The sequence below is a fragment of the Mya arenaria genome, chromosome 3, assembly GCF_026914265.1.
Source record: "Mya arenaria isolate MELC-2E11 chromosome 3, ASM2691426v1".
Lineage (NCBI taxonomy): Eukaryota > Metazoa > Mollusca > Bivalvia > Myida > Myidae > Mya > Mya arenaria.
In genome coordinates this window covers 75,447,708-75,509,352 of record NC_069124.1, presented here as the reverse complement: position 1 = coordinate 75,509,352, position 61,645 = coordinate 75,447,708, and the positions used below count along the sequence as shown (strand labels likewise).

The 61,645-nt window shown below is 37.7% G+C and overlaps 4 protein-coding genes across 12 annotated transcripts; all 4 read left to right on the top strand.

Moving 5' to 3' along the window:
- The first annotated feature begins 9,204 nt into the window (after window positions 1-9,204).
- LOC128226632 (uncharacterized) lies at window positions 9,205-15,652 on the top strand. Of its 2 annotated transcripts, none has more exons than XM_052936593.1 (9): window positions 9,205-9,343; window positions 9,874-10,329; window positions 10,504-10,576; window positions 10,841-10,880; window positions 11,026-11,112; window positions 11,375-11,573; window positions 11,787-11,876; window positions 13,374-13,451; window positions 13,681-15,652. In XM_052936593.1, the coding sequence occupies exons 2-9, from the start codon at window positions 10,222-10,224 to the stop codon at window positions 14,464-14,466; spliced, it is 1,461 nt and encodes a 486-aa protein (XP_052792553.1). In that variant the 5' UTR covers window positions 9,205-9,343; window positions 9,874-10,221; the 3' UTR covers window positions 14,467-15,652. The 2 variants fall into 2 exon arrangements, with proteins under 2 accessions (XP_052792553.1, XP_052792554.1); XM_052936594.1 differs by having other exon boundaries at window positions 9,209-9,343; window positions 10,119-10,329.
- Window positions 15,653-19,058: 3,406 nt separating this feature from the next.
- Window positions 19,059-26,442, top strand: LOC128228290 (synaptonemal complex protein 1-like). Of its 3 annotated transcripts, XM_052939517.1 has the most exons (9): window positions 19,059-19,142; window positions 19,441-19,687; window positions 21,116-21,240; window positions 22,912-23,049; window positions 23,234-23,362; window positions 23,575-23,667; window positions 24,063-24,194; window positions 24,575-24,685; window positions 24,926-26,442. In XM_052939517.1, exons 2-9 carry the CDS (start codon window positions 19,481-19,483, stop codon window positions 25,476-25,478), a joined length of 1,488 nt encoding a protein of 495 aa, XP_052795477.1. In that variant the 5' UTR covers window positions 19,059-19,142; window positions 19,441-19,480; the 3' UTR covers window positions 25,479-26,442. The 3 variants fall into 3 exon arrangements, with proteins under 3 accessions (XP_052795477.1, XP_052795476.1, XP_052795478.1); XM_052939516.1 differs by lacking the exon at window positions 19,059-19,142 and having other exon boundaries at window positions 19,151-19,687; window positions 24,926-26,441; XM_052939518.1 differs by lacking the exon at window positions 19,059-19,142 and having other exon boundaries at window positions 19,151-19,657; window positions 24,926-26,440.
- Window positions 26,443-26,489: 47 nt separating this feature from the next.
- LOC128228289 (uncharacterized) lies at window positions 26,490-35,259 on the top strand. Of its 3 annotated transcripts, none has more exons than XM_052939515.1 (2): window positions 26,490-26,627; window positions 32,635-35,259. In XM_052939515.1, exon 2 carries the CDS (start codon window positions 32,668-32,670, stop codon window positions 34,660-34,662), a length of 1,995 nt encoding a protein of 664 aa, XP_052795475.1. In that variant the 5' UTR covers window positions 26,490-26,627; window positions 32,635-32,667; the 3' UTR covers window positions 34,663-35,259. The 3 variants fall into 3 exon arrangements, with proteins under 3 accessions (XP_052795475.1, XP_052795474.1, XP_052795473.1); XM_052939514.1 differs by lacking the exon at window positions 26,490-26,627 and adding an exon at window positions 26,885-27,094; XM_052939513.1 differs by lacking the exon at window positions 26,490-26,627 and adding an exon at window positions 31,651-31,816.
- An 8,290-nt stretch (window positions 35,260-43,549) lies between these two features.
- On the top strand, window positions 43,550-55,315 carry LOC128226492 (uncharacterized). 4 transcript variants are annotated; one of them, XM_052936385.1, is made up of 3 exons: window positions 43,550-43,687; window positions 51,224-52,036; window positions 53,757-55,315. In XM_052936385.1, exons 2-3 carry the CDS (start codon window positions 51,398-51,400, stop codon window positions 55,053-55,055), a joined length of 1,938 nt encoding a protein of 645 aa, XP_052792345.1. In that variant the 5' UTR covers window positions 43,550-43,687; window positions 51,224-51,397; the 3' UTR covers window positions 55,056-55,315. The 4 variants fall into 4 exon arrangements, with proteins under 4 accessions (XP_052792345.1, XP_052792346.1, XP_052792347.1 ...); XM_052936386.1 differs by lacking the exon at window positions 43,550-43,687 and adding an exon at window positions 50,858-50,992; XM_052936387.1 differs by lacking the exon at window positions 43,550-43,687 and adding an exon at window positions 50,895-51,019.
- Window positions 55,316-61,645: the final 6,330 nt, after the last annotated feature.

Here is a 61,645-nt window from a genome sequence, read left to right as displayed (position 1 = left end):
AGATTACACACAGGTAAGGCCAAACACACATTCCAACGATTGACACAAAACTTCCCAATATAATAATGACAGATTACACACAGGTAAGGCCAAACACACATTCCAACGATTGACACAAAACTTCCCAATATAATAATGACAGATTACACACAGGTAAGGCCAAACACACATTCCAACGATTGACACAAAACTTCCCAATATAATAATGACAGATTACACACAGGTAAGGCCAAACACACATTCCAACGATTGACACAAAACTTCCCAATATAATAATAACAGATTACACACAGGTAAGGCCAAGTTTAATAAGAAGTATTTCAAATGCCTTTTGAAATCGGTATTTTTTATTCGTAAATATATTTACCAAATAAATTGATCAAAACAGGAAATGTGCTTTAAATTTATTCATTACCTGATTCGTTATGTAAATACAAATCCGGTTGTTGGTGTTTTACATGAAATATATCAATTTGTTTTCGATTGAACATTTTCCCGGTGAACAGTATGAACTGTTTCCCTCTCGCGCCAAGACGTCATCGAAACCCCATATCATTATCACTTTATAATGTTTTTTACACTTTGTTTAAATACAAATTTCGTTTAGGTAATAAGCAGTTATTTCCTCTTATATTTTGTCGGGGATGACATTCTCTGAACTGTTGCCGTAGGCCTTTCCGCCTCGACCAACAGTTCAGATGTCATCACAGGCACCAAGGCACAACAGTTTTGACTGTTACACGCGTCACCGTGAAATACCAGTTCACATGTACTTTTAATAATACTATCACGTCATTTTTATTTCAGGAAAAATAAAAAATATTCATCAATGGTAGCAATTTTGCCTACCAGAAATATTTCAGCATAAGTAAGACATGTACATTATAAAAAATAAACAATTAAGAAATTTAAATTAACTACTTATCTAAAGGTACAGTTAATATTGTTGTCTAGACGCCTGTATGGGATGTTACATCAAATAAATTTAATGATTTGGTTTAAACAGTATTTATCGAAATAAATTGAACAGAATACAATTTAAAAAATAATATAAATGAGACATACTTAAAATTAGTTGTCAACTAAAGGCAAACGGATTCCAATGGTGATGACAATATTTTGCAGCAGGCGCTTCTAACGAACAAAACCCTAATGTAATTAGAATTTGTTCAGCTAAGTGTAATCTTGTCATTGATGAAATTAAATTAAAAAACTAAATCCGTTTTTACATTAAGCTAAATTGGTTTCTGTAAATACTTTTCATTTTCACCATTTTAATTGTGACATTGTAATAAAATGCGTATGATCAATCATTTGTTTTGTCTTGGGTGTATTGCCTTCATGAACTGAATTAAATTGAAAGAAGTCTGCTTTCATTTTCAGAGGACAATTGATATTTATGCAGACTGAGGTTTGCGCTCGACATTTTCAAATTAAAGAATACCACAAGGAAATCAATCGTCTTGAAAACACTGCCGAATCAAATGAATATAAGTAAAGGCTCTTCAATTAAAAACATATATGTCCTATTTACAGCATTTTGTTTCCTAGGCTGGTATTCAATAAAGTTCTTAATTGGATCTAAGAATGATCTAGCTTATCGGAATACTTGTTATAAATAACTGACCAATATAGTGAATAAATCTAGGTATGAACATTTTGTGAATGTTTTTATTTTTTTCATTTTAGTGAAAATGAAATATTAAAGAGGCAAATACAACCGTTGCAGCAAGATATCAGTGATCTCAGACAGGTACTTGTCGTATTGGTTTATACGTGTTAACGTTCGGAAACATGCCGTAGTCCAGCAGCAAAGTGAGTTTATTAATAAGAGCAAAAATGTCAAAAACGTTTAAATTCATTTATAACATCTGACATTCAGTTTGTTCCACATAGATATAGCAAAATTGCATCGGAGCGTTTAACAGACAACAATCCGAATATAGCGGATCTCAGTTTTCTGAGGTTTATTGCAACGAATGGACAGAGGTATTTGAAAGAAGCACCATCAAGAGAAGTCTCTTATTGGCGCTCTTTTAAAGTGCGTTTTGGTATGTACTGATTTGGCTTATTTAATTTTAATTACTATAATTGATTTTTCAAATGCAATGTGCCAGCACAAGTGAACATAATTGCACTTGTTCATTTTAGGACATTGACAGCCTGTGTAGAATAAGTGCAACACACGGTCTACAGTCATTTATAAGTGAATTAAAGAATTTCGCTGGTTTGGAAGAGGCACGTTATATCCTTAAGAAATAACACAATAAATGAGTATATAAGCATAACTTAAACAAAATTAACAAATGCCACATTTCATGTGAACGAACCGTTTTTATAGAAAGCAGTTTATGTAAAAAAAATCGGCTTACTTCATCACAATATGTAAACTAGTTAAGCTAAAACAAACACTTATCTGCTCACATGTTAGTGTGTTTTTTAATTCCAAGTGCCGGAAAACAATGCTTCATCCCTCAAGCCTAACAAGGAATTGAGATAGAAAAACTTCATTTGAGAAATATGATAATGGTATCTATGTCTTACAATTTTAATTGAATGCGAAATCGATACTTTAACTGCTAAAAGCCCAGTTACATCAAAAGCGATCTCTTCGCGACACAAAACATTTGTGTGTGTTCCTTGTATAACTTACGGTATCCAGGCGGTGATCTTTTAAACTAACACTAGTTTCCATTGTGCGGCGATCGATTTCGTCTAGAAAAGAGTGTTGACGCCTTTGCAACCTTGTGATGATCTATAAGTGATTGGTCATTGATGAAGCGGTGACAGACCAGATCTTCATGTTCGACTTGTTGCAAAAAGGTTGCCAAGTTGTTTATAAGCGTGTGTCAATAATATGACTCTGGGTTTGCAATGATCGCCGTCTATAAAGCGACCGATCTGCGCATTTTAATTGTCGATTTTCAGCCAAGTACTCACATATTTCAAACCAGAGATTTGTATGACATGAAGTATTCCATTCGCCGCTATGATACGCAAAAATAACTTAACGAAAGGAAAGTACGATACAATCACGGCTTCAACGACAGTACTTTCATTTATTGTTGGCGCCTCGCAGATAAGTTATTATTAGATTAAAAGGTCATTTTATATCCACCATAGTTTGATCGGTGACCGATCAACAACTCGTTACCGACCAGTTTCTGTTCAGGCGGAATTAGTAATAAACGTTTCTCGGAATATACCGATCAATCTCAACACGTTTCAAATCTATCACTGTCATTGCGGTACACAAGTGATGATAATTTGCATATCAATTACAAGCTACAAAACATATTGCAAGATAGTGTTATTCAAAATATGGACATTAGTTATTGCATCCGTCACAGAGGTCAAATGCAATTAATCACAAAACGATCGTATCGCGGTAACAATGTTCGTGCGATTGTGACTTTACAACTTTTGTATATGGTATGTCTGGTGTGTATTGCATATGGTATGTCTGTGATGTTTTGTATGCGGTATATGAGAGTGATGAAAATTGTATATGGTATGTCGGTGATGTTTTGCATGTGGTATGTCCGTGGTGTTTTGTAAACGGTATGTGTTTGATGTTTTGTATATAGTATGTCTGTGCTTAATTGCATGTGGTATATCAGTGAGATTTTGCATATGGTATGTCTGTGCTGTTGTGTATGTTGTTTGACCCTCTTTAGTGTGTGTTTGGATTTGTTTTTCCTTTAAACAAGTAAATCGTCTATTGTTTGGCTACTGACGCTGTTACTTTTATTCCACTATTGTATATATTTCATATAAATTAATGCAAAGTATCTCCATTTTGTTTGCAGATGGTTTTCAACAACTTTAATGTTAAGTACCCCTTGTCCACTTTATTTAAGATGTTGTTTACAAAGAATAAAAATAGCTGGAAAACGTACTGTAACGTGCGACGTCAACAAGGCCAGCTGATCCCTTCAGAGAAAAAGCATGCTCGACCCTGTAGGGGTCCGCTGGTCTTTGTATACAGTAAATTCTCAATCCACACAGAGCCCGGGCTTTTCTAATTTGCATATAACCAACCAAGTAAACACACGTACTACGTATGAAGGTACTTCTGTCTTTAACGGAATGTTATACTATGAACGCACATCCGCCACCTACAGCGGAAAGTTACATTATTTTTCCCTCCGAGAAGACTCGTCTTGGTCTGGGAATCTCATATGTAAGGCAACTCTGTTTCGGCAATTAACATCATCCCACCGCTGCCACCATTTGTAACGTGCGAAGTTTAACAAACACCAACATATCCCTTCAGAGAAAAGCATGCTCGACCCTGAAGGGCTCCGCTGGTCTTTATATACAGTAAATTCTCAACCCATACAGAGCCCGGGCTTTGCTAATTTGCATATTACAAACCAAGTAAACATACGTACTACGTATGAAGGTACTTTCGTCTATAATGAATGTAATACTATGAACGCACATCCGCCGCCTACAGCGGACCATTACAGTACGATTATCTTGTTTGGTCAGAAGTACTTCTGACTGAAGGCAGACCTGTTATAAGAAAAGGCGTGGTTTGGCCTGAAATTATCAATTGTAGTAATTCGTTTCGAAGCGAACGCGATGGAACGAAGCATAGTGCACCTTTTAAGCAAACATGACCATAAGATATTAGCAAGAAGGAAGATGTATGCAAATACATACCTATCACATGACACATTAGATCAGCTTTGAATGAAGTCTATTGTAATGAAGTTATTACTCTGCATTATACAATATTGACGTTTTATAATACGAACTTGAATAAGGATATTGAAATAATGCAAACTAATTGAACATATAATTCTCCTACAACCGCTGAAATATGGTTTATTTCCGACCTGATCTTCCTTATATCTAGTTACAGTGTGTGTTTGTTGGATACTTGATAAGCTTTCAATAAATGGAGAAAGACAACTAGATACTTCGCTCGCCAGTTCTTTACATTCACCAAAAATACTTAAACTGGTATTATTTTCATCTACTGGAATAAAAGAAGCTCTTCCTAATTTTCCATGTTGAACAATAGAGGTTTCCAATTGCGACGAATATTTTAGTTGTGTGGAACCTCCGTCGCTCGTTGTTTCCCTTTGTTTTGGTAATGCAATTCAATTCAATGCCTTTATTCAGCCTCGCCAGTCAGATACGGTTTAAACATTCTTAATAAAATTGACCAATTTACACGCGAAATAACACCGATGTCTAGTGCTTCACGATAACCAACACTAAATATAGGGAGAAATTAAAACCTTGGTATCAAAAAGTTTATTATAAGAAAAATGAAACTATTTTCAAGTAGCGACTGTGAATTCAAAAAGGTGATCCAATTCGGTGTATGATATAAATTATGCGGTGAAACTGTAAACAAAAGGTAGACCAAGTAATTTCAGCATCTTCAGCCTGTTTTGAAATCACAAACCATTCAGCTTTTGAACCTTGAAAACCGGAAATTAGCCGATGGTTTGCGGTGGTAAAGCTATTCTTTTATTAACTGTCATATGTAAATATGAAAGAATTAAGGCATTTAACAATGAGAAGGTACTTCCGAAATAATATTATTTCCGAAATAACGGTACTTTAAAGGTAGTCTATCATGGCGGCGCCCATTTTTAAAACATGTTGTATGTGTTTTCAAACTTCAAGGTCATATTAAATGTTTTGGGGATGAAAAGTAGTGGCATTCTACCGGTTTATATATGTCTCTATTTCAAGTTTCACCGACGCGTCAGAAAGATGTGAATCAAAATCATTCATTTCAGTATACTGTTTACGTTATCAAAGGGGTCTTTGATATGATATTTGAGACACACGAGTCTACCCTAAACTATGTGCGATTGCAATATGTCCTGCTTGTGTCTTCAAGCACGAAGACAGATACCCGAATCGCTTGGCTATGCCGACCTTGACATATAAAGAAGTCCTTAATCCGTGAAACGACTGTCGAGTCAACGATAAGATATGAGAAGCTCCCTTGTGATGACTTTGCCAGTGATATTTTCGTACTATAATTTTAGTCACGTGATGTTCGCTTGGTAAAATGATGGGATGGTTGCTATCATCGAAAAACGCAGTGTACTGAAATCGATCACCAAGTGGTTATATACCCTCATTAAGAATTGGACACAGTTCCATCAGAGAATTTGATGCTGCTTATCTTCTTATTATAAGTCAGCATGCTAACATGTTAGCAACAAACTTCTTGAAACGCCGTGAAGTATTTCGGATAAACCGTAGAACTTTCAATTGGTCCAAAAATATCAGTTGTCGACATTTGTGTCCAGTTCTTGAATCAGAAAACATTCTGAACGATACCACTGCAGCTGCTAATTCAATTCTCGGTATGGTTACTTTATTGGTGTGGGCTAACCATCACAAATGGTCATTTGCCGTTTCCTTGTCTGTTATACATCTCAATGTACGCTACTGCTCAATAAGCGTTTTACGAAACGTCATTGAACATATGCAGCTCTACAGTGCTTGAAGAGTTATCAAGGTCACTCGCTTTTCTATGTCTCCTTCATTAAGTATATGATCCAATGCTTGCCCTTGATGACAGGCGTTCTGAAGTAACAACGTCCGAATCAATGTCACTGAAGCTATGAATCAAAACGGATCGTACAAGTAGCTCGCTACAAATAATACTACTCTTCGTATAGGTGCCTTAGATGTACGTCAAAATAGAAATTATCATTTCGGATGTTCCACTGAAGACAGAGTGTGCTTCCGTTCGCTGTCAACTTCTAGGTTGACAGTTACAGACAGTTTTACTCGCTCTAGTGGGATTGAGTCAACAACTTCTTGTTCTTCATCCACGTTGTAAATCTGAAGCTACCTCGACCGAGGATCTCTCAGAGATCCCCACAGCCTTTCTCTTGTTGTTTGTTGACTTCAATAGATCCTCTACATATAACTTCCTCTCCAGTTCTGAGGTTACTTCCGGTACCAACGTTTCTTCACTGTCAGCCGCCGTTCTTCTTATTACATACGTTGTGCAGCTCTGCGGGGAAGTTGCGAGGAAGTTGCGCCAAACAAATGCACGTGTATCTGGTGGAATTCAGGCGGTCGACTCCTTCGGGTCATCACGGAAATGTTAGCTCTTGGCAATCTTCACCCATCACCTGCACTTGTGAAATATTGCTTCAGTATCTGCCACCAACGCAATGTACTCCTACTGTACTATTTACTAAATCTGGACTATGAAGCAGACGATCATTCACTGGCATACCTTTGTATTTTGCATCCCAGTCAAATACTTCTCTTACCTTTCCTTGTGTCCGTGGGCTTGCAACTGGGTGATTCGGGAGGTACCAAATCTTGTCACTTTTACTCTCTGTCTCATTTTCGAATAGTCGTTTTTCATGACTAATATATATCCTTTCATTGTATCACTTTACATTTTATGCAAATTATCATTACATGTACTTTTATATTTCCCTTTAAAGCTTGCTATGCGTGTAAATGCCGTGTGTTATATATTGTGCTAGACATTTGTCATCGCGCCAAGGTAGTTCGATTGTGAAATAACCATCCTCTTTAATTGTTGTCTAAATCATTATACCTAATGCTCGTCGGTCAATGCCTCTTGGGACATTTCCTGTTCAGTGTCTGACCAGAATTTGTGCATTTGCCGCAATGCATCGGCATGTTGATTATGTACGTTGACATTCCAATTTGTGGACACCTTACCTGTTGGCAAAATGACCGCCTAACCTAAAAGTGTTGTTTTAGCATATGGTTCGTTGTGCTTACCTCTTTTTTCTTCTTCCACGCAGAATGCTTCCGGCGTGTCAATAACAAAACTTCATCTGCGTATATATTAGGTAACCCGATGCTAACTACGGCAACTAGACAATTCCGACCATCTCGGAAGTCATTTAGAGACAAATGCAGACGTTCTACAGACCTTACCCTCGGAAGGGTCTAATGCCCATTTCCGTAAATAGAACTTACCTCTGCTTTAAACGCTCTACCTTTTTTCTTCTCCTTACTTCCATTAACAATTGTTATAGAAAACTCTAAGGACTTACCTTTAGCGTCTAGTCTTTAAAGTAGAGAATAGCTACAGGGTGTAACATCAGACCCCGCATCCAACAAAGCATAGGTTTGCACTGTCTTCGATCCTCGGTGAAAGGCTACCGGAACGATCCGTTGACATATCTTAGTGCCATAACCACTCACATTTGTTGACGTGCAACAGTCCATTGTCATACGCTGGTTACCCCTACACAGCATGGCATTATGTTTCATTCTGCATCTCGGTACGTCACATCCGCTCTGCTTCCTACAATACTTTACAATGTGCTTCAAGTTTAAACAATTGTCGCATTTTTTGCGTCCTTATCATTTTTGGGGTAATTAACATCCTTTTGTTTCAATTCATTGCAGTCAGTTTTTGCAGACACACGACACTATATGAATTACTGGTACATTGTATTTACTTCTTTCTGTTGTGGCTAAAGTGCATAGACTTTTACTTTTCTACTCATTCACATCAGCTCTATCTCTTTCTTTATTGACCCCCTCTCCAGCGTGATATTGTTCATACATAGTACATGTATTAGTGATGGTAGCCCGCTTTTCAACAAACTTCATTCAATCATTAAAGTTTGGTTCTCGGCGTTCGTCAATAATTGAACGTACCTGTATTTTGGATTAATGTGTAAAGGCAGGCTTTCTACTATTTTCCTCAAATTTTCAGAGCATTTAACATCTGACTTAAACTCAAACTGAGATCCATGCTAATACATGTCTTGTATCTTGAATACACTGGCCAAATTATCAAAACAATGGGTCCAATTTATTTCTTTTATCATTCAATGAATCATACTCGCTAGCGACCTAAAAACCTGAGATATTTCTAACTGATTGTGGGTAAAACAGATGCATAACAAGTATACGGCTTTTAAGTCAAATCAAACGTCTCAGTGGTTGTTTTCGTATTTTTCATGAAGCTCATTTAAAAGTCATATATTGTGGAAAAGCCAATTGTAACCACCAAGGAACGCAATTTGGTCAAACTATCTTCATGCGAAGAAGCAGGATGTTTAATATGGTTGTTAGTTTTGAGAAATCTATTGAAATTTGCTTTGTCAATTGAGCTATTAGGGTTTTAAAATTATTTGGTGTCAGATTTAGATTGAGTCGGTTTGTTAACCGGAAGTAAATAGGTGATACACATGGGTAATGATGAAGATCGTTTGAAATGCAGCCATTCAGGATATAATTAAGGAGAAGAATAATAAGATAGACTTAAGATCGTCCCATATAGTTATGATAACTTGTAAGCTAATTATGTTGACCGGATGAAGTTAAGAAAAGACTCATCGTGGAAGAGGGAAAGGTTAAATGATATTTAAGATGTGAATACACTTTATCAATATTTGATCGGTTAATTGATTTAAGATTTTAAAAATACAATGATTTAATAAAGCCAAAACGAAATTGTTAAAAATACTTTGTAATTACGTTGATGATTTTATAATTTCATTATTGCTGTTTAATACAATCATTTGAGTTATCATTCAGAGAACAATAACGATATGTTTAAATTAGTATTTTGTTATAAGAGACGCGCTCGTAAAAGATTAAATACAATAGATAGTTCGAAAGAAAGTTTTTAAAAAATGATGTTGAAGATCGCTCGGAAAAAAAGTTTCATGTATTCTGTTGTAGTTTAAAAGTGCAAATAAATAGAAGAAAAGTCGTTAAGCCATTTTTGATTCTGATATGTTTTTGTATACATGAATGGTTAAATTAAATTACTTCTTAAATGAACTATTGTCATGAAATACATATGTATACGGTGATATAAATAGTATATTGAATCGTTTAAAACTAAAGGTTTGGTGCGGTATTATTGGCTTTTTGAAGGAATACATTTAAAGGACAATCATTAATCTAAGTATGATGTAAATTATGATATACCAATAGGTAATATTATATAGGACAAGTGTTATCAAAATGTACACAGTTTTAACTTAGTGTTATGTATATCTTCAATAACTTCAAACCTATATCAGCTGTTACTTCCTGGATGTAAAGTGATCAAAATGTGTACAATCGAAATATGAAACTTAACGTTACTTATATCTTCAATACCCTCAAACCTATGTCAGCAATTACTTCCTGATTGATGTGTGTTAACTATTGAAGTCGGATTTACTGATTAATATGATAAAATAAAGTTTATCTAAAATACTGAATGAATCTTGAACTAAAATGGGGAACACAGCACGAATTCCTGTTGTTAGAAAGCAAACAGACCAACATCGAAATCGAGACAATCCTGTGCCACGGGAAGCTGAGTCAAGCACACCAACACAAAATGTGAGTTTTTTTCATTCATGCGTGCGTGCGTGCATGCGTGCGTCACGCACGCACGTGTGGGTGTATGCGTTCGTGCGTTCGTATGTGCGTGTGTTTGTGTGTGTGTTGCAAAAATAATGCATTACGTTATATAATTATGTAAAATAATCCTAAAACTTGATATCTCTATTTCAGCCACAATTTCCAAGAACGAGATATAAAAATCAACTACCGCCCATAGACAAAAATAAACTGGGAAATAAAAACAGTAAGATCTCAAAACAACGGTACATTTATATAAAAACTTGATATTACAATACTTGTTCCGTTCATAGAGAATATATTTAGTTTATTGTCAATTAGAATTATTAAATATACTTAAGTCGGTGTTAGTGAAGTGAACAGTCTTTCAACGATCAATACTGTCATTTTAAATTATACTCAAACAAATCAGGACTGCTATTTCCAAACGTGTCATGTAATTCTTGTTTCCGAACGTATTTATTTGATATTGCTCTTTCTTTAATTTCAGATGACGGTACAAAGCGAAAGGAACTAAATTTGCTTAAAAAGTACGTGGATATATATATACCATTTCTCAATACTTGCAAAGATGATAGATGTATGAAAATCATAAATCATTGATCCAGAAGTCTTATCAAAGTTTAGAGTTTGAATTAACTTTCTGGTTAAATCAGTTTTGTTTTATTGATTTAGGAAAATCACTGACTTAGAGTCGGAAATATCGAGCTTGAGGGTCGCACTGAGTCAGTATGAACAAGAAAATGACGAACTAAGAACAAGGTATACTTCAGTCTTCACACACTTGGACTAACTAGTGTTTTAGATAAAAAATATATATATTTATTTCACATGGCAAGTATGTCTTCAATTAACGCATACTCGTATATACCCGTGAGATATCCATTGACTTGTATTATGTAATATATATCACTACTGGATTTAAATTGCCCGGCGCGCGCCAACTCTAATGTCAAAGTTTACTTGAAGTATACACAATATAATGTTTAATAACGCATTTCCATGCTTGATGTATATGTTCCAGGTTAAGTCGAATGGCATCGGATCGTCTCTTGGACAACAACCCGAACATTGCCGACCTCAGCGACGCTAACCGTCCAACAAAGATCGCAGAACAATTTTCTGAATTTTATGACACGGAGTACACGGGGGCGTTTGAAAAGCTTCTTGAACTGAACATGACTGAAGTGGAAGCCACAAACCTTCTCTTCAATATATTTATGGTATCTCGTCAAACTGCTAGCAATATTACTTGTGTGATTTCTAAATTTGATCCAAACACATGCACGTACAGTTTTTATATATCATTTGTTCCATTTCAAAATTCATTTAACTGCGCTTTTTGTTTGAAATCGGGATAACTTTCATATAAAACAATTATGTCTTGAGAACATATTTCCTTTAGCAAATGCATGACCCAGATGTCTTAATTGCAGCACATATACGAAGTCTGCAAATCGAAATCACAAAATGATCTCTTTGGGTTGAGCGAAGCTCTTCGCATATTTACCGGGAACGCCACAATGGTATGTTCATATAAATTTCCTCTCCCAGAGAAATCACAGTCAATATTCGTATCACTATTAAAGAGTTATAATTTTGATATTATTTAAAAATAAGGAGTTAAGATATTATATGTAGAACTTATCTCTACTCAATAAAGCAGCTGGTTCAGTTTGCCGAATCAATACGTCAGCTCGTCCATCATTGCAGGTCCAATATAGCAGATTGTAAATAGCATATTTAGTTCGTATTGTACGTACAGAACAATGCTGTGCAATACCGTATCAAAAGTTCTCTGAAAATGTTTTAAATGAAATCTTACAGTCAGTCAACTACAGGTTAAAATGAATTTTAGCTCGTAAAAAAGCAGTGCCTAATATGAAAAACGAGGTGAATGTTATGGTCATATTAGCTTATATCAAAGGAAGTATGCAATATGGTCATATTAGCTTATTGAAAGGTTACCGCTAGCTTCGTATAGTGTACGTCGATCGTCCGTATGTACTCAGTCCACTCGCCACCCACAGTTTGGTTAAACGACAATGATTTATTTAACAACGTAGCATTACACTTTTTATTACATGTATCAAAAAATCGATTCCAAAAATGTCGTTCAATTTTAAAATGTTTCTGAAAAGAACAAACGTTTTTTTGTCGAAACAGTTTTCATTCTTTTTGATTTATCTGTGTATTTAATGGCTCATAAAGTTGCTATAAAAGCGGCTATATCCTTTGATTGTGTCACGCTTCGAACACGAATGACGCAACGCCAATGGTCCAAAACTGGGTGATCCAATAATGTTTTTCATATTGGGACTAATGTCGTATATTTTCCGATTCCGGTGAATAAATAAAAAAATTCCAACAAAATGATCAATGTAAGCAGGGTATCGACGTGATATATTTTCGTTACGGGGTTAGAAGATGACCCGATATGGGATATACGGGGCAAAGGGAAATGATATTGGGTCACATACTCACCCCCTAACTAATTCCGCTAAATATGATTCATTTACCAACACTGTCGATGCTTTGTTGTTTCCTTTGCTAGTTTAAATTTAATATAGTCTGTGCTGTTTTGTGCTGTTCTATGTTTCTTGTTTGTGATTTTGTGTTCTATGTCTTTGGCGTTTGCCCATTGCCACTAAACCGGGTTTATGTTTAAACTTTTTGCTACTGAGCATATGTCTGTAGCTTTTTGCATATATATTGAGTCTTTTGGTGCATGTGCTCCACTTACGGTGACGCATTTGTAATACATATACATTTGCGAATTACTTATTCAGTAAAATGGAGGCACTTTATTTATACTTATTGTACATAACACATGACACAGTCTTGTGTTCGTTATGTTGCCGCATAGATAATATAACGTATAGTCAGTAATGCTATATTTGGCTATAAATAGACTAGGAGTTTCAATGTTTGAGCAAATGAGCTCTGTCTCTTAGTTAAGTTGCATAGCTTAATGTTCAGGCAATCAATAAGGACTTGTTCGGTTGTTGTTGTGTTTTTTTCAGATACCTTCCAACAATCTTAAACACTTCAAAGACATCAGAAAGAAACAGTTTAAACAATACTTACCAGATTTACAGAAGGTAAGAAATTTAACTGTAATATCCAATGAATAATTTTGATAAAATACTTGTGTAGATACATTGATTGAATTAATTCATAATGAATTATCGTCTGTATGACATGAATATATAACTTCTCTCTCGTCGAAGTGGTCGTTTTGTGACTGCTGTATTTTTAAATTTGTATCCGCATTAACCTGGTAAACAAGAACTGTTTTAATAGACAAATTACAATGTCCTTTCTTTTTAGACCATTTTTGAACGTGTATTAGAAGTCTGGATCCCAGACGCCTGCAGAAGAACAGCTGAGGTTATGCTTTTTGTGGAAAATGCTACAGAGATATGTTGGCTTATATCTATACAGGACCCACCCTTATGCTTGGTCGGGGAAGTCAATGTAGACGATTTTTTTGATAAAAGTATGTTCAGAGAGTATACGAAACGTGGACCACGGTATGATTTCGTTGTTTGGCCGGCTTTGTTGTTGCATGACGGAGGACCTATGCTCCTTAAAGGCATAGCGCAGCCTAAAAATACTCACAGCGGCAACCGATTTGATGAAAACAATACTCAAATAGATGACAGCTTAGAAAGACGAAGCACACAAATAGATAAGCGATTTGTTTCAAGAATCAGCATTGTAACAAGCACAGGTGTGAACGATTTAACACATGATCCAACAGATAGATCACCACAAAGCGGGACATCCGAAGGAATTGAAACAGAGACAGGAGTTAATGGTGCTCAAGTAACCACTCCAGTCCGACCACCCAGAACGAAAAAGGCCAAGCAGAAAGAAACAAAAGAGAAGCAAGATGGGGTTGAAAGGAACGGAACTAAAGTTTCATCTTCACCTCTTGATGAATCCATAGAACATGATACATCTGGGAGCATTGATGAGGTAAAGGACCTAGACCGTGAAATTTCAACCAACCATGAAAATGCATGTGCTCTACCAAAGACTGTAAATAAAAAAGCACGTAGCAAGCGGCATGCGATGAATTCAATGAGTAGTGAAACAAAGCCTACACAATAAAGACAACATTCAAGTACAATTGTTCAACTTGTTCAGTTTATGACAAGGTTTCCAAAGAGTTAAATACTATTCATGAATAGTGTATCGTGATTATCTGAAATATTACGTGTTTGTATTCCGCAAAAAAATGGGATTTTTTCGCAAGTCGTACCAAACCAAATAGTAGGGGCTTATCTTGATCTTGTTTTATAAAGGGACTGAAATGTTCGTGAAATTGGGGCCTGTCTTTTATGTAAAGCATGCAAAGTGATATTCGGTTTTACTTCTACTTCTGTGCTATTCTCACAAGTATTCCACTGGCAATCATTCAGGAACAATTACATAAATAAGTTTACTTACTATGTATTATGGTATATAATTAATCAATTATGAAAACGTTTGGCAGTACAATATGAACTATAAAAAATCTTAGTATTTACCGTTTTAAAGTCCTTCACTCGAGTACAGTCTTTTAGTGAGGATTTTCAAATTCCTGTTCATGAAATTTTGTGGAACTAGCCATGGCTGTTATTATATTTTTTTTACTAATTGACAAGGGTTGGAAATCTTCATTTCTGTTCATTGCTGTACCTAAGAAAAACCCTCATGCCAAGTTAACATCTAGGATTTACATGGTTTTTCAAACGCCTGAGCTAGTCAGCTAGTTATTTACCTGAAACGGATCGGTTAATGTTTATATAAATGTATTTCGTTATGGCAAACAACATAGTCAAGTTTCTTCAATATTAAGTGCAGAATTAACGATGGTATCAGTGTGATACTAAGTGTTCTCAACATTTGACAATGTTACATGCTTTATGACCCGTTCAAACCTGAGCTCAAACGTTTTTATGACAATTAATCTCACTAAATATTATTAAATTTAAGAAGAATATGCGAACTCTAGTGTTAGTAAAATTTTCGAGCAATTGACCGGATCTATGTATTATCATGACACAAATTATTACCAGCGTTCATCAACATGTCATTGAAATTTAGCCTCCCGAGTTTTAACAGGGTTTTTCTAACAGTTTATCCAAATTTGATTAAAACAAACATTCTGACTATTTTCATGAAGCTTTGGTTGAATGAATGGCATTTTATCATTGTTATTTTGCCTAACTTTTTTACTCGACAAATGTTAACAATATTTTTCTTAAGTATTACATTGTTACCTACTTTTTGAATAAACGTGACAATAATATCATCTATACAAACATTCTTACCCAGGCGACCAAGTTTCATGTGTTGCTTGAAAATATCGAAAATAAAATATTTATTTAATTTCATAAAGGGCGATAGCTTGATCTAGTTTCAAGATCGGGTAGCAAATGTAGCAAATGTAGTCTCTAGATTTTAAACAATGTTTTAACATAATGACCTTGTTTTTGACGCCACTTAAACTCGTCCAAGATTTTCATTGGGCCAGAAGTGTTGCATCTAGAGTGCTTACAAGCCAATTGTACGGACAAATGAAAAGTGCGATTGTAGCATCACATGAGATTGCCAGCGCTCTTTATGTGGCAATAAATAATGGCGAATGTTTTGCCCTACCTATAATTTTAGGGATTGGTAAGTTTCATGAGTGAGTGAGTGAGTGAGTGAGTGAGTGAGTGAGTGAGTGAGTGAGTGAGTGAGTGAGTGAGTGAGTGAGTGAGTGAGTGAGTGAGTGAGTGAGTGAGTGAGTGAGTGAGTGAGTGAGTGAGTGAGTGAGTGAGTGAGTGAGTGAGTGAGTGAGTGAGTGAGTGAGTGAGTGAGTGAGTGAGTGAGTGAGTGAGTGAGTGAGTGAGTGAGTGAGTGAGTGAGTGAGTGAGTGAGTGAGTGAGTGAGTGAGTGAGTGAGTGAGTGAGTGAGTGAGTGAGTGAGTGAGTGAGTGAGTGAGTGAGTGAGTGAGTGAGTGAGTGAGTGAGTGAGTGAGTGAGCGAGTAAGCGAGTCAGTGAGTCAGTCAATGAGTCAGTCAGTGAGTCAGTCAATCAGTGAGTCAATCAATCAGTGAGTCAGTGAGTCAGTCAGTCGGTCGGTCGGTCACTCGGTCACTCGGTCAGTCAGAGAGAGCGAGCGCGCGAGCGAGCGATCGAGCGTGTTAGTGAGTGGACGGGCGGGCGGGTTTGTCGGCAGATTGGGTGTGTGGACGGGCAGGCGTGAGAGCGAGCGAACGCGTGCCATGCTATCATTCATATGATTTATTTTTAATATCGCATAGAAGAAACATCGCTCAAGTCATTCAGCACTATCAGTACTTTGATTCTTATAGAAGGGTCCTATTCACGAAAAGAGTCATTTTTTGGTCAGGATTATCTAACTTTTGATTGAGTTACGGCGTTTATAGCAAGTAGATGTGTATTTTCAGAGGCTTTCATGCCTACCTTTTAATAATATACTTTTTCGCAGATTGGAAATCTTCAGAAAATGGACGTTATGTCATAATTTGATGTTTAAAAAATATATGGATACGTTTGAGAGATTTGGATATTTATAAGTCTAACATTATAACAAGATGTGCATTTATTGAAAGATTAAGATTTAAAATCCGTTCGAATAAGCGGGTGCCTACCGGAGGGCAAAAGTGCGAAATTATAAGAAGCACGTTATCTGTCTTCTTTTTGCGGCGGTCATGTGACAATACAAAAATGCGCCAAGTTGCGGCTCGAAAATGCGCCGTATCATTGATTCAGATATTTGCCCCACCACTGAGTGTATTAACATGGCGCACTTGGCGTATTGTCGCATTTTCGCCACGTTATTTGGCGTATTGGCTCATGTTCGCCACGTTATTTGGCGTATTGGCGTATTTTCGCCACGTTATTTAGCGGTATTATCGCATTTTCGCCATGTTACTAGGCGTATTGTCGCATTTTCGCCACGTTATTTGGCGTATTATTGCATTTTCGCCACGTTATTTGGCGTATTGTCGCATATTCGTCACGTTATTTGGCGTATTTTGCATATTCACCACGTTATAATTTGGTGTATTTTCGCATATTCAACTCACCACTTAACGTATTGTCGCATGTTTGCCCTTTCTCGGTGATATTTCTTAAACGCAAACTAGCGAAATCCGCCGACATATAAGAACGCCCAAACGTCACGACGGGTCAGTATATAAAATAGTTTTGTTAAACCTTACATTCTATTGAAACTGAAGAATACCGACGGATTTTAAGTAGCGCGTATATTTGTCATAGATACCTTCACGAGGTGTCTATCCGACTTAGACCACGTGAACTAAAGCGAGGAGGTTTGGTTCTGGTTCTTCAATCTTAAGACCCATGAAATCCAAATACCATTCAAATTTGCATACCGCACACAATGCGTTTTCTGGTTTGGCACAATCCCTCAATTGTCAATGGTTAGAAAATTAATGTTTACCGTACACATTGCAAGGCAACAATTTTAACCTATTTGCCAACTGGAATTGCCATATCGGAATTCCGTTAAGAGTCCAAGGACGGAATGGTTTTTAAACGAGTGGCCGAAAAACTAAATTGAGTATTACTTTCTGCATTTATTTAAATGATAATGAGTTCGACATGAAAAGTATCTGTAATTTTGTCTTTACATCAAAAGGGTTCATGTTTTGACGTTTATATCTCAATAACGCTTTCAAAGATTTTCAGATGTTTGAATAAAGCTAACCAAAAAAGTGATTTGGTATGGTTTTACAAAAATCCACTTTTGGGGATAAAGTTTACTTGATATTTACACATCGGAAATTACACCCCAGTACACATACACCAATGCCCCGACCCCTACCTGGTGAAGGTAAATATTTTGTCGTAAACGGCTTGGGTAAGGGTTTAGATAACTATATTTGTGTCATTATACTTCTCAAATTACATTTAAGACGGAATTCACATTCACCACTATTAATATAACCAATTTGCAACTGGCCCTGGTTCGTTTTTCTTAGTTCTGTATCGTATATACCCGTTGTTTACATTATTAAGGTTTCATTGAGACGAAACAGATACATACAACCAAAAAATGCTTTTAAAGTATATTCAATGACTATTATTAAACCATAAAAGACGTTTTACAAATAGGTGCCTGATAAATTATTTTTCTTGGCCTATGAAATATAGTTTCATGCTTAACTGTTCATCAAATGTGATCCATTTTGCCTCGAAGAAATCGTGTTTTAAGAGTTGTATATATACTTCAGATTATACAACGTGTATATGAGAAATGGAGCAATGAAATAGCGAATGCCGATTGGTTTGATTAGAGGGAACGTGGTCTAAGATATTTATCTTAATTTTCTAAAAAGAGCTGCAGAAGAAACAAAATGCATACCAATCTTTTAAGAGAGTTTAAAGGTTGATATTCGAAAAAAAAATAACTGAAGGAAAATTTAATAGTGGCAAGTACATAAATCCCTGGGTAAACATACGACGATGGGATAACATATCTAAAAAAAATAATAAAAGATTGTCATTTTCACAGTTCACTTATTTCTTGTTTTCCTCGTTCGTTATTGAACCCTATATGTTTGCGGTGGTCTACATGTTTTGTGTTATTTGATTTGCAGACTTATCGATCACAGAACAATGTACATTCCCATACCTTGGGCGTTACAGTACTGAACACCGAATGTGGACTACAAACAATAGCACGCAAATTAGAGCTAGTCGGTTTATTCATTTCAATTAACAATACAATAGTAACAAAATACTTATTTGTATTTTGTAGTACGAAGGTAAAGCTATTGGGTTCTTTATAACGTTTAGTGTAAAAAAAATAAGAAAATGACACTCAGCAGTTTATGTGATTTGGGCTTCAAAGAACAGCTTAAGGAGTGTTGAATTTATAGTATAAGGAAAATATTTGAATTTCGTTAAATCTCATTTATGAAATAATACGATGTGCAATGGGAATATTAAAAGCTAATGACAGGTATTGGCTGCGAGAACGAATATAGAGCAACAAGGTTTCCTACGTTGATGAGATCACTTTTAAATCTTTTGAGTTTAATAGATATTCAACGTCGTATTCAGTGTGCCTGTATGCTACTGAAAGTGTGAGTGCGTTTTCACGATGGGAAACCTTTTAAGTTACCCGCACAAGGTGGAGGCAGACCGGAAGGAGAAGCTGCAGCGTGTGCGGCATCACCAGAAGAGGTGGTCGGAGCCCTTTTCTCCCAACAGCCTGCAGAGGGACCGGAAGATTGTGCTGCCTTACGCCGATACCAACATCAGCATGCGGAGCAGTGAGGTGAGGGAGCGTAATGGGATTTCCGGGGTGGTAAGAAAACCTAGTAGCGTTGTTAATGAAACTTAAGATATCAACCGAGAATGTTGTCGCTAAATCTTTTGAAGAAAGGGGTTGAATTTAAAATTAGAAATGTATTTTGGTTTTTACTTTTCCTTTACTTATCCCGGACGTGCTCGGGTTTTAAAAGAACACATACTTAAATGACCAATGAAGCACGTTACCTCAAGATATGTCGGCCTCGTGCCCCAGTTTCTCGAAACTTCTTCAGTCCCTAATAACAGGATTGAGTTAAGCTCACTAAATTTGTTTTGGTACAATTTGTGTAATATTTATAGATTTAGGAGCGTTAGGACTTGACAAGGAACATTTCTGTGTGGTATTAAATTACGAATTTATTCAGTAAAATTAAGATTCAGTAAGAAAATTGGCTTAAAGAAATAGGCTATTAATAACACTTAAAACTTAAGAGAAATTAGGACCAACAGGAGCGTAGCTAGCCCTTTATAAATGCGGATTCACAATTGTGCTACGGGGGTCAGGGGCATGCCCGACCCCCTCGGAATACTTTGAAAATATGGTGCAAACTGGTGCATTCTTGGCGTTTTGAGGGGCTTTACGTGTGCTGGAAAATGGATCATGTAGTAAAGTACACATTCTGATTTTTTAATGTCCAATTCTTGTGGATTCAGCCGCGTACTCGCGTGTAGGCAGCTACGTGCCTGACCGGGGTTTGAAGGAGAATGAAATTAGTACACGTTTCCAGATGAGGGCAAATGTTTCATTTCATCGAAATGAGAAAGATTTAAAGAAATCTGTTCAAAAATATTCCTGTGAATGATGATAAGAACACATTTTAAAACATTTTTAAATCTGTAAGACATTGAGATTTGAATAATGTTAAAATGATATACATGAACAGTATGATGCTGTAAGATTATAATAATTACGCGTCTGATAATCTGATCCATATCTTATTGAGTTAATTTTAAAAGTTCATTTAACGAAGTTTATATATAAATAGATTATTCAGATTGAATACTTGTGCTACATGCACCAAGTATTTCTCTTTGTAAAAAACTAGAAGGAAGTAGTGAAGACAATATTGAATTTAACACTCAGATACCTGTTTAGCATACTTACACATTTACAATAAACACTTGTTCTTTGCACTCGCATGATATCTGTATAGTCGTCACGCAATCCGCCATGTTTATAAGACAATTTTAGGCCAGAGGAGGTAACCTTTTCAAAATCAAAAACCATTCGATTAGTTAAATTTAATAGATTAGCGAGTTCATCACTTTGGGGAATTTTTGTCTGGGCGAGGTTGTTGGACATGGACGGTTAGATCCTTGAAATGAGAGTATACAGTTTAATAAAAACAAATCTCAAACCTTATGAAAAGTTTAACCAACGAGCATGCATGAAATGACATATCCCTCTATATTCCGCCTCCAGGAGACTAGTGTTAAAATGGTGCCGGACCTCCAGCTGGACCTGGACCTGTCCCAGTTCTCCGTGGAGACTGTCAAACTCTCCTCCGGCCCCACCTCACAGCGCTCCATCTACAACAGGCCTCGCAGGTATGCATAACTAAGCAGTTGTCGTCAGGTCCACAGTTTGACCTGAACCGGTCTCAAACATTCGAGACCGTCAAACACTCACCGAGCCTGCGTCAACAGGCCCGCATATATTAAACACTCACCGAGCCTGCGTCAACAGGCCCGCATATATTAAACACTCACCGAGCCTGCGTCAACAGGCTCGCATATATTAAACACTCACCGAGCCTGCGTCAACAGGCCCGCATATATTAAACACTCACCGAGCCTGCGTCAACAGGCCCGCATATATTAAACACTCACCGAGCCTGCGTCAACAGGCCCGCATATATTAAACACTCACCGAGCCTGCGTCAACAGGCCCGCATATATTAAACACTCACCGAGCCTGCGTCAACAGACCCGCATATATTAAACACCCACCGAGCCTGCGTCAACAGGCCCGCATATATTAAACACCCACCGAGCCTGCGTCAACAGGCCCGCATATATTAAACACCCACCGAGCCTGCGTCAACAGGCCCGCATATATTAAACACTCACCGAGCCTGCGTCAACAGGCCCGCATATATTAAACACTCACCGAGCCTGCGTCAACAGGCCCGCATATATTAAACACTCACCGAGCCTGCGTCAACAGGCCCGCATATATTAAACACTCACCGAGCCTGCGTCAACAGGCCCGCATATATTAAACACTCACCGAGCCTGCGTCAACAGGCCCGCATATATTAAACACTCACCGAGCCTGCGTCAACAGGCCCGCATATATTAAACACTCACCGAGCCTGCGTCAACAGGCCCGCATATATTAAACACTCACCGAGCCTGCGTCAACAGGCCCGCATATATTAATAATTGATACAGCTTGTTTTTCGGCACCAGTCCTAAAAACTTTTAATGATATTAATTCCATGGTATTTGAATGCTCGCGCTTGCATATAATCTAACACTCGGCCATGCAATCGGTATGATGCAATCATTGACGTCGCGTGGACGTTTGTAATAGGTTTCATATAATTTAATATAATTTATCTTTCAATTGAACTATTTTATGAATATAACAATGTAAGCATGATTGTTTTGTTCAAAAGATATTTAAACAATTTTATAAATCCAAATAAATTATAAAAAATACATATATTGGTTTCATTGGTGGCGAACCAATGCAGGTAGAAGAATAGATCACAGGCTCTTTAACCACAAGGCCGCAAGGACTTTTACAACCGAACTGGTTATTTTGACATTTTAACAATACATTGATATTAAACAACACGTGATAATGTCAATCAACAAATCGCGTAACAAAGAATACTGGAACCTGTTAGTAACTCTTTTGAAAATTGTAGTCTTTAAAAACAATATTTGAGCAAATATCAACATTTGATGAAGGGTTTCAGCTGCCAATATCTTATTTTTAACACTTCCAATGTTTTGCTCCTTTATTTTGTGTATCAAAAATAAACAAATGCACATTACAAACCATAAGCGAGTCCTTTTAAATTGTGTAGCCAAGTTGGTCATGACCATCAGGTTTACTCCTATAACTGAGGAATGGTGTATCCTGGTACCTCAATACTGGTGAATCGTGCATCTGCTTCCGTTTAGTCACGTTTCAAAAACATTCGCGGCGTCGTTGATGCTTTGCATATAATTTAGTCTTGTTTCCTTCTTACCTACTATGCCCCGTAGGTATATCAAGCGGTACCGGAGCGACGAGGAGCGGTTGGAGGACGAGGTCCAGGAGCGGGAGAAGCTACTGCAAGCTGCCATCAGACAGGGGCATCAGCTCCGCGCCAAGTGTAACAGATACAAGGAAGAACTAGAAAAGTATGGACTGTGATATCACTGTGATATTAAACAAACATTGTATTAAAATATATGGATTTTAAATGTAATTTTGAGGGACAACATAAAACTGTTATTTAGTATTCATCATATACTTATGTGAAATGAGTAACTCATATTGACATTATTGCTAGAAAGCTTTATTCTTCCTTCCCGTTCCCATTAGCTTGAAGGCGTTAAGCTCTGTGGACATGACCGACGTTGAGTGGCGGCGGAAGTACAGCGAGATGGAAAGTCGCTACCGTGACCTTCGAGAGGAGCTGGACCTCATGGCCGCCAGAAACAAGAACGGCAGGTCCGTTTAATTTGAAAGCCTTTCTTAAGATAATGAAGACCTCTTCATCTGTTAAGGTCAACGCGTTTGCATAATGATCAGCAGTTATGTTACAAAAAAAACTATTTTAACGATTGCTTAAGTAATAGAGTCTTAGCTGCTCCTAATTCGTGTAGTTAATATGTATAAGTATTTGTGTATCATGTTTTTCACAACAAACATCTTTTCACCAGGGATTACCTGCGTCAGCAAGGTGAGACCATCCAAATGCTAAATAACGATCTGCAGATGGAAAAACTCGAAAGGTCCAGGATACTATCCAGCAGGTAATCTAGACATCCGTGATAATGTCAACGCACAAAGGAGGCCATAATGTTTAATTGTTAATTATATGTCGGATAACGATCAAGGCTAATTTGAAAGGAATGCCGGGCATTTGTTAAACAAACGATTTAAGCTGTTATCTAATGACATAACTATTTCAGATGAAAACATGACCTGATTAAAACGTATATTGTATGAAACTCCTGTGCGATTTTCTGGCCCTGGCGATGGCAATATTTAGTGAGTTTTACAAACTTAACCTTTATATGATTTGTAAAGCTTGGTCTTATTTTCCCTGTACAGTGTACTATACGGGTGTTAAACGTTAGCGTTTCACTTCAGCGATAGTTTGTCCCTTTATTTACCTCTTGACATACTTCATATATGGTGTATTCAGCCTGAGTAGCCTTGCTAGCGCGGGGAAGGTAAAGGACAAGAAAGGGAGGCACCAAATCACCCAGCTGCTTGTCGACAAGCATTTACTGGAGGACCGAGTCCGCGATCTCACCGCTCGCAACCAGAGAGGCAGGTACGCACTGCCCGTCGGGCCTCCCACATGATGAGTGGAGATGGGCATTATTTTCAAGTTTTAAGTTTCGTCGTCATATATATACTCTGTTTCATTAATATAATTTTTATAATTTACGTTGTTTGACAGAAACAAAGCGCTTACATTGAATTATTTCCATAACGCTCAAGTATTATCATGATTATTTTTAAAATAATAGTAAAATGTGATGAAATTTATGTTTTCTCTTGACCGACATAAGAATAATTCATGTGTGCAGACAATTGGCCTTTACTTATTTTAGTGTGTCAGAACCAAACGGCTAGAAACAATAACTGGATATAATCTTTACCGTAATCATATATAATGTAGGGACTGTTAAACCATGTTGGATGTTTCAGGAATTACCTGACGCGGTTGGAGGCGGAGAAGCGCGATCAGGAGGCCATGCTGACGCACCTCAAGGCTCAGCTGCTACTGGAAAAACAGGACAAGGAACATCTCCTCGCAAAGTGAGTTTCCATCAAATTTTATTTCCAATGGTCTTATGTCAATTTATTAGTTTCATTTTAAATGCTTTCCAGTCTTCATAAATGATGAAATTTATGTTATCTCGTGACCGACATAATTATATTTTATGTTAAATTTTATACGTTTTTGTTTTTCTCTCTGAATAAAAACGACGATCAGACCGGAGTCGTAGGTAGTTCCACACATTTTTATTTGATTTCCTCTTGCTGTTTTTATTTCAGCGTCACTATTTTGAGCGCCAGCCGTGACAACATTGTTACCTTGGAGACGGAACACCCTGAGTACGCGCAAGTGAACAAGAAGCGGGAGTCGACCAGCAAGGCTTCCGAGACGCCATATGTTGATTCTCCAAGGTCCGGAACCAGCACACGAGTGTTCGTGGTTTCGGAGGAAGGAGACGAAAGGTCCACGGGGTTCGAAATCATAGACACACAAAACACGTCTGTTCGTGGCACTGTGTTCTCTTCAGAGGATCCCTATGAGGTAATAGCGTCAGTTCATGACGTGAACAGAACAGATGGTCAGGAAGAAACTGGCGGCTACTCAAAACAAGAAAAGAGACCGTCCTCACCTGAGCCAGAGAGCGAGAACGGAAGTAATCGCACGGAAGAGGACGACGAAGAGTACACTGGGACGCCGGAGCGATCGGAGTCGCCGCCAACCCCGCCCGTGCTGGTGAAAGCGGAACACATACAGCTGGATGAACCCACTTGGGATACTGTGCCGGAGAGCAGCGCCATTGACTATCAATCAGAAACTACCACCAAATTTTAGATTGTAGAATTGTGAACGAAATTACATTTTTTTGCATGTAAAGCGGGATTTAGATATTATAGATCTATCTATTTAAAACGAACATATAATGTTTATTGATTTGAATATAAAAACGACTTTTAGATTAAAGCCTACATTTCCAGCCACAGAAATTACCTATCGCGCGGTCGCATATAGGTACCATCGGGCGCGCGCCCCCCTAAAAACGTCCAGGTTTTTATGTCCATATATCGTTCAAATAATACCATTCCGGACAAGAAATTGTTAACATTTTCACCATTTCCCCCTGCCAATACATTTACATGTGTATGTCGGTTCTGAGGGAGGGGCAAATATCAAAATGTTGTGTCCTTAACTTATGCCCCTTTACACGTCAAATCCTGAATCCTCCCTTGATAATTTGGCTACCCATTCGTTAAAATACGTCAGAACAAATTGTGTAAGATCTAAAATGGTTGTCGATTATTTTTTGAAGTCATACTATTAAAGTGAACCTCACGTCATATATGACGTCATTCCCGCATGCGCCATGTTTGTTTACAGGTCAAACTTATGTCCCGAGCATTGTGATGTCATTGGTAAGTTCTGCTCTTTTATCTAAAATACACTCGTGTAAATGAAATATAAAGGAAATGCTTTAAAATATGTCAATAGCCTTTACTTAAGTAATTTAGCTTAAATGAATACGGGTGTTCATTTTGTTCGTTTCGGTTCAGTATGAGGTCAGCTTACTGCAGTAAAAAAGTAGCATCTCGAAATTAGAACTATTTCCTGTCATATTTCTTTAGTACTGCGGTTCATGTTAACCTTGCAGATCTCTTTTTTATATTATTATATTATAAATATGAGTTTTATTATATCTATATTTTGAATACTATTTGCATGTAAATAATATATTCATGGTGTTGGAATTGTTTACTCTGGGAGGTAACTTACTTTTACAAATAAATGTTTATAAAAGCATTGCTTTCCCTTAGCATAGAGACTAATTTATCGCTGAGCACAAAGGCAAAACTTATCGCTGAGAGACATATGATGATCTGTACAGCGCCTCAGGGCATATGAAGATTTATCAGCATGACAATACAACCTTGTAGTGGTTAAGTGTACTGGTATTGTTGTTTCCGGAGTCATGGATGATAAAAACGAGTAAGTATTACGTGTTTCATATACCAGTATCGTCTAACTAAAGTTGTCTTATTTAATGCAAGTTAATTTCTTCTTGAAGCTTATTTGCCGACATTCTTAATGCATTCTCTGAGTAATGACTACAATGAAATTAATAACGGGATATGCAACTCTGAAAAGTTCCCTTATAAATGTTTCGCCGTGACTCTGTAAGCGCCTTAAGGAATGTAATTACCTTATTAAGTTGATGTATGTCTATATATAGCCTCTATCTGCTAATGTTTACCCACGCTGTGTAGAGAGCTGATTGTATGCCGGGTAGTATCCCAGTGCGATTAACGTTGATGATCAGATTATAGTGTTGATATTCTACGTTTTGGGGTGATGGAAGTGCTAATTTTCGTTCAGTCGTGTGATGGTGTGTTCGTTTGATCCGTGGATTTGATGGACCAATGCGTCTCCCGGTATTCGTCCGTCGGAGGGCTTTTGTAAGCATTTCATAAGTGTTGTAGTTCAGCATGTCAAGTTAATGGATTCAGTAGTTCAGTTTGTTTTCAATTGTTAGTATATCGTGCTGGCCAGCGGTTGAATCAGTTTAAGGTTTATATGGCGTTCAGCTTCAAAGACATCAGACTCTTATCTATATGAATTTGCCAGGTTGTAACGTTAAGCAATTAAGAGTATGCATATGCTGGTGTTATTCTCGTTAGGGCCTTCCACAACGTAAAAGTGGGTGGGGAAGGCCGAAAATAAAACTGTTTGAAAAGTTCATGTTTAACTTAGTTTTGAGGAACACTCTTTTTCAGGAGTTGAACAAACATCCGTTACAACATGTTTTGGGGTAATAAGTAATTGAGCATTTCTTACGAGGGGAGATTTTATCCGATCTTGTATCGAAAAGCTTTCGCATTTTTTCGGAAAAGTCTGTCGACAATATAAATATATTTTTTGCGTCAAAATGCACCAGACTACCCAATCAACAATGTTTTGTGGACGATTTCATTGCAAATCAGAAAGATATTTAAGAGAGTAATGCAAAACAGGATTAATTTCATACGTATATATTTCTTACAATACCTGCAATCATCGCTAAGCCGCAGCACATTGTTGATCGGGTTGTCTTCGACTTTTTGACCTACCTGAAAACAAATTAAGATTGTATAAAGACATTTCCGTAAAAATGTAAATGTTTTGATTGAAAATTTGTTAAAATCTTATTCCATGAACGTTGCTCATTTCGTATTATGCCTACTCATGGTGCAACGGGTGTATGAATGATGCTTCCAAAATATTGAACCTTAAGACTTAATAAAAAGAGATTTTTTAAACATTCATGTTTTGGTCTTTCAAACGAATGTACCAGTCAATTGTAACCACGGCTCCCTAGTGCCGGGGGGATGCGGTGGTTTTGTCTTACTCGGGCTTGGCTTGACCGAAAGTCAAAGTCCCTGTTATTCCCCGGACCTGGGGAAGCCGTGGTTACAATCGCCTGTTGCATAAGCGTTGCACAGTGGAAGGCCCTTAAAATAAAACAAGAAAGTCTGATACGGATAGCGTGAGACGGGCCACATCACACGATAAACAGCTTAAGCCATCTGTTGTTCTTTCTAGATGATATAAGTGGCATGCAGAGTGACCAGCATACTCGTGAAGTTCACTATTGTATACATCTACATGTTGTAAATCAATATTTATATGATACATACTTCTGGCGGCCTCGTGTTTCCCAGATATGAATATAATAATTGCACACAGCAAGTGTTGCTAATTTAATCGACCGGCAATACAATAGTACACTTGGGACCTTTCTCCCCATAATCACTGCAGCCTCTATCGATAACACGGATTCGGCGGTCTCTTCAGCACTGCTGGCATAACAACATCTCGTATCAAATATTTATATGTCAAGTAATCTAATTTTGGAAAAGACACATTTATGTTAGAAAATGTTGTCGACATTTTTTATTTTTTATTAAATGTGTTGTAGAGATATGGAGAGTTTCAGGTATTATTATGCACCAGTCAATTGTAACCACGGCCTTAAGATCCGGGGATATACTGGGGATAACCGGAGAAATGGGCCGTGTTTTTACCTTCCCGGTGGCCCCGCAGTGCCGGTTGGATGGGTGGTTTTGTATTCGCGTCAAATTTAGCAGGGAATGTGCAGGGGTGCGGGGGCATTTGGCGGTGATTTTACCATCAGTTCGTTTTCGCAGGGCGGGTGTTTTACCCGGGCTTGGCTGGACCGAAAGTTAAAGTCCCCGCTATTCCCCGAACCTGGAGGGGCCGTGGTTACAATTGACTGGTGCATTAGACTCGGGTGAATCTGAGTTAATGGGGATCATACGAAATCCTAGTCCACTAAAGAGCCTTATCGCAAGGCAGGTGAACAGGAGTTCATAAATGGTGGACACACGGTAACTCGAATTTTGGAAACATATTTTTTTTATTAAAAATTCAATCACCATGGTCGCGAAAAATAGCACAGCATTTCTTTTAGACTATTATGATTACTTCATCATTCAGCGATTACTTTCACGCGGAATGTGTTAATAATTAGTTCCCGGCGCGCGCTGAATAATAAACCGAATGTCCATGTTTAGCTACGAGGAGCAGAAGCTTAACTTAATCTGGTGCTGCCATGAGAATTCATCATATGTTTTGCTGTTGATTTAATGTGAATAAGATATCTTTTCGCATAATTACGCAATTGAAAACGCAATTATTTTTATATCGACGAGTGAGAAAATGCAATATAAAAAGCAATATACGCAGTTTCAAAATGGACGTGTACTTGATTAGAATAAATACATGCATGTTTATAACTGAGTCTACATTTTGGCCACGTGCTCTAGACACTGGTGGTTAAAAATAGAATCTGGGTCTTTGGATTCGAATAGGTTTATTTCATAGAGATTAACCCGGAAAACTCGGTTAAACCCGGAAAAAACATGAATCGTTATCTATGCATTTAAATTGTCATTTGATTAACATATCAAACCAAAATGATTCAAATGTAGTTATAATATTTCATTTTATCGGATGATCAGTTCTTTTGTCGATTGTTATTCATTCATGCATGTATAACAATATAGTTTCAATGTTAAAATAGCCTTAAATCGGCTCTTACTTGATTTTTTATTAGTATTGTATTAAAGTATGTACTTCCGCAGAATACACAAAATAAATGGGTTTTGATGCGACTCGCATCAAACAATTTATTTGTGTAAGTCAATGTTAACAACCTTTAACTGCATATCTTACACAATTAATATCAAAGCGCTTATAGCATTCATGACAGGCTTTCGGCCTGCTACCATTTAATAGTGAGATAGTCATGTAAAGGATTTATGAGCATGCAAGGTGGTTATGTTTAAATGATAAAATGATTTACAAGTATATGACTTCAATGTTTAATAGAAACGTACAAATACATATATGCACACAAGTTATCTTAAAGACACGAAGTTATCTTAAAGATAACTTGTGTGCATATATATATATATTCGTACGTTTCTTACGCGTAGCATGTTGTAATTACTCAGTTATTCAGAGCTTCATTAAGTAATCTTGAAAAGGTTGAGAGTTAAATGTTGCAATAATGCATTAGATTTTTTGTAATTTTCAAATATGGGATATTTTCGTGAGAAGGAAATGACTTAATAAGGCCAAAAACAAATTGTTTAGGGTAACCTTCCCAAAATTTCTTGGTAGGGTAGGTAGGGATTTTTTTTATTATTTTTTTCTGTCGTATGTTTTTTCTTGCACATGGCAGTCTTTCCTACACTACTGTCATTGCCTGACTTTGTTTTATCATATACACAATAATTCTGATTAAAATCTGCATTTATCCGCCTTTCGTAACTCTCTATTCGCTAACGAATATTTTTTTGGCTCAGAAACGGAAGAAAATAGTTAGGGTCGGCGCATTTTATAGGTAGGGTCGGGTTAACCGAAACAGACATATTTTTTTAGGACTAACCAATTCCAATTTCGCAATATTTTGAAAATCTTTAATGTGTGTAAGTGCATCGAAAATCTAATTTTTTGTTGTTTTTCTGACATGAACTAATCAGCTGAACATCGTCTTAATGACATAAAATGAGACAGTCGTGAACGAAGAGACCGTTGTGTGCAGTATATTATGCATTATGAAGTCTTATGACAATATAACCGACATTTCCTGTCAGATTAAACTGTTTTGAGAATGCATATTTCTATCCAATATAATGCAAATAAGAAGAATGTCAGTGATGATCGAACGGCTTTCAATTTGTGTAGTAAATAGTTTAAAGGTCCATGTTTACCAGAACAGAAAAGAACAGAACAGAAAAGAACAGAACAGAACATAATTTTATTGGACGTGTACCATCACAGTACGTAGTCAAATAATATCAAATATATTTACACATATGAATTCAACAAGTCACTTAATACAGAACCGATGTAGGTTGAATACAAACAGAAATAAATAAGTTACTAGACAAAATGAAATGCAAATAAAAGCATATATATACATAAGGTAAAGATTAGCATATTTTACTAATTATCATAAGTAAGACAAATTCTATGTTTTACAGATTCTTTAAAATATTTTAACAATTTAAATATTTTTTTTTATTTTCTGATGTAAACAATTCTATAAACTTATACATTCTTGGTCTAATGTAAATTAGTTCTTAATATACTTCCTTCTAGTGTCAATATAACAAGGACAAATTAAAACTGATTTATATAACATTAATAAAAAAACACATTAATATGTGTGTTATTCACATACAAGAAGTGCACCTACATATTGATAATAAGTGTTCAACGCTTTAAGCGTTTTGACTTGTAGTTGGTGAAAACATTCATTTGCATATTGATCCGATAGTAACATCTGCTATTTAACTCAGATTTAACAATTCTTTTTCATTATTCGTATTTAACAATTTCTCCAGTTTGTTCATGTTTGGATTTCTATAAAAGTATGGTTAATTATAGTTATTTCGCTTTTTGTAAAAAAAACAACTTTCAAAGAAATTATTAAAAACAAATGTGTGTCATCGTAAGGAAATCAATTCTGGATAAGTGGATAAACCGGAAAGTAGTTTGCACGTGGTGGTGTTTATTTGTGTGCAGATGGCAGTGTTTAAACGCTCTCTATGGGTTTGCATTGCGTTATTTCAATACTGAAGATATATTCAGCTACTTCATACGAGGATCAGGTACATTTTTACATTGCATAATTAGTGGACATTTTGTCGATTAAATGATTAACAATGACTTCGATCATGGTAACATCATATTTTAATTTATGTTTCCAAATTCCGAGTCATTGTTTTTACAACTGTGTCCGCTGTCGACAACTATGGAAGTGTTAGGTGGACTTTTTAAATTAATGTTATGAACAGAACAGAGCAAAACAGAATATGAATTAGACTTAAGCTTATCGTCAAAATAACACATATACATACAAAAATATATATATGGCATGCAACAATTTTAACACGTTATCGGAAGTATATCGAAACATAATGAAATGACGCAACGGTGTGGGTGCAATATAATAAGGAAACATACTAGTTATAATTATGTCTTTTAGACAGACAGACAGAATTGTTGATCAGTGTTGGATAGTGTCAGCGTCAAGTTTGATGTCGCTAGTGTCGTTAAACATGCTTTGCTTCTGGATTTGTCATAGGTTTTTTGCTGCCATGTCAAATAACGACTAAATGAATTAAACTACCGCAAACTGATGTATGCAATTATAACAATCATAAACAGGTGAAATAATATATTAATCGTCATGAGGTATGTTTATTTTACACGTGTTTTTCTCCAATTGAAATGATGTAGTATTTAAACTTAGATCACTATCCAACTGGAGGCCAATATGACTGCGCTTATCAGTATATCCCAACGAGATGGCGGCTATCGATTTGATTACGCAACGTGCAACCTCCCTATAGCGTGTTTCCTTATCTAAACCATACTGACACTTCTCATGAAATAAAATACATAACCAGATGGTGTTTATTTTCAGTTGAGCGGATGTGACCATAAATTCCCGCTTGTAATGGCGCCCGCGGGTATCCTGGGCAACTGCTGGCGGATGATGTTCTCCTACCGAAAGCGTGACCGCCGGAAGAGCATGGTAGCGGTGCTGGTGTCCGTGGTGGTTACCTACTATTTGTACACGACCCTCACTATGCCCGTTCGCTTCCTGTTTATTAACGAGAACGTGAACGCGCAGTGCATCATCCCGGATCTCGACCCCTTCGACAAGTCCATCATGCAGTATGTGTGGAGCCCTGACCCAATACGATGTGACCCCGCCCCGGACCTGCTCTACGTGGACAAGCTAGGGCTTGTAGTGTTTAATACTACCGCATTTAAGTACTTTGGCGATACTTCATATTCCTGCAGCTATGCAAAACTTGAAAGGCCGATGGGCGATGATGATAGTGTGACACTTGGTAAAGAAATATTCTTTGAACCGCCGTTTCAAGTCCCTTGCGATTTCTTTCGGCTACGGTGTTATACATCTCAAAGAAGAAAGAAAGTGTTTGACACCCTTCAAGAGAGTGTTTATGTGACGGAAGATATCGTTCGTTCCAAGCACAAGGAACAATCGAGCCAGTATAGTGTGCTTATGTTCGGTATTGATTCTACTTCCCGGTTGTCTGCAATCAGAAAACTGCCAAAGACTTATGAATACTTAACGAAACACTTAGGTGCTCATGTATTTAAAGGTTATATGAAGGTTGGAGACAATACGTTTCCTAACCTTGTCCCCATACTGACAGGGAAACGGCCTTGGACAGATGATCTCCCGAACCCGGAAGGGGGGAAATACGATGTCAACCCCTTCCCATTTATTTGGCAGAACTTTTCTCGCAAACATTACGCAACATTTTTTGCCGAGGATTATCCAATTCTTGCCACATTCAACACGGAAGGAAAGGGCTTCAAATCTCCACCCACAGATCACTATATGCGTCCATGGATGTTGGGTCTGAAAGAAATAGGTTTCGCATCAGAGGTGCTCAAATCGGTTCTTTTGCCGTTTGAGTATAACAATATTAACCTTAAAGGAACATCGTCATTGTGTTATGGGAACAAACCAATATTTAAACATTTAATTAATTACTATAAACGATTTGTCACACTGTACAAATCTAGACTCAAATTTAGTTTTTCATGGCTGGTGCAAATTTGCCATGAGTTTATTAATTATCTTGAACTTGGGGATGATGACTTTTATGAGTTCTTTAAGTTTTTAAAAGAAGATGGTCACCTTGACAACGCTTTCTTAATTTTCGTTAGTGACCATGGCTCTAGAATAGATGATATAAGGAACACATTCGTGGGCAGGATAGAAGAACGCATGCCGCTGCTGTCCATTGTGCCGCCTAGTTCATTTCTCAGCAAGTATTCACACATTGCACGTAACATGCAGCAAAATACAGATCGCTTGCTATCCAACTTTGATCTCTATCAAACATTAAATGATATTCTCACCGAGAGCTTTGACCAAAAACTTACTTACGATGAAAATAAGCGAGGAACAAGTTTGTTCCGGTCTATTCCGGAAACACGGACATGCGCAGACGCGTCTATTCCGGAGCACTATTGCGCATGCTACGGATCTAATCAAATACCCGCAGAGAGCCCAATCTCTGTCAAAGCTGCTAACTATGCGGTATCACATTTGAATCGCCTATTGCGACATTACAGTTCGATTTGTGCTCAATTAAGTCTCCGTAAAATACACGAGAGCCACCAGATATCCCTCGGTCTCTCAGTGCACGGCGAGGAGGAGTCGCGCTGGACAATTTACAAGTTTTTCTCAAAACCTGAGCCCGAAAAACATAAACGTCTTCTGGTGATATTCGAGACAAGCCCAGGCGGGGCTATGTTTGAAGCCACTGTTGATGTCAACTCTGAAACGGGAATGTCCATCACAGACGACGTCAGTCGGACAAATAAATACGGCAATACGTCAATATGCGTTCCCGAGAAGCCACTACGGCGATACTGCTTTTGTAAATCAAATCTGAAAGACAAGTGAATCTGTACAACTTAACAGCGAAACCTGAACGAGAAACCAAACCAAAGTCACGTTCTTACAAGGGCATTGACATTTACTTCACGTCAATAATTTTATATAGCATAAACATATTTACATTAGCCATAAGGATTTCATAGGATCCTACAACTTTTAATCAATGCTAAACAATACTGTTATTTTGTATTTGAAGAAAGCCTATTTGTATTGTAGCATTACTTCTTTATTCACACAAACGCGGTGGTTGTAAGAGTGTTTGCATTCCGGCTTACAATGAAACTGAGAAATTGTTTAAATGCTTCTTCACATAGTTGATTACGTTTGCCCTCGCTGAGATTTTTACTATGACTTGTTGTTAGTTCTTGTGTAACTTCTTAATTATTCATCACCTGTTAGGATAGTTATAATGTTTCCAAATCTGTAAAGTGACAATGGTGACAAATGTTATTGAGATTTTCAGCCATATTTTTTACATTATCTGAAAACGCCATTTTTAAGCATTAATATTTTTAGTATTATGCATTTTTGTGCCTTTTGCACCTACGGTATATGTGTTTTTGTGTCGTAGTTAAATTAGATGCATAAATTTCAAAATTTTAATGTAATTTTGTTTTGCTATGCCCGGGCCTGTGTGTACAGTTTTGTGTCAGCAGAGAACCGCAACTGATACTGTTGTGGTGTAGTCCGTTACAGATACTATAATGGTGTAGTCTGTTACAGATACCATAGTGGTGTAGTCCGTTACAGATACTATAATGGTGTAGTCCGTTACAGATACTATAATGGTGTAGTCCGTTACAGATACTATAATGGTGGAGTCCGTTACAGATACTATAATGGTGTAGTCTGTTACAGATACTATAATGGTGTAGTCTGTTACAGATACTATAATGGTGTAGTCTGTTACAGATACTATAATGGTGTAGTCCGTTACAGATACTATGAGGGTGAAGTCCGTTACAGATACCATAGTGGTGTAGTCCGTTACAGATACTATAATGGTGTAGTCTGTTACAGATACCATAGTGGTGTAGTCCGTTACAGATACTATAGTGGTGTAGTACGTTACATATACCACAGTGGTGTAGTCTGTTATAGATACTATAGTGGTGTAGTCCGTTACAGATACTAAAGTGGTGTAGTCCGTTACAGATACTATAGTGGTGTAGTCCGTTACAGATACTATAGTGGTGTAGTCCGTTACAGATACTATAGTGGTGTAGTCCGTTATAGATACTACAGTGGCGTACTCTGTTACAGATACTATAGTGGTCTAGTCCATAACATGTACATCAGTGGCGTAGTCCGTTACAGGTACTGAAGTGGTGTAGTACGTTACATGAACTTAAATGGTGTAGTCTGTTACAGATGCTATAGTGGTGTAGTCCGTTGCAGGTACTATAGTGGCGTAGTCTGTAACAGGTATTGTATGGCTCGGTCCATAACTGGAACTAAAGTGGCTTAGTCAATAACTGGCGCTAAAGTGGCTTATTCCGTAACAGGTACTATAGTGGTTTAGTCCGTAACCGGTACTAAAGTGGCGTAGTCCGTAACATGTACTATAGTGTTGTAGTCCGTAACTAGTACTACAGTTGTGTATTTCGTTGTAGGTACTAAAGTGGCTTAGTCAATAACTGGCGCTAAAGTGGCTTAGTCCGTAACAGGTACTATAGTGGCTTAGTCCGTAACAGGTACTAAAGTGGCGTAGTCCGTAACATGTATTATAGTGTTGTAGTCCGTAACAGCTTCTGAAGTGGCATAGTCCATAACAGGTACTTAAGTGGCGTAGTCCGTAACCGGTTCTATAATGGTGTTATTCGTAACAAGTATTATAGCGGTGTAGTCCGTAACCGGTACTAAAGTGGCGTTGTCCGTAACAATACTAAAGTGGCGTAGTCCGTAAAAAGTACTTTAGTGGAGGACTTCACATGTACAATGTACTATAGTGTTGAAGTCCGAAACAGTTACTGAAGTGGCATAGTCCATAATAGGTACTAAAGTGGCGTAGTCCGTAACAGGTTCTATAATGGTGTTATCCGTAACAATTACTATAGCGCTGTAGTCCGTAACAGGTTCTTAAATGGCTTTGTCCGTAACAATTCTTAAGGGGCGTTGTCCGTAAAAGGTACTGTATTGGAGGACTTCGTAACACATTTATAATGGCGTAGTCCGTAACAGATACTGTATTGGCGTAGTCCATAACAGGTACTAAAGTGGCGTTGTCCGTAAAAATACTAAAGTGGCGTAGTCCGTAATAGGTACTGTAGTAGAGGAGTTCGTAACGAGTACTATAATGGCGTAATCCGTAACACGTACTGTATTGGCGTAGTCCGTAACAGGTACTTATGTGGTGTAATCCGTAATAGGTTCCATAGTGGTGTTGTCAGAAACAGGTACAAAAGTGGCCTTGTCCGTAACAATATTAAAATGGTGTAGTCCATAACAGTTATTTTGTGTTGTTGTACGTTACAGTTACTATAGGTGTGTAGTCCATAAGAGTAATTTTGTTGTGTAGTCCGTTACAGGTTCTATAGTGGTGTAGTCCGTAACAGGTACTAAAGTGGTGTAGTCCGTTGCAGGTACTAAAGAGGTGTAGTACGTTACAGATACTAAAGTGTTGTAGTCCGTTACAGGTACTGTAGTTGTATAGTCCGTTGCAGGTAATATAGTGGCACAGTCCGTAACAGGTACTAAAGTGGTGTAGTACGTTACAGGTACTAAAGTGTTGTAGTCCGTTACAGGTACTGTAGTTGTATAGTCCGTTGCAGGTAATATAGTGGCACAGTCCGTAACAGGTACTATAGTGATGTAGTCCGTTGCAGGTACTAAAGTGGTGTAGTACGTTACAGATATTGTAGTGGTGTAGTACGTTACAGATATTGTAGTGGTGAAGTCCGTTGCAGGTACAGTAGTTGTGTAGTCCGTTGCAGGTACTATAGTTGTGTAGTCCGTTGCAAGTACTATATTGGTATAGTCCGTTGCAGGTAAGTATAGTGGCGTATTCCGTACAGGAACTATAGTAGTGTATTCCTTTTCAGGTACTTTAGTGGTGAAGTGTGTTGCAGGTACTAAACTGGTGTTGTCCATTGCAGGTACTAAAGTGTTGTAGTAAATTACAGATACTGATGATGATGATGGATTTAGAAACAAAATTCAATAGAAATGTACCCGTCAAATATTTTTTTCTTTAATTTTTCAGTATTTTGGTAATAATTTGGGATCAGAAATAAAACATTCTTGATCACATCATCAACAAATAAAATCAAACTGTACTAAAATAAACATATGGTATTTAACAATGTTTTGACCGGTTAAAAATTGGAACATCGAAATATAAAAGCAAAATCAACAAGTTGTAGAAATGTACATGACCAGTTCTGATTAATAATTAACTACAAACTTTTGGGGACATCATGCAAAAAATATAAAAAAAATCCTAGTCTACCGTCTCTGTTGAGACTAATTAGAGTCTGGAATTCCCCACCAGCCCTTCAGTCGGGCCTGCAGGTAATTAGATCTTCAAAGAAGCTAATATTTATGTGTACAAATGTTTTTCATTACGTTTTAATGAAAATACAATATAAATTTCTGTGAAAACTTTTAGGTAATAAAACCATAGAAGAAAAAAATGCTTCTGTTTGGATTCGAATGTGTACCTTGACACCCTTAACATAGACTTTAGGTAAATGTTTTAAATTGGTATGGGTTTCAAGTGGAACTTTTCATGTGCTACCTTAAACGACATACGTATCTCGTTAAAACGAAATGATTGGCCAATCAGAATTTTGTAATAACATCATCTCTTGCCTTAGCTATGATTACAATGTCGCGAATTAGAGTGATGTTATAACACCATTCTGATTGGTCAATTATGTCGTCCGACGCTTGAATGTCAACTCTATGGGTGAAAAAATCAGTCATTTTGGTACGTCAACCTTTTAATGACGTAATTCGGTGATAATACCAAACTCGTGCGACACTCCTTTTTAGCTCACCTGCACATATTCAGCGATCAAGTTCGTCAGTACTTTGTCCATCGTCAACTTTTTTACGAAACCATCCGGCCAATTTGAATAAATGTGCTGAAAAGATCCTCCTCAGTTATGGTGGCCGTAACGATTTCACGGAATATGTTCTTTGATTGTCCCTCTATACAAAGTTCTTCTTATACTAGTAGTGCACGTTCGTTTCAACCTGTGGACGGGGTTGGTGTGCCTTATATGGCTTTCGTGTGTGTTATGCTCCCAGATCAAAATCTTAGGATCATCAAGTCGCAGCTTTCCTTTTGTCCGCCCTTCTGTAGATCCGTCCACTATTCGTGTCTGTGCTGTTCTCAGCTACCACGGGCTTGTATTCGATGGAACCTATTTGGTACACTTAACCAACAAGATGAGATGCGCGGGTATCGTTCACAGTGAGAGTTATGGCCCCTTTATTTTATATCTAGTATAAAACAGGCCCGGTCCTTTCGTGCCCAGGATATTCCTCAGAAAACTTTATACGTCAGTCTATAATGAAGACATACAAACAAAAAAGTGATATTGATGGTCTACTACATTTATTTAGTATTACATTTATTGCATTTTCTATTTTCTCGGTTTATACTTCAGTAACTTCCTTCTTCAATACTAATGTTGTGTGCCCACCATCTAAATCTAGTAAATGATATTCTTAACTTATTGCTATTGTTACAAAATAAATAATTTTCAATCGTAAACTCTTGTTAAAATGAACATAACACTGGTGTTTTTCTGAAATTCTAACATGTATACACCATTATTGTAAATAAGTATCATATAATCGTCTAGCAACAATTTCTATCTGTAAATTAGTTAAATTCTCACGTGTAAATAAATAAGCAAATCCAAGCTCATTTAACAACTGTTTCAAAATAACTGCCTAACTGTCCATATATTCGCCAGCTTTCATATTAAATACCTCACCCAGGATACGTGTGACTTTAAACCAGTACTTAATAATTCGTGTGTTCCGCATCAAACTTAATGGGAATAAAAAGGGGATACGCATGTTATCCGCACGGTTTGGTAATTTTGAACAGTTATGGCGTTTTGATTTTTTTAATAAATATATACAGATTCAATCGTGTCCAGGCTATTTCTCAGCAAGTTTCGGCGTAATATCCATGAAATTAAATGAGAATCTTTTTTTTTTAAATTGTTGAGTTGGTTTTTCTGTAATGACTATTGTAGAAAATATTCACGGAATTCGCTGGCAAGAAATATAACTAATATTGAAACATGTTCTTAGTCGTGTCTTTACTAAATTCATCCAATACCTGTTCGTTCCTTAAGATATATAGTGGAAATTTTGAAAATCATTTCTGAAACGTCTAACGCAGTTTCAGAATAATTTCACAAAACCATTATTTGAGTGTCCCTTAATCAAATTCCTCTAAGCCATGTTCATCCTTGAGGAATATGCCTGCAATGTGGAGGTGTTGGCTTCCCCCTCCTCTAGTGAAAACCACTGGCCAAATTTCAAATCACGTTCACGGAAATGTTGTTTGTTTTCTTTCAGATATCTTCGACTGAAGTGGTTCCATGTAGAAATGTAGTTGCCATAGCAACCGAAAGGGAAACACTTTGATAGTATAATTTGCCTTTAAAGGGGCATTCTCGGCTTTGGAGAGATCATTTGTTTGTAGTTAGGAAGAAACAAACGAATTATAGACCTCTTCAAATCTACAAAGTTTTAAACGACTAATAGCAACAAAAAACGCCATAAATATTCACTTTGCTTTAAACTATTTTCCAAAAAACAGTCTTCCAAGCGTTATTTACATACATTCTTATTAATGTTGACAAGTACAAATGGATATCTTTTTAACATAAAACCCCTCTCAGAGTAAAAGTGAAATGGAAATTGACTCCGACTGAAGTACAGACAGTGTACCTGGGTTCAGTGTTTTGGTGCTGGCAGATGTTTTTTTTTCTTTTTTGTTATTTTCATCATTATATTCATAAAACTAGCTTGTGTCTTTAAACGATGTTCTTTTTAAAATGTTCAGGAAAGTTTTACATTTGAATACACACAAACCTCGCTCATAACTTCATGACTTTCCTCGTTACATTGTGTCTGCGTGACGAGCTTCATGGATAAATTGAACCGGCGCTCTCATGTCGCCATCACAGAGCGTAAGCTGGCTGTAAATGCTAGCTATAAATGTCCATTCTGCACTCAATTCCTTGTTTGTTTTGCGGCTGGGTCTCCCGGATCGATCCGACGATAGTCTCATTTCTGGGAAGTTTGCCTCAAACTGATCCCGAGAGCATTTTGGGGATCGATTTTATCGTGGCATCAACTCCTGCTTACAAATGGGCATCTTTACGGCGGGCAATCATTGGAGCCATTACAATGATTATTCGTTGAAAATTCCGTTGTTGTGACTCTTTTTTAAGGAATGACTTTATGTTGTGATAATGTATTAAAATGATACATGTCCGAATTTTAAAGCCTTGTAAGGCCCTTGTAAAATGATAAAGCTAAGCCCACTAGTTTTGTGTTGATAAAATACATGTTAAACACTTATTCTTGAGAGGTTTTGGAGTGTAAAAAGTTGTTTTATTGCAATCGGTTAGTCCATTTAAAATCAAGGTAAAGTAAGGACATATACTTAATGAAATAAGCGACGTAGCAAACTTGCTACGCTTAAGAACTTTGAAGGAATCGGGGCAAAACGAAAAATCAAAGTCTGAGTGTCCAGTGCTTGTACAACTTGATAGACATTAATGTTGCCAACTTTTTTTGTTTTAGATGCTCATGGGAAGTGTAATTGTTATGTAGGCTTTAGCATTGACAACTGGTTGTCTCATTACACATTACGTAGCGGGGCGAAAGAAGTCATGATTTCTTTTCAGGCTCCAATTTTTCGAAAGTTCTCAGTAACCGTTACAAGAGGGGGAGGAGAGTAAAGAGTAGAGGACATAGTGTTTTATAACGCAGACAAACGTGCTACGAAATCTTGATTTTACTAAATAAAATAAAAATCCCCGATTTGTTTAATTTTTACCGTATAAACCTCTGAAAGTGTAAAGAAAAAAGAGAAGCCATATTCATTATTCACGTCCATTTCATTTGAGTTTACCCATTAACGCCACAGCGGACTACGCGTTGGTGCATATTCAATGCATTTGAACAATATATTGCATTATTATCAGGGGGTCGCATGCTGTGTCACGTGAGCTTCTCAATATCATAACACACTGTCAAGTATTATATCTTTGAGCCGACCAGACTATAGAAACATCCGTAGCCTTTTTGACGCCGTTGTGGTTAGTCCTGACGTTAGCATGTCACAAAGATCTTAAGGTATCAGACAAACAATCGAGTAAATTGTGGATGCCTTGTGGCCGGTCTGCATTAGTTTGTTATCATTTGAAAGGGTTTAATGAGCAGATTTATAATAATTATGTAAATAATATGATTCTAAAATAGTGTTAAAACCCGCTCTATAGATTTCAGGTGAAATAAAAATATCAAGAACACAAATCTGTTTTCAGTCAATTATTTTACGTATTAGTAGTCAGTAACAGGGGCGAATCCAGGATCCGACGTAATAGGGAGCGTACTTTAGGGGCGTAACCTTTTGACTTGCGCCCCTCCCTCACTCTCTCAGAACCGAAATTTATTTTGTTTAATGTGCTGGCAGGAGGGTCGGGAAGAACTTTTTAACAATTGCTTGACCGAATTGGTGCATTTTCTGCGTATTTAATTACCTTTTTTTCTCCTATATTGAAATAAAAAGTAAACATGGACGCTTGGGGGGGGGGGCACTCGGCGCCCCCCTGTACCCGCTAGTGAGTAAGGATATAAATGCTTGCAAAAGGGATCTGAATGCATCAACATTTAACATTACCATAATTAGCAAACTATTTATACATCTGATACCTTAACAGTTATTGGCATCGGACTCTCACATTGGCACAGGATCCATAAAGATAAGAGTATTACCAATAGATGAAGTGATGAGAAAATAGATCCGGTATTACCATGCAAGACTGAAATCCTACGGCAGCGGTTTGTTGAGATTTTTAACCTTTAGGCGGGAATATACACATAGTTGATAGAAAACACATTGCAGTCTTGTCTACATTTGATTGTCGATGTTGGTTGGCCGTTCAGTTGATGGGCAAAGGGATCTCATTGAAATTGAAATCTGTGAAGTTATTCAAGAGTTGTCTCCCTTAAAATGAAGATGAAACCAGACAGGAGACAATGCATGAATGAAACGCTTGATTTATGAAAACACTCGATGCTGATTGCCTAATTATTTCACATTTTAGGGATGATGGTAAATCAACAAATGAAATAAATTCTTTAAAGGGACTGGCTCATGCTTTGTAAAATGCATTTTTTTAATTACGAAATAAAGTGTGGCAAATCAGTAGTTCAAAGTGTTAAAACTAAAATGCCAAAAGCTGGAACCCTTCAGCAAAAGTTTTTTTGCTCAATTATCGTTTATGAAGACCACAATTTTCATTATCGTTAACAACGCTTATATTCACTTAATTACAGCTTTGCTGTTGCGTGATTGATTGCTTGACATTATCACGCGATGTTATGAATGTATTTTAAGAGGTAAAAAACCCGGCTACTATAGAAGTAGCAGACCTTTATAAACTCAACAACAACAACAACTTCATAAGTCCTGGCGGTGTGGTGTAGGCGTCCGATTTCTATTTTCCCTGACTTTACCTGCACCCCACTAAAACCAAAATACCTCTGTATACTTTTACTGTATTTTGTTCTGCATTTTCCATTTCTTACAGTAAAATAATGACAAAACATGTGTTTTTAAATGCATTACCGGGGAAAGTAATTTTTCATTCAAAACCCTGAGCGAGTACCTTTAAGTAGCGCTGCGCTAGAGTACACGAGCGAATCCTGGTATTTCTTGCTGATAAGAGAGTGAGATGATAGCGTTATCGTGTGCGCTGCCTTTGACCTGATTAAACCGACTTGTATTCTGAAGTGGTTAACCTCTAGGAAGGATACGAACAGCATTAAGGTAGGACTGATTGTTTCAAGGAAGATTTAAAATACGTATTCTGTAAATTTAAATATCAAATACATGCTTGCAAATGTATGGAAAGATAATGTTAAAGACGTGTACGTGGGTACCTGCTTCTTGGTTAAGACTGGGACCAATAATAAACATTCTTCTAGGTTAAGGGAATCAGGACGTTTGTGTAGTTACTATGTATTGAATTTAGAGGGACAACACTTTCAGATAACTCATTTTCAGAACAATCTCATGGTAAATATACATTTGAAATTCATTGGTATTGTAACGATCGAGTCTTGTTTACACATGATCGTGTTTCTAACGCGTTATCTTGTGTTGAAACCATAACTTCACGTACATAGTAATTCGTGATAAAGCGATTTACACGAGACGATTTACAACACATTTCACAAGATTTGTGGAAATTGTGATTTAAAATTATTGCTAAAAAGTATTTAAAGGACTCCCTATCAAAAGTAAAAACAAAACAACAACAACAACATATATTCAGCAATGTCATTCTGTATTAATAGAAATATGGTCTGTAAGCAGTTTCTACAAATATAGAAGAGATAACTTAACTCAGTCACAATTTATCACTCATTACCAACAACTTGCTGCCTCAGTCGTTGTAAAACTCGGGGAAAATGTTTAAGAAGTTTCTTTTAACACAGTGTAATGTGATCACTCAGCGTTATCAGAATGATAAAATACTTTGTTTTTCAAGAGTACTTATTAGAACTTTTCCTGATACTCTTTCAGAACTATATATATTCTATAAGTATTTCTCCCTTCGGAAATATATCAGTGATGATAAAACCACAACTAGAATGTCATACATTTAAAAAATAATAAGACCATACATGTGTACATTACTGGTGTTTGTACATGTTCCCTGCTAAAACGGAGACAAACAATAGCAATTGATACACACTTTGAACAGCAGTCAAGCAAAAATTCATTTTCATTATCAAAACATTGTGAAATAATTAAAAAAGCCTCGAGGAAAATTGTTCCTTTATCTGATTTTTAGGTGATTGTCAATATAGACAGCGAAATAAAACTTCTTTATTTGTGGAAACTAACGATCAAAGAATGATTTCTTATAGACACCGTCGGAGTTCGTTTGCAACACTTACTTTTCTCCATATGTATAATTTGTTCTAGCAGTAAAACGGATGTTTCCCTTTTTGAATGGTTATCAGCCCATAACGCGAAATTTTGAGAAATTACCATTTAAGTTGTTTTATTTATTTATATAATTGTCTAAAACGTTTGATATTTTAATGATGTTTTCGTGAAAATCATTGTTAAATAACTAACATCCCGAGGTGACAATTACCTGTCTGTCTGCCTGAAATTATTGATAGTGTTGACTGTTGATTGCGTGTGTACCGATTCATGAAAGATAATGTCAAGTTTGTGCGGATCAATTGCGGCTTTTAATATGGGATTGTTGTATTTAGTGTGTGATGTTTTATTGCTTATTTAATAGCTTTTTCACTTTAAATGAATAAATTAGGAAAGAGCATTCTCATTCACCAGAGGTTTTTTCATGATAAATCTGTTCCGTTTTGTATATGACCTCATTTGCCATGTTTACGGTATGAGTGAATAAACAGTGTTTGACTTGACTTTGACATAGCATAGCTATGGTGTTCGAGGAAAAGAGCTGTTGCTTTACTTTTGGTTTTTATAGATACAAACTATTAAATTTTATGTAAATATGATTTCTAAATGAGCACATGGGGCTGATTTATTTTCATTTGTGTGCAGCAAATTTAATTTGATTTAAATTGTTAAGTTCATAATCTTATTGTCTTAACATATTAACATGCAAACTCAGTATCTTTAATTAGATGTTATTTATATGCGTCTGCGTGTATATACTATTATGTAATTATTCGTGTTCGTGATTTTTTCTCAAAACTGCCGCCTAACACGAAATCGGGGCTCTTTAAGCGGCTTAGACTGCCCTTTGTAAATTGATGAAGAAAAAGAAAAAAATCGTTGATGTATTCATTCGAAACAAAATATTGCCGTCCGACGTAGTATTTATGACGTAATTTATCACCTGGTATACACACACTGATAGAGGCTTTCTAACTAATAAAGTGCTTATTACACGGATGATCCAGTTTGCGGATGCATTAGCCTTAAAACTAATAAGGTTTGGTGAGATGCCGGAAACCTTCACCGATATGCCATAGCGAGAAGATGGAATAACTTCTAAATAAGCTACAATTCCACATTTCCTTAATGAAAAGTGACCTCACTGACCCGGAAGCTTGCTGTGACACAGACATTTGAACTATAATACTCGATTTCGAGCATGCACGAGATCATGCTTTTCAAAAACACCACCCTACGTACGAGGGCCTTCACATGTCAACCTTTACTATATAGTAAATATTTTGGGAAAAATTCTTTTAGTGGAATTTTTGGTTGATATTTATGTTTTTATGATAAATGATCATGTTCCAATCATTTTTGGTCTTGAATTATTTTTTTTTAATAATTTTGTTTTAGACATCTTAGTGCTCAACGAAGTTGTTAGCAGCAATGTATTTAGGTATGATTACCTAGCACCACGGAATAAAGACATACAAGTGACAAGTAGGAATATAAAATGTGAATCTGTCCATTTATTGAGGAAATAAAAGATCTATCTATCTATCTAGTTTGGAAAGCTTACTCAAGACATTCATATTACTAATATTTCTGGCTCGTCTTGAACAATAAATATCGATCAACTCTGGAATTGCTATTCATCATTCTATAATAAGTGATCTTTATAGCGCTAAACTGATCCTGCCTAAGTGTATTCTATATTAGATTGGGTTTTTTCTACCAGGATAAGAAACATTTACCAAATATAGAATTAATATTGATTTCGATACAGACACTGTTTAGTTCCATCTTGTAAGATGAATTCTTAAACTACATTTATCTGCGAATTTGTGATTTTACCTCACTCGGCGGTATGCGTTTTGGACGATTAAAGAGCATATCCTTTACTGGCTCTAACTTATGTAATACTTTTAAAATAGTTCTAATTTGTGATTCATTTCTGCTGCATTTGTTGCATTGATAATTCCTTTCCCTTTATGTTTTTGTATGAAATTTCATGTTATTTTCATTCTTGTTAATTCCACTGCTCTTTTGGATTTTTGTTCCCATATTGCTTAAGGAATCCGACCCACAAATGTCCTGTCATACCCCACCCTGTCATACCTCCACCCTGTCATACCTCCATCATGCCATACCTCCATTATGCCATACCTCCATCCTGTCATACCTCCATCCTGCCATACCTCCTCCATCCTGTCATTCCTACATCCAGTCGTACCTCCATCCTGACATACCTCCATCCTTTCATAACCCCACCCAGTCATACCTCCATCCTGTCATACCTACATCCTGCCATACCGACATCCTGTTATACCCCCACCTTGTCATACCTCCATCCTGTCATACCCCCACCCCGTCATACCTCCTTCCTGTCATACCTACATCCTGTCATACCGACATCCTGTCATACCCACCCTGTAATACCTACATCTTGTAATACCCCCGACTTGTCATACCCCACCCTGTCATACCTCCATCCTGTCATACCCCACCCTGTCATACTTCCACCCTGTCATACTTCCATCCTGTCATACCCCCACCCTGTCACACTTCCATCCTGTCATACCCCAACCCTGTCATACCTCCATCCTGTCATAGCCCCACCTTGTCATACTTTCATCCTGTCATACCCCACACTGTCATACTTCCATCCTGTCATACCTCCACCCTGTCATACTTCCATCATGTCATACCCCCACCCTGGCATACTTCCATCCTGTCATAACCCACCCTGTCATACCTTCATCCTGTCATACCCCATCCTGTAATAACCTCCAATACCGACACCCTGTCATACCGACATCCTGTCATACCGACATCCTGTCATACTTCAATCCTGTCATACCCCACCCTGTCATACTTCCATCCTGTCATACCCCACCCTGTCATACCTCCATCCTGTCATAGCCCACCCTGTCATACTTCCATCCTGTCATAGCCCACCCTGTCATACCTCCATCCTGTCATACCCCATCCTGTAATAACCTCCAATACCGACACCCTGTCATACCGACATCCGGTCATACCGACATCCTGTCATACCTACATCCTGTCATACCTACATCCTGCCATACCGACATCATGTCATACCGACATCATGTCATACCTCCATCATGTCATACCTCCATACTGTCATAACTCCGCCATCCTGTTATACCTCCACCCTGTCATCCATCATACTGTCAAACCTCCTCCATCCTATCATACCTCCATTCTGCCATACCTCCATCCTGTCATACCCCACCCTGCCATACCTCCTCCATCCTGCCATACCGACATCATGCCATACCTCCTCCATCCTGCCATACCTCCATCCTGTCATTCCTCTATCAGCCTTAATATACATTTTGACACCTGGCGACCCTATACAATGTCGGTATGATTTGAAAGGTATTAGTTTACTGATTGCAGGTATGTCAAGTAATGAAGTAAATGACCGGAATGAACAATCGTTATAGGTTTTATATTTGCTCTATTTCAGCTGAAATCGGATATAAACGACATATTTTGCAATATGTAAAGACCACAAATTTTAGTTTGCTATATTATTTCCAAAAGGAAAACAAAAACATTTACATCTTTCTTTCCAAACACAAAACCATTTCAACGTTAATACCAAAATAGTATTGGGTCACTAGGCATTCTTAGTTAACATATTTGAAAAGTTCTTTTCTTTTCTAATTTGTGGTGACCTCATACATTCGTGTAAGGTTGTGCAATGGCAAGAATATTCTGATACATGTCTGGTCGTCTAACACTTCATGATGCCCCACACTTACATCACTGCATTGTAAGTTATACGTCAAGTTTGAATACAGATCAGGTCAGGTCTTAAAAGAAGGTTACTAGGTCAACTAGTAATATTAAAAATAATCGTTTACACTTTCGAAGACGTAAATGACGTAAACTTCTGGTAGTCATTTTTTCTGTCTCATGCGTTGGTTTGTTGTGGTACTGTCCAATGACTATAAAAAGCTACCAAGCAGCGTATGCTTTGTCGTGGTACTGCCCGATGACCAGTCAGCGTATGGTGTGTCGTGGTACTGTCCGATGACTATAAATAGTGACAAATTAGCGTATGCGTTGTCGTGGTACTGTCCGATGACTATAAATAGTGACCAGTCAGCGTATGTTTTGTCGTGGTACTGTCCGATGACTGTAGATAGTGACCAATTAGCGTATGCGTTGTCGTGGTACACTCCGATGACTATAAAAAGTGATCAATTAGCGTATGAGGAGCTACCATTATCATGATACACTTTACGACTATGTCACTAATTTAAATCAAATACGCTCTGTTTTGGAGCATTTTATAAAGCTTTTGCAGAAATTTCTTTTCGATGACGTATGGAACGCATTTGATACAAGGCGAACATTCCTGGAAAATGATAAAAACGTATCTATTAAAAATGGTTTCCCTACAAATGTACATAAAAAAACTACATATATAAAGTATGCATTGAGGGAATATTTGCATACAACGGGCCACAGCTAATGCAGTTGATAAAATACATTATGTTAAACGACTTCATCAGACTAGTGTGCTTAATATGGTGAATGCATGAATAAGTACACATTTAGTTTTTTTGTAACGTAGTATTTTTAAATAGATAAACTAAAATACATGCTATTTCAGCCATTGATATATAACCAGATAGCCTATAACTAACACACACACACATACCGATACATACACTAACGCACGCACGCTAGCACACGTTAGCACACGATTATATTGATTATAAAATATGTAACAAAAATATATACATGATTCAAGAGTACGTTGCAAGTGCTATCACGCATATATAATTCGTGATGTGTAACCTTTTTGTAATGGCATGAGAGCTGCTCTCGGTGGTTTCCCCTTTTAACAAGTTTCCACTGTTTTTGATGTACGTCAACAACCAATGCGGAAATGTATGAAGCTTTATATAAATACAATGGTTCAGCGTATTTATAGTTTTTGTTATAAATGCTTAGTCACTATATCGAATGTACTTGTAATCATAATTTCATAAACAAGTGGTCTAGACAGTGCGGTTTTGACTGTGGCAATCTTTGGGTTTGAGTTTGATATGAAGGTTCAGCCTCAGGAAAATTACATTACATTGTATTATTTGTGCAATTTCTTCTCACAACTTCTTACACTTCTCGTACTGTACTGTATGGCTATTACTTAGTACATCATGCAAAGGTGAAAACGTAGAATAAGTCACGAAAGTATGCATACCACGCTTACTACGCTTAGAAACAAGAGAGAATTACAAATATCATTGATGAGTGCTGTGCCATGAAGGGGAATCACTAATGGAATGACTGCGAAAGTAATCATATAATGTACATGGGTATTAACATGTGAACAATGCCATGTCATGTCACATCAAAAACCTGCATCAATCTCACATTTTACAGGAAATCTGATTTATGTGACTTACATGTATGTTGTGTGAGAATATCTGTGAAGAATGTGATATCGCAATCATGGAAAGTATACCAAGCTCACACAAACTGCTTAAACATGTGTGCTTTAGCAAATATGCTTCAACTTCGCTTCTGCTTTTTGAGTTCACACTGTTTGTCTAAACTCTTAACAAGATTTTTTTCTCTCTAAAAAACGTAAAGTTTTCAGATCAATTACTGCAATGTGTCGTACAGTTGTAGGATTATTTTGATGTGACTTTTATCTCACTCTGAGGTCGTACAATTCCAGTGTACCAAATAGGACATGTTTTAATTACCGTACTTAACTCATATGCTAGCAGAAGCGAAACAGACATATTTACGTTGATGTTTTAACAGATATGTTAAAACTTACAATGCGAATTGCGTCAATTTTGACCAATAACTCCGACGTAAATAACGTTCATCTCACAAGTCCCCGTCAGTCTCAATAATACAGATGAGCCATGAATCGCATGAGTCGCCTTCTACACCAAATCAATAGTTAAACGGGAAGCTGGCCCCTGTATGTTTGCAAAGTATTGCTATGGTTATTTGTCAGCTGAGTTTACGCGATGGGTACTTGACGTCGCCATTTGCGAGATGGATAAATGTATCACACTGTGATGTATTAAGGCTAAAAGCGCTTGTTAGTTTGAGAGCTAGTTCAAATTGGTATTGTAAATGCGCCGTGGAACTTCCTAATCACCAGCAATTACATTCAGTGATGTTGTTATCGTATGTATGGACTACAAGTCAACGAAAGTAACCTATTGACAGATATTATACGGGACATTAATTATAAAGAAGAATTTGAGATGATGATAGAATAGATATGTATGCGATGCCGTTAAAGATTTCTTTATTATGCATTTTTCAGTTTTACATCAGGTTGCAGATATGATTTTAAAATATTAACAGACAAAATGTACATAGTAAGCCAGACAATGTTGTTGTTTGTGATTTCAGGCTGCATGAGGGAAATGAAAGGCGACGATGAGGGGATTCTCGCGACTGGCGGTGCTTCGCCGGGACGGCCGCTATGTTTAAGCTGTTACGTGAAAGCACATCGATATAATGAATTCTAGATGTACATAAATCTCGAAGGATTTCAGTGGATGTATAAACAGACAATATTCTCGCATGATGAGGAAGTGTCGTGTGATAAAAGTGTTGTTATGGTTAATTGCCATTGTAATGGTGCCATACTTGTACATGGAAATAACGTTTCCGGTGCGTTACATGTTCCGACATGCGAACACGAGCAGCTCGTGCATCATTCCCAGCCTGAATCCATACGACCCGTCCATCATGAAGTACGTATGGGATCCAAAACCGCTCACCTGTGACCCGTCAACCAACATTCTTACAGTAGATAACCATGGGCTTGTGATATTCAACAAAAGTGCCTTAGCTATTCTGAAACTTTCAATGAATCAACTTTCATGCACATACAGGATACTTCGACGTCAAAATGACGACGTTTCAGTAAAGTTTGACGAGCCGTTAACGCTGTCACCGCCCACACGAGTGAATGCAGATTTCTTTTATACAGAATGCTCAATTGACGGGAAGCTCATATTTGACCAAATTCTCACAAATGTTGCTAAGGAATCCGTGCATCGAACGACCCCTCTCCTGGAGGAGTCTGCTCACCATTTAAGTGTCGTCATGTTTGGTGTTGACTCCGTCTCCCGCTCGGCTTCCATACGGAAGCTGCCAAAAACCATCCGTTACCTTCGAGAAGAACTGGGCTCCTACGACCTTAAAGGTTATATGAAGGTATAATACCATTGCTTTAAAAGAAATATTTTTTGTGAGCTATTTAGAACTACATGAAATTGCTAGGCAATGCCGGTTTATTTAAGAAAAAACGTCTTGGTCTTTTTAAATCACTATCGCAAACCTCCAAAGTTCATCATCTAAACACATTCAGACATTTATGATTATTGGACTAAACGTCGAGCCGAGTCTGGATCAAAGATCCCATCAATTCTACCAGGCTTGTGTACATTCATATCGCAGAAAGGTGAAAAGGTTGTGTGATGTTTCACTATTTACCACTGTTCTAAAATTATAAGTAATTGTAGCTGAAACTGTATGTCAGAGTACAGTGTGTACACTCATGCACTTATGGCAGAATTTGGCCACATTGAAACGGAAGTTGAGGAATGGTTAATCATTATTTATGCTAGGTTTTATGATACTCAGTGAGTAGAGTGGTTAAAGAGACCTACTTCATCCTGTTGTTTATATTTGCATTCCAAAATCTAATTCTCCACAGCCGACAATGCCGCTTAAAGTGCTGATCTCTTATCCTATAGCACTTAAAATGATTAAGGTTTGTTAAAAGCATTCATCATAAATGTTCAGATAATTGATTTTGCTTCCGAAATGCAATCGCTTTTATGGTAAACACTCACTAGTTTGGCGCTTGCATGAATAATACATTGAACATATTATGTGATGTCCGTGAAGTAAGCAGCAAGTCAGAGTGGTAGCCTTGCAGCGTGAAATTGGCAGACTAACAGTGTGGCAATGTGAAGTTAGCAGCCTAGCAGCCTGACTGCGTGAACTTAGCAGTTTAGCAGCCTAACAGCGTGAAATTAACAGCCTAATATCTTGGCAGCCTGTCAGTGTGAAGTTAACAGCGTAGCAGCGTGAAATTAGCAGCCTAACACCTTGATTGAGACTTACATGAGTTTTGATGAATAAAACTTTAAACTTTAACTTGACTAGGAACGCTTAAGCTGCATTGAAGTGTTAATACTCCTCATATTCAATGTTTCTCGAATAAATGACGAGCTAGAAGGTTAGATATGTTGCTAGAAAGATTGCTGCACGAATACACTTAATACAGTCAACTCTATAGTCTACATATGGCTCGACAGAAAACTGCTTAGCATTCAACAAACGTAATTACCGCCGGTATTTGAGAGGAAAATTATGAGGAAGATAATGACAAATTGACAAAACGATCGATGCTAACATTCAATCAATAAATGTTGCATGACTAACTCAACTGCTTCAAACCCGAATCACATGACAAGCCAAGAGTGACACTAATTAGGAGTATATGATCGAAAAAAATGCACAGTATATCCAATAGACCTATTCTGTACAATTGCAATATATAAATATATATGTATATTACTAAATATGTTCCACCACATATTTCTTCCGGCAAATCAAAAATCCTTGAATAAACTCAGAATGTTTATCAGTTATTTGTTTAGAGAGAGACCAAAGCAGACGTTGTTAATACAGAATCCACTATTGTTTCTTGGATTGTATATTTTGTACGTTATTAAAACTAACGAGGTTGGAGTTGGGAATTCCATGCTATAACAAGTGCTTAAATACGTCGCCGTACCAATTTGCATGTACTTATTGTAAATGTCAATATTAAATTGATTATGACTTCAATTATATTGATAATGTCAGAGCACTTGTTTATTGACGCTGTACCGTGAAACTACAACTACTGTATACTTTTTTTCAGGTTGGTGAAAACACGCTGCCAAATCTGACGCCGCTGTTGACTGGCCGGCGCGTGTGGACGTCTGAGGTCCCCATCAAGGACTACACCACCGACCCCTTCGACCCCTTTCCATTCCTATGGCGCAACTTCTCGGAGCGGGGCGCCGCAACACTGTACGCGGAGGACTTTCCGGAAATAGGCACGTTTACCTATCTCACACGTGGTTTTGTGAGGCCGCCCACCGACCATTATATGCGGCCCTTCTGGCTAGGCGCGGTTGACCGTGAGCGCATGCGCAGCAAACTTGGACCCATTTTTCTATACTTGGAGAACAAGAACGTGAATCTGCAGGGTGGTGGATCTACGCTGTGTTACAAAGACCGCCCAAAACATGTGGTTCTGATCGATTATTTGAAACAATTTTTAATTACTTACAAAAATAAGAGAAAAATGATGTTTTCTTTCTTAGTTGAGTTTAGTCACGAATACCCAAACTTTCTTTCTTATGGCGATGGTGATTTCTTAGAGTTTTTGAAATGGATGAAAACTAATGGGCATTTAGACAATACAGTTTTAGTGTTTTTTAGTGACCATGGTTCTCGAATTGATGAAATTAGGAATACATTTGTGGGGAGAATTGAGGACCGCATGCCTATGCTGCACATGGTGATTCCAGATCATATAAAATCAAAGTTTCCAAATGTAGATACTAGTCTCAAAATTAATCTTAACCGATTAACCACACCGTTTGATGTTCATCAAACCATGATTGACGTCTTAAATAGTGATTTCGAAACACCAACAAAGTCTTTCATTGACGGCACCGTTCGCAGTCTTAGTTTACTTAAATCCATACCAGAGGGTCGCTCGTGCACGGACGCCTGGGTGCCGGAGAACTATTGCGCGTGCTACACGTCCACGCCCGTCAACGTCACAGACCGGACAGCCAAAGCTTTGGCGGGAGCCATGATCAGAGATCTCAACAAACGGCTAGCAGTCGAGCATCAGTGTGCCACACTCGCGTTAGACCGGGTGACTGACGTCCGACACGTGCTGAGCGGCCTACAACACACGGAAACGGACAACAAAGGAATTTCTTTGATGCAGTTTTTCCGGCCGGAAGATCGCGCCTTGCAGCGGTATGACCTCACCATTGAGACCGTCCCCGGTCACGGAGCATTCGAGGCGACATATCACGTGACCTCTGGTTCGGAGTTCCGCTTGGTAGGCGATATTGTCCGTGTGAACAAGTATGGGAGCCAATCGGCCTGTATCACAGACAAGCTGCTCAGACCTCTGTGTTACTGTAAGGGTCAGTAGCAATCTGCAATGTGTGTTGTGCAAAACAATGCAATTTTTCACAAAACCATTATGCATTGGACAGATTTTCATTCGTTCGTTTCATATTATCATAAAAGCTTACATTCAGCATTGTAACGATCTGCTAAGCATATATTATGTTTACTGCAGTCTTGTGTGCCTAATGCTTACATTATTTTTATTATGGTAATATTACATTTTTTTGTAAGAACAAAACGTGTTTTTCTTATAGATTTGCTATTAAAATTTTGAAAATGTCATTGTTGGCTGGTAAAATAATTAATACTGCATTTCATCCAAAACTTAATAGACTAAAACTTGCACCGTGTCTCTATCAGCCCAATGATTACACGCACGTGTTGGCATGCAAGAAAAAAATATCTCTCAACATAGGTAAACAGGGAAGAATTGCGTACGTCAAGAGCTGAAAGATTCAGTTCCTACTTGGTGTATTGTAAGTTGGGTTGAAGGATCAAAACATAAAAGTTTCTAAGTTCCATTTTTTGTGAGCACAAAGTTCTAAATGTGAACTATTGTGATCAGTTTATGTCCGTCGTCAACAATTGCCTTAAGCATTTTTTAACATCTTCTCCTAAACCGCTTGGACAATTTTAATGAAACTTTACAGGGATCTTCCTTTGGGTGCTGTCTTTCAAACTTGTCCAAAATACAGAAATGAATTCCATGCAGAATTCTAGTCGCCATGGCAACCGAAAGGTTAAATTTAAAAACAAATTATTCACAAAAACCTATCGGCATAGAGCTTAGATATTTGGTATGTGACATTGTCTAGTGGTCCTATACCAAGATTGTTCAAATTAAGCCAAAACTGACCACGCCCAGGCGGTCACAAGTTACCCATAGAAAAATATACAGGGGAAATCTTTAAAAGTCTCCTTGTCTGAAACAGTTTGACCCAGACTCTTGATATTTTACATGTAGCATCATATAAATGTCCATTAACAAGTTTGTTCAAATAATGCCACTTGGATCAAAATTGGCTCCACCCCGGGAGTCATATGTTTCTTATGTACTTAAATAGCAATATTTTAAAATATTCTTGTCTGAAACCACTCGGCCAAGACCCTGGATAGTTTGTATGGAGCAGCATATAGTGGTCCTCTCCCAAGCCCCGCCTCAAGATATCATAAGTTGACTTTATTCTTATATAAGAGTAACTTGAAAAATATTCTTGTGTCAAACGCAAGGCCCAGACCTTTGATATTTGTTATGTAGCATCTTATGATGGCTCTTTACAAAGATTGTTCAAATTATGCTCCTAGGATCAGAGCTTGCCCCATCCCTTTTAACCTACTTTCTTATTTTTGAAGCTACAACAATGAAATTTGGACCTGTGTACAGTTTTGAAAACAAATATGAATATTTCGCCTGGATGACCTTGGCTGTGACCTTTGACATTCTTTCATATTTTAGGAGCTGCTGCAATGAAATTTGGATCATCTGTACAGTTTTGAAAACAAATGTTAATATTGACATCGACAGCGGACAGTTTTGCCGACTTTCTGATATTTCAAGCTACATCAATAAAATAAAACAAATATTGAATTTTTTTTGTCCTCAGCATTGTGGCACAAAAACATATTCATATTGTCTACCGTTTTATTTTAAATAGATAGTGTTCACATCCAACTAAATCAAAATGCATGGTTCTAGGCATACACTTTAAGACATTTGAATAAGCTGCTAATCTAAATTCAACTGTCAATGAAATAACCATAAAACATGTTAATGTACACATAATGCGTGGAATCTACACAGATAATGCCCTAAAATGGCATTCACGTAAGAGCTTTGTTTACCAAATGATCTACTCGAAAATTACTCTTCTGAGAATATTATCATGTTTTACCTCACAGATGGGATGTAAAGTATGTTTTACAATGCGAATTTATTTCAAATGCTTGACTATTGTTGTCATGTTTGAGTTGAAGATAATAATTGATATATGAATTAAGTTAAGACCCTGCAAAGATGGATTACAAAACAAATTCTTTAACAACCCAACCGATAGCAATCCAATCCATTACTGCACAGCTTCAATGCTTGAGTTTCACTGATCGATGCAAATACCACTGCACCACTTTGTATATAAAACGAGTAATGGTGACAGATAAGCTTGTATTTGCAAGCAATGAACAGTATACATTTATTTAAATGATTCATTATCTTACTGCAATATGAATCCTAGATGACATAATAAATGTCATCTAGCATTCATATTGCAGTAAGCGTGTTAGGCTTCAAATATAAATATAAATGTTATATGTTTTAATTGAAAGTGTTAGTAACGCTTTTCAACATTAAATGATAAAATATTCCTGAGTTTTAGTAAAGTCCGCGTGGTCGAGCAGTTTTGGTGTCAGTTTTTCATGATTGTACCGGCGTTTGCTGCCCGCTATGATTGTATGTAGCCTAATTTGGAATGGAGCTCCGCGCAATGATTGTGTGTAGCCATGTTTGGACTGGAACTCCGCACTATGACTATATATAGCCTTGTTTGGAATGGAACTCCAGGCTATACCTTTATGTAGTTTTGTTTGGAATGGAACTCCGCGCTTTGACTGTATGCAGCATTGTTTGGAAAAGAGCTTCGCGCTATGACTATATGTAGCCTTGCTTGGTATAGAATTCCGCGTTGTGACTATATATAGCCTTGTTTAGTATGGAGTTCCGCGCTATGACTATATGCAGCCATGACTGTATTTCCGCGCTACGGCTGTATGTAGCCTGGTTTGAAATGGAGTTCCGTGCTATGACTATATGTAACCTTGTATGGTATGGATTTCTGCACTATGACTGCATTCGGAGCTCCTCGGCCATTTTATCGCAAACAATCTCGGATGTATTTGGACGGTTTACATACTCAAAAAGTGGTACGTTTAAGTCCGCCGCAAGTAAATCGCGTAGTAATTTTATTGTGTGACTTAACTCTTGGTATTCTTAATTACGTTTGCAATAATACAATTCAATGGCAATCAATTTAAACTTAGATCAATAAATACAACTCTAAAACACTACATTTAATTAATGATATAATTCAAAACTTTACGAACTACTTCAACTGATGTACCTGCATACATCCGAGGTTGTTTTTGAAAAAAATGGCCGAGGAGTTCCGAATGGTATGACTGTACATGTATGTAGCCCGTTTTGGTATGGAGTTCCGCGCTGTGACTATATGTAGCCTTGTTTGGTATAGATTTCAACGCTGTGACTATATGTAGCCTTGTTTGGTATAGATTTCAACGCTGTGACTATATGTAGCCTTGTTTGGTATGGATTTCAACGCTGTGACTATATGTAGCCTTGTTTGGTATGGATTTCAACGCTGTGACTATATGTAGCCTTGTTTGGTATGGATTTCAACGCTGTGACTAAATGAAGCCTTGTTTGGTATGGATTTCAACGCTATGACTATATTTAGCCTTGTTTGGTATGGATTTCAACGCTGTGACTATATGTAGCCTTGTTTGTAATGGAGTTCCGCGCTATGACTGTTTGGTATGGAGTTCCGTGCTATGACTGCATGAAGCCCTGTAAGTATAGAATTCCGCTATGGATGAATGCAGCCTTGTTTGGTACGGAGTTCCTTCCTCTTCTGCGAAACGACCAGGCTAGGCCTATAGGGCATAAAAACATTAAAATGCAAAGCACTTTATGTTTACAAGGATAGCATACCTTCATATAAAGAATATTAACGGTCACAGCGTACAAAAGAACACTTTAATTCCCCTTCGTGCTTTGAACCGATAGGCAGACCATTGCCGGAACTGAATCTATAACTTAAAAATGTTTCACTCCCGAATATTGTGCAGAACGCGAAAACACTCAATATCAATGTTCTCGTGATCAATAAAAACCCTTGGTTGTGATTATGCTCCTGTAACCCTAAACGCACAGCTTCCTGCATTAGGCCATCTGCCGTTCTGGTGACACTGTTAAGATTGATCGATTTCCCTATTTAACACTAGTCTATTGTTTAAACTAATCGTCGCAATTGTAGCGTGTCTTTTGTATTTTGGCACTCGTTTACAGTGTACAGAAGTGTGGCAAGGGCAGCAAAACCTGCATGAACAACCGGGGTTACCCATGTACGATTATCTTCCCTACCCGGCTTAGGGCATTCAGCTATAACGCCCAATTTATGCACAAGCATGCCGTAACCCTTTAGTACATTAAATAATAAATATGAATAGTGTAATAAATGCGCCCGAATGAAAATGAATGAGACCGCAATGCTGTAAGTATGAAGGCATAACTGGTGTAGTTATACTAAGCCTATAATAGTTGCAATATCATTATCACGTATTTACTTCATTGAGGTACGAACTACATGTATGTTAATTTGCATCTTGTCAACCCTAGGGAACACTTTCGATCGCAGACAGTGCGTGCAGCAGCAAGAGGCAGTGCATTATCACACCGAACACACGGGTATACTACATGAAACGGTGCATTATCACACCGAACACACGGGTATACTACATGGAACGGTGCATTATAACACCGAGCACACGGGTATACTACATGAAGCAGTGCATTATCACACCGAACACACGGGCATACTGCATAAAACGGTGCATTATCATACCGAGTACAAGGATAATTATACTGCATGAAGCAGAGCATTATCACACCGAGCAAACAGGTTTACTGCATAAAACGGTGCATTATCACACCGAGCACAAGGATATACTGCATGAAACGGTACATTATCACACCGAGCACTCGGGTATACAGCATGAAACGGTACACTATAACACCGAACACATGGGGACACTGAATGAAACGGTGCATTATCACAACGAAATCATGGGAACACTACATGAAACGGTGCATTATCACACCGAACACACGGGTATGGTACATGAAACGGTGCATTATCACAACGAACACATGGGAACACTACATGAAACGGTGCATTATCACACCGAACACACGGGACTACTACATGAAACGGTGCATTATCACACCGAACACACGGGAACACTACATGAAACGGTGCATTATCACACCGAACACACGGGTATACTACATGAAACGGTGCATTATCACACCGGACACACGGAAACACTACATGAAACGGTGATTATCACACCGGACACACGGATATACTACATGAAACGGTGCATTATCACACCGGACACACGGGTATACTACATGAAACGGTGCATTATCACACCAAGCACACGGGTATACTACATGTAACGGTGCATTATAACACCGAGCACACGGGTATACTACATGAAGCAGTGCATTATCACACCGAACACACGGGCATACTGCATAAAACGGTGCATTATCATACCGAGCATAAGGATAATTATACTGCATAAAGCAGAGCATTATCACACCGAGCAAACAGGTATACTGCATAAAACCGTGCATTATCACACCGAGCACAAGGATATACTGCATGAAACGGTACATTATCACACCAAGCACTCGGGTATACTGCATGAAACAGTGCACTATAACACCGAACACATGGGAACACTGCATGAAACGGTGCATTATCACACCGAACACATGGGAACACTACATGAAACGGTGCATTATCACACCGAACACACGGGTATGGTACATGAAACGGTGCATTATCACACCGGACACACGGGAACACTACATGAAACGATGCATTATCACACCGGACACACGGGTATACTGCATAAAACGGTGCATTATCACACCGAACACACGGGTATACTACTTGAAGCGGTGCATTATCACACCGAGCACACGGGTATACTGCATGAAGCAGAGCATTATCACATCGAGGAAACAGGTATACTGCATAAAACGGTGAATTATCACACCGGAAACACGGGTATACAACATGAAACAGTGCACTCTCACACCGAGCACACGGGTATACTACATGAAGCAGTGCATTATCACACCGAACACATCGGAACACTACATGAAACGGTGCATTATAACACCGAGCACACGGGTATACTACATGAAGCAGTGCATTATCACACCGAACACACGGGCATACTGCATAAAACGGTGCACTATCACACCGAACACATGGGAACACTACATGAAACAGTGCATTATCACACCGAATACACGCCGGGTATACTACATAAAACGCTGCATTATCACGCCGGACACACGGGAACACTACATGAAATGGTGCATTATCACACCGGACACACGGGTATTCTACATGAAATGGTGCATTATCACACCGAGCACACGGGTATACTGCATGAAGCAGAGCATTATCACATCGAGCAAACCGGTATACTGCATAAAACGGTGCATTATCACACCGAACACACGGGTATACTACTTGAAGCGGTGCACTCTCACACCGAGCACACGGGTATACTACATGAAGCAGTGCATTATCACACCGAACACACGGGTATATTACATGAACCAGTGCATTATCACACCGGACACATGGGAACACTACATGAAGCGGTGCATTATAACACCGAGCACACGGGTATACTACATGAAACGGTGCATTATCACACCGAACACACGGGTATACTACTTGAAGCGGTGCACTCTCACACCGAGCACACGGGTATACTACATGAAGCAGTGCATTA

Bases quoted from the DNA above. Each gene is read 5' to 3' on its own strand.
- LOC128226632 (XM_052936593.1), top strand. From the start codon at position 10,222: ATGGGGAACACAGCACGAATTCCTGTTGTTAGAAAGCAAACAGACCAA. The intron at 10,577-10,840 runs GTAAGATCTCAA...CTTTAATTTCAG, and splicing joins TAAACTGGGAAATAAAAACA to ATGACGGTACAAAGCGAAAG. The intron at 13,452-13,680 runs GTAAGAAATTTA...CTTTCTTTTTAG, and splicing joins ACTTACCAGATTTACAGAAG to ACCATTTTTGAACGTGTATT.
- LOC128226492 (XM_052936385.1), top strand. From the start codon at position 51,398: ATGATGAGGAAGTGTCGTGTGATAAAAGTGTTGTTATGGTTAATTGCC. The intron at 52,037-53,756 runs GTATAATACCAT...ACTTTTTTTCAG, and splicing joins ACCTTAAAGGTTATATGAAG to GTTGGTGAAAACACGCTGCC.
- LOC128228289 (XM_052939513.1), top strand. From the start codon at position 31,754: ATGGGTTTGCATTGCGTTATTTCAATACTGAAGATATATTCAGCTACT. The intron at 31,817-32,634 runs GTACATTTTTAC...GTTTATTTTCAG, and splicing joins CTACTTCATACGAGGATCAG to TTGAGCGGATGTGACCATAA.
- LOC128228290 (XM_052939517.1), top strand. From the start codon at position 19,481: ATGGGAAACCTTTTAAGTTACCCGCACAAGGTGGAGGCAGACCGGAAG. The intron at 21,241-22,911 runs GTATGCATAACT...TATGCCCCGTAG, and splicing joins ATCTACAACAGGCCTCGCAG to GTATATCAAGCGGTACCGGA. The intron at 23,668-24,062 runs GTAATCTAGACA...TGGTGTATTCAG, and splicing joins TCCAGGATACTATCCAGCAG to CCTGAGTAGCCTTGCTAGCG.